The 72,089-nt window shown below is 37.6% G+C and overlaps 2 protein-coding genes across 2 annotated transcripts; one reads left to right on the top strand and one right to left on the bottom strand.

The window, feature by feature from the left end:
- Positions 1 to 6,634: 6,634 nt before the first annotated feature.
- LOC142170303 (uncharacterized) lies at positions 6,635 to 7,027 on the top strand. Its single transcript, XM_075232183.1, has one exon. It carries the CDS (start codon positions 6,635 to 6,637, stop codon positions 7,025 to 7,027), a length of 393 nt encoding a protein of 130 aa, XP_075088284.1.
- A 12,940-nt stretch (positions 7,028 to 19,967) lies between these two features.
- LOC107776802 (trihelix transcription factor DF1) lies at positions 19,968 to 24,088 on the bottom strand. The gene is made up of 2 exons (XM_016596725.2): positions 23,154 to 24,088; positions 19,968 to 22,342 (listed from the first exon to the last, which is right to left on the bottom strand). Exons 1-2 carry the CDS (start codon positions 23,465 to 23,467, stop codon positions 20,602 to 20,604), a joined length of 2,055 nt encoding a protein of 684 aa, XP_016452211.1. The 5' UTR covers positions 23,468 to 24,088; the 3' UTR covers positions 19,968 to 20,601.
- Between the last annotated feature and the right edge of the window lie 48,001 nt (positions 24,089 to 72,089).

Below are 72,089 nucleotides of genomic sequence, written 5' to 3'. Positions count from 1 at the left end.
GCTAGATTGTCACATTTGGGGAGTATGATATAACTATTACACGATTCTTCTCACTCTATACCTCTCGGTAGTTCGAGTGATTTTTCCCGAATTGACTTTCTCAAGACCAAATGGGTATGCAAATTTGTGCAAGCAATTGAGGTATAGTTGGGTATTACTTTCTCTAGGTTTAACCCTTTAATTGGGTCTATATATCTCTTGAATATACCCCAATTCCTTGTTGGACTAATTTCAAGGACTTATGCTATCTTTCTCAAGAAGAGCCAAAGTCTACTAGGCATAAACTAGTGTTTGCAACCATTAATTCAATATTAAAACCCTAAATTAGTCCAAATATCAAACACCCATAGACAATCAAACATCAAAACACAAGACCCATCAATTACCCATACTAGGTTTGAGCCACAACCCTAGCTAATGGGTCTAGCTACTCATGATTATAGAAGAAAATAAATAAATAGATTAAGAAAAGCCCATATTAATTAATTACTAAATAAAACTTGAAGATTCAATGTTTAAACTAAGCTAAAATTACTCAAAATGATAAAAGAGAGGAGTTCACGAGCGCAACTCTATCCCCCAAAATCTATCTGATGACCCAAAAATAGGAAAACAAACTACTTATACTAGGCTAAAAATTCTGGACAAAAATACCCCTGCGGGACTAGTGCGGACCGCACAAAATCGAGTGCGGCCGCACTAAGTCTCTTGGATTGACTAATCTGCTCTCTAAAGTTGGCTACCGCGGACCGCGCAAAATGCACCGCGGCCGAGGTGGCTTCTATTGCGGTCCGCATAAAATCGACCACGGACCGCATTAGTCAGGTTCCTCCAAGATGTCACCTCTCTCAAATTGAGCTTTGCGAACCGCACAAAATCAAGTGCGGCCACAATAAAGTCAATGCGGTCTGCACAAAATCCTTTGCGGCCGCATTGCTTGGCTGACTGAGAAGCATACTCTTTGATCTTCATCTTTGCGGACCGCACAAAATGGTGTGCGGCCGCACTGGCCCTGTTTGACTAAGCTTGGCCTTGGTCTTGGTACTTGTGCATGTTTCACTCCTTTTTGAGCTGGTTTTTGACAAATTTCCACCTTATTGATCAAACCCTGCAATCAAATACAATATGTGAGCCTTTGGGACTATTTTGTACACATTTCTAATCAAAACTTAAGCAAGAAGGAGTGTAAAATGCATCAATATCCATAATTATCAATGTCCAAGGCCATCGACGAAAATATGAGTTCGACCTCATTCAAACCACGACAGGATCCTACCTCGACGACAGTTCGAATGTAACATCCCTATGGCCAAGGCCATCAACAAAAATATGAGTTCAACCTTATTTGAACCACGACGGGATCCTACCTCGATGACAGTTCGAAGGTAACATCCCAATGGCCAAGGCCATCGGCAAAAATATGAGTTCCACCTCATTTGAACTACGACGGGATCCTACCTCGACAATAGTTTGAAGGTAACATCTCAATGGCCAAGGCCATCAACGAAAATATAAGTTTTACTTCGCTCGAACTACGATGGGATCCCACTTCGATGATAGTTCGAAAGTAGCATCCCAAAGGCTAAAGCCACTGCCAAAAGAAAAAGAGATCGACATCACCCAAAGCAAAATCAGCTTAATAGTTCAATAAGTACCCTAGATACCATAGATATTACAAAGATCATTACCGAATCGGCGAAACAAATTCTACATTACCTCAAAATGTTACTTACACCTTTTTTTACAACGGGCTCAAGCATGCCCTTACAAAAGTCCCAAAGCAAAAGTAAGTACAAACAAAAAGTTACACATCATCCCTAGTTGGATACACATCTTCACACCAAGAGTCAGAAGCAAGACGATTTGCATCATTAGAGTTGATGTCATCCCCGTCAGGTGTAAGAGGGTCGTACCTGCATGCCTCACGAGCTGCACAATCTTTGGCACGTACGCCCTGAAGTTCTACTTCAGATTCCCTCCCTTCAGCATGAAGAGCCTTTACACATCAAGCCAAGCCTTAGTATGAACCCGCAACTTATATAAGCGACGAGGTACGACCAGATCGGCCGAGGCACGAGACATAAAAGGTTGTGAGCGTCGACTCACATCCTCCGCTCTCAGTGAAGCCACTTGCCCATTCAACACAGATAGCTCCGCCTCCAACTCCTTAACACATCCCTCAAGCCCCGCTACCTTAAGCTTAGATGCCTCCTTCTTCTTGGTCATCTCCGACCTACAAACATGGAGGATATTCTCCAAGGCCGTCGTTCCAGAAATAGCAGTCGCTAGCTTATCAGCACTGACACTCAGTTTGCCCTTAATCCCCTCAATCTCCATCGCCTTCATACCCAATTCAGCGGTCAAACTAGCCACCTTCACTTGTAAGTTGGCATTCTCAGCCATCACCCCTACTTAACTCAAGCTCATCCTCATTCACCTTAAGGGAGGCCTCAAGTTCACTGTTGCGGGCGACAGCCTTCATAAGCTCCTCATCTCGCTCCGTCAGCTCCTCGACCTTGCGTGCTAGTTGGTCGTCTCTCTATTTGAGTCCCTCATAGAATAATTGAAAATCAGGGTCCTGATTATAAATGTTGGCCATTGCACGATACTTAGCGCGATACTGTTGATATTTGGAAGACATCTTCCCGTAGATGGTCATCCTCTTTCTTTCCTGGCGCTCGTGCTCGGTCTCCATGATAAGGGTCTAGCATAAAGAGAAAGAAGTTAAGATAAAAACACAGGTCGACAATAACAACGCAAGCCCAATGACGAAAAGGAAAAGAAAGACACCTACCCACAAGGCCATGCCGGCGACGTTCTGAGACAACTCCATGTCGCTCATCGCTCTAAGCACCCCGCTCTCAGGGGCAGCACATAGAGGGGCTAAAACATATGCCACTTGATCATAGTTTAATAATAGGTTTTACTCCCCCAGGACAATTATGTGACGATCAGACCCTTCCACTCTGACCTCCACATGAGTATGGCGACCTACAAACTCGCGAATATCCTCCGGGTCGACATCTGAACTTGAGCCTTCACCTTCGACATGTCGGCCTCCTCCAACGTTGGATGACGTGCCACCCTCAGCGGAACGCACAGAGCCAGCCCCTGGGTAAATCCTTTCCGTTCAGGGAGATCTCCCCGCTAAGATAGTGTCAGCCATAAATGTGGGTACAGGTGCCATCTGCGACACCCTACTTCTACCGGCGTCCATAACCATATCCTTCCCAAGCTCCATTCTCCTCCTTTTTCTCAGCAACGACTTATCCCCATTAGAGGATTTCGTCCAAGAGGTGAGGGGTCAGTATGGAAGAAGCCTCCTCCCTCACGACCATATCACAAGAGGGACCTTCCATTTGAATCGATTGAGGACAACCCCTTGAACACATTCAGTCAAAGTAAATTGCATTCCTACAGCAGCAACAGCCTATCAGAATGCAGGGACTGGTGCCCTCCGCCTAGAAGCTCATCGACCTGTCATCATGAAGAGTCATATCAATAGACGGTTATGTATAACCAACAAATTGATATTGGGGAAAATGTTTACTGGATAAAACTCTCGGGCCATAATGTTTTATAAAGGTGGGCTAGTCTCAGGTCTCCGCTGCATGGGGCAACAGACGGGCTACCCAATCCCTTATACCCGCAATAGGGAGGGGCGGACGTCATATAGCTCAAACGAGAAGCAAACAAACCCTATAATGAATGAAGAGGAAGAAAAAGAGTAAAATAAGTGGCGACACTTACGAGTCTCGTTCCACTGCTCTGGGAACCTGGCGGGGTCAGAAACAATGTGTTCGGTTTTGACAAAGAAGTACTTATGCCAAAACTTGCGACTTGCTCGGTCGTCGGTCCCAACCACTGGCCCTTTTGTTCCACGATGCCTCAAATGCACCATAGTACCCCTGTGGAAGCTGGGCGAGAATAGGTGCAAGAGGTGGTGAATAGTAACCTTACATTCTGCCAACTCCACATACTTTGTCAACAACAGGAGTATCTTGAGCATGTATGGCGAAAGTTGTGCCGGGAAAACTTGATAAAATCTACAGAACTCTTCCGCTAATGGAAAGAGGGGGAAAGAATAACCAATCATGAAAAGGTACTCCTAAAAAGCACAATACCCAGGTCTGTGGACCTCCACGAAATCCATTCCCGCTGGAACCATGTCAACATGAGTGGGGATGCCATACTTTGCACGGAGAGCGTCAATATGAACTTGTTCCATTTCAGAGAGTACTGGGGTAGGATTCAGAGGAGGATCTTTGAGGAAGTCGCTTCGAGACATGGGGTGTCTCGGCAGCAACTCCTCTACCGTAGGAAGGCTATCCCTTTCTTCCACCATCATATCCTCACCGCCTGAGGGGGGCGCTACGGACAACGGGGCGGTCTCAAAAACCCCTCATGAGATTGATGTGATCTTGGCATGTTTTCTATGAAAAAGGTGTTAGAACAGTAGAAAAGGTTGTGAGCGAAGAATGGGAGAAGAAGAAACAGAAGGTTTTAAAACAAACTCGGGAGTGATGAGAAAGTATAATCAGAAATGAAATGTCCAAGAGTTTTTGAACCCTCCATCTATTTATAGGATTGGGTGGCGCCAAAATCGAAGCGACAAGCCATCAACCCCTGTCTCGAAAACACACATAATGATGATGCACGTGGAGATGGCGTCATTTCCCGGTAAAACACACTACCTGGTGTCTTGCTGAGCACGATGACTGCCCATTATTGGCCAAGCCGCAACGCCTCACCGAATCAAATTTCTCCATAAAAATGTGTGGTGTTCGCTTATCGAGGACACACTAAGTTGCAACCTCGACAAGCGGAGGGACTAACTGTATGGGTCCAAATTTGAACAACCACGACCGTTGATAAGTACGACAAATGGCGAGACCCTCGTAGCTCGACATCCTGCAATGGACGAACAAGAGAATATGACTTTTATAGCAGTGCAGGCCCATTAGGGGACATTAGGAATATTCTTTCGAATATTCCCTATGACTTGTCTTTTAGGGTTTAGAAGGGGTTTGTCCCTTATATATAGAGCGTAAAACAACCTTGTAAGGGCTTTGGACATTTTCCTAACTCAGAACACTTGCTATACCATTTGCTTATATAAACAATTGATGTCATTATCATTTGAGGGTGGGTCTTGACAAGATAAAGAAATCTTATCTTCTGTGTTCTCCTTATCTATCTTTTGTTCTAGAGATTATTATACTTAGCTAAGATTTACCCCTCCCCTTTCTTTGATTGATTTATTCAAAAAGGTTCCGATATCTTTTGAGTCAAACACATATAACGTGAGGCCTTTTTCAAAACCTCTTATAAGTTTTGGTTCAAATCCAACAACACACACCATGTTAAAAGTATTTTCAGGTTAGCTTAGTCCAGCAAATTTCACATATGATCATTAAATTTTATCTATTGTAGCGGTAGAAATAAAATACAACTAGAAAGAAAGTTTATATTTTTGGCGTAAGATTATAAAACGTCACATATTCAGATATTCCTCACGTTAAAAAAATTGCCACGCTATGTAACTCCATGACCGAGATGGAAATCCTCTTGCTTGATTGTTCTTAAACACTCTAATGGATACTCCATCAGCATAGAAGCTTCAACCTTACTAATAGTAAAGTATTACTTTTAACCTTCTTTTTTTAAAAAAATCGAGAACAGAGCTAGTGTTATATGGAATCTTTAATTTAAATAATGAAACAAATTAGTGAACCTAAACAAAACTTTGAAAGTTGGCCAAAATAGTATAGATCTGATCTTAAAGCAACGTTTTAAGAAATATTTTCTTCGAAAAGTTAAATGGAAAAGGCTAATTGTGGAGGTGCAATGGTAGGAATAATATCGTTAGTATATGTTATGTCTGTAAATATGTAAGTAGGTGTTTAATGTTAGTTAGTTAGCTAGTTATCCAATCATTAGTGACAACTATAAGTTAAGAAAGTAGTAGTCGGTTAATTGTGTATATAAAGGAGTATGCACTCCTCTTGTTGGTGATTTGAAAAATTAATGGAACGGTAGAATTTCATTTCCTTCTTCCTTCGTCCTTGAGCTTCTCTGCAACTACACTGATCTCAATCTCTTAACATGGTATCAGAGCCGACGTAATCGATTCAAGTTGTGTCGTTCTCACAAATATCAAGCTCAATCGAACCACTTCTTAGTTGATACAACTCAATTCTTCATTCATTTCTACTCGTTATCAATTCATTCGAGTTAGGGTTTGAATTGTCTTAGAACAACATATCTCTGTTTCTAGTGAATCAATTCACTACGTTTGATTTGATAACCAATTGAGATTAAAGAAAACAGCTCACCTAGGGGTTCAAACACAGCTTAATTTGAACACTGGACTTCCAGAGGGATTCACAGCTTCTGTAGTCATCGATCAAAATCATCCATTGTTCCTCCAACCATGCGACATTCCAAGTAGCTCTCTTATCTCAATTAATCTAACTAGACATGAGAATTATGCCCTATAGAGTCGCTCTATGCGAGTCAGTCTACTTGGCAGAGCAAGTTACGATTTGTTGATGGTAGATATACTAAGGATAAATTTTCTCCTTCTTTACATGAACTGTGGAAAAAATGTAATGCCATAGTCTTGTCCTGGATCATGAATTTAGTTAGTAATGAGTTGCTAAGTGGCATGGTGTATGCATCTAGTCCGCATAAGGTGTGGGTTGATCTTAGAGAAAGTTTAGATAAAGTAAATGGATCCAGGATTCTATTTTTGCACAGACAAATTGCTACTCTATCTCAGGGCATTTCACCAGTGTTAGTGTATTTCTCAAAGCTGAAGGAGCTCTGGGCAGAGTTTGATGCACTCATTCTTTGTCCTAGCTGTAGATGTGAGGAGTCAAAGAGATATGCAGAATATTTTGGCAATCATATGCTGTTGCAATTTTTAATGGTCTTTAATGAGACTTATTCCCAATATAACAACCAGATTATGATGATGAGTCCTACTCCAGCTATAAACAAGGCCTACTCTATGATTATAGCATAAGAGAGTAGAAGATCTGCAGTCAACTTTGCTCAAACTTCTACAGTAAATGAAGGAATAGCTATGTTCACTGGAAAAGAAACTCCTCAAGCTTCCACTAGCTATAAGCCTAAGAAGAATAATTTATTTTGTGATTATTACAATTACAAGGGTCACACAAGGGATACTTGCTATAAGCTCCATGGCTATCCTGCAGACTTCAAGCCAAAAAAGAAAAATGGATCCAACAATACTTCTCAATACACAATGGCTCAAACTAGTATTAGTTCTAGTAATGGAGGCTTTGATGTTGCAGCTAATTGTGCAGGACATTCTCAGCTGAGTAGCCTTACTTCAACTAGTCAAGGTGGTCAAGGAGTAATTGCAGGAGTACCTTAGTTTACAATTGATCAGTACATTCAGATATTGCATCTGTTAGGCAAGTCTAGTGTCACCTCTACAAGCCAAGGTGATCAACCAAGTAATGCTATGTCTACGGGTATGATCTCACCCTCTATAGTTACTGAAGACGATCCTAGGTGGATAGTTGATACAGGTGCTTCGAATAACATGGTAAAGAGTCTTAAAGTTCTAGAAGAATCTAAGATTGTTGATGAATTCAGTATTGGAAAAGTCCACCTGCCTACAGGAAGAATAGCAAGTGTAAGGCATACAGGATCTGCAAGTGTGCTACAAGGCCAGAAAATTACCAATGTGTTACACATACCAGAATTCAAATACAACATCTTATTTGTTTCAAAATTAACAAAGGAGCTTAGGTGCTTAGCTTTGTCTATCCTGACTTCTGCCTTTTCCAGGATCTCTTCAATGGGAAAGTGAAGGGGATTGATAAAAATGAAATTCTCTACATCTACATATCAGGAAACAAAGACCAAGCAAGTGGAGGAGAAACTAACAAGTCAGATATTGGAAGATCCTTTGTTAATACAAAAAAGGATGATAGATCAAATGTATCTATGTGGCATAGGAGGTTAGGGCATGTGCCAATTGATGTTCTGAGAAAGCTAAGTTGTTTTCAACATTTAAAATGTAATAGTGAGACTAAGCAATGTATTGTCTGTCCTCTTGCAAAAAAACAAGACTTTCATTTCCTCTTAGTACTTCTATTGCTACTGCTTGTTTTTATTTGCTTCATGTTGATGTTTGGGATCCTTATAGTATACCTACTCATGATGGGAAGAAGTACTTTCTCACACTTGTGGATGATCATTCAAGATTTACCTGAATTTTTTGGTTGCCTTCTAAAGCTGAAGTGATTGTTATTATTAGACAATTTTTCATTATGATTAAGAATGTCTATTCTTGCACTGCGAAATATCGGAGAACAGATAATGATTGTCAGTTTTTCAACTCACAAATGACAAAATTGTGCAGTCTCTAAGAATTGTTCATCAAAGCTCTTGTGTCTATACTCCATAGCAAAATGGAGTAGCTGAGAAGAGGCATATAAACATACTTAATGTTGACCAATCATGTAGTGACAGTTGTAAGTTAAGGAAGTAGTAATCGGTTAGTTATGTATATAACAGAGTATGTACTCCTCTTGTTGGTGATCTGAAAAGTCAATGGAACAGTAGAATTCCATTTCCTTCTTCCTTCGTCCTTGAGCTTCTCTGCAACTATGGTGATCTCAATCTCTTAACAAAATCACAATAAACACCTGAAGCAGATTGATTCTCATGAAGCTGATTGATTTAACAAAATGTTGTTATTGTGAGTAACGAAACTAAATAATGCAAAATTAACAACCTTACACTAATACTCTATTGATCTCAATAATTGAAAGATTATAAATCTAGAATGTGAAAGGGAATTGCAGAACAACAGAAGAACTAGGATAGATAATTAGGCAGGAGATGAGGATTTAGACAGATTCAGATGTGGAGGTGAAAAGAACAGACTGAACCCAAGCTGCAACATAATACGCATGCCATGTATCTCTCCGATCCCCTCCCCCGCCCCGATCCCAAATATAACCCCAATTTTCTATTCGGTTGTTTAATCCTTGAGCTTCTTCTCAATTTAGCTTTTGGTCCAATAATAGCAACTGGATCAGCCTCGTTCAACACTTCGGGCCGATAATCACTTACTGAGAAAAACTTATTCACAAATTCATGCATGTGCAACAAAAAAATATAAGTGATCAGATAATTTCTCTTAAACTGAATGATACTAAGTGAGATTTTTCAAAAATACTGAATAATATAAAGAAAATTATAGAACTTTGAAGAATATATTAGTTTAGTGTTGTGGTTCTTATGCTGGTACTCTTCAAATTAATATAAAATATTATGTTGTTATGGACATGAAGTGAAAGAAAAGTTATTGCATTAGGAGTTCGGAATCAAATTAATGCGTAAAATGTTTTAAGAAACGATTGTTCGGATGCGCTATATACATCTGGCCTAACGTCCCACGTTAACGGACGTTTGGTCATGTTTGACTAATATAGCCATGAGCTGTACTATTACTAGTCAGTTCTCCATAAACCAGCCAAGGCGAATCATTCTCTTATTTAGCACATCTGCTTCAACTTATCTTCTATTTTTATCTCTTCTTTAGCTTCCTCTTTTAGATTAGCTATGTCGCAGTCGTCCCAAAGTTCAATGATATCCACAAAACCTGATGTTTGCTATTATGGACAATACTATAGGTTGAAGACCTCCAAAACAGATACAAACTCGAGCCGGAGATTATGGACAATATATAGAGAGATATTTTATTCAGCCACTTTTAATTGTTTGTTATATTATAAGTATGTTGTACCATAATGGAGCGTACAACTATTTTCGGTGGCATGATTGGCACGAAGATAAAATTGAACTAGCATGGTGTTGTCGAGGTTAAGGAGGCCCGCGATTGATGCTGATATAACAAACTCACAAAATAGTGTAAAGTTCGAACTACAGTTTAGGTTCAAAGAAGTCGAATAAGACATGGATCTTCTTAGAATGTTGTTGAAAGAATACGAACAAAGAGGCGAACACTTGAAAGATATGCTGAATGGAATCGTTTGAAATAACAAATGAATGAAGATAGAAAACTGAAGAATTCTATAATGCTAATGTGTGGTTTATTAGTGTTATTTGTTATCTGAAATATTTTATTGTTGGTTAGATTTATGTGTTAGTTTTATGTATTATGTAATATTCGCACCGTAGTAGTAATCATAGCATATATTGTGTGTTTTGTGTTATTATGTATTACCTTATATATTATGTCATGTGCATCAGCTTTTTTATAAAGAAGTATGGCGTGTTTATACAAATTTGTGGTATACATTAATTTTTATAAAGCTATTAGCTTTCATATTCAACTAACACAATATAACTGTGCAATCATTAGAATTTAACTAATTTATAGGATAGAAGACTCAATACCATTATCCAATAGATAATTTTCTTTTGCTATGATATATATTCTTTCTGTTAATGTCAAATTATAACTAGTCGATGTTGCTTCGAGGCATGGTTTCGCAGGATTTTACAAGTCATTGTAATTTCGCGGGTTGATTAGTCTACAATAATACTTTATGGGTCTGTATATTTTAGTTCATAGAAATCATGATATGGTTTCTTAAAAGATTTTATATGTTAACGAATTCTTGTATTTGAATGGATGATTGTCAGCCCTATTAGCCCAAGGCATTGGCTGCCTTCAAGTCCAAACAAGCGGTGCGCTGTCGATCAGCTCCCAACTTAAAACAAAAATGTTGCAACGGGGTGACAAATGGACGGGTTAGGCTAAATTTGGGGATCAAAATGGGTTAAGTCAATGAATAGGTCATTATCCAACCCAGCCCAAAGTGTACTTAGGCTAAAATGGGCAAACAATGGGTCATAACCCAACCCGCCCACCTTGACCCATATTTTAGAACTATATTCATCTTGCATTAGAAAACCTTTTAACTTAAAATGTGTAAGTTGAAAATTATTTTGCGGGTGGGGGGTGCAAAAAAACGAAAAAACAGAAAACAGAAAATTGGAATTAAAAAAAAAAGTAAAAAAATTTTTTTTGAGGGGGATTGCACCACGGAGAGGGGGAGGTATAGGGTAGGGTGGGTGGTGCAGAAAAACAAAAAAATAGAAAATTGAGAATACAAAAACAAACTAAAAAAAATTTTTGAGGGGGTTCGTGCGGGGGTGGGGGGGAGAGGTTGGGTGGGTGGTGAAGAAAAACAAAAAAATTGAAAATTGAAAATATAAAAAAAAAGTAAAAAAAAAATTGAGGGGGGTTTGTGCGGGGGTGGGGGTGGGGTGGGGGTGGATGGTAGGGTGCGTAGGTGGTTGGTGCAGAAAAAACAAAAAAAAAAAACAGAAACTTTAAAATACAAAAAAAAAGTAAAAAATTTTTTTTAGGGAGTTTGCGCCGGGGAGAGGGGAGGATGGGTGGGTGGTGCAGAAAAACAAAAGAATAGAAAATTAAAAATACAAAAAAAAGAGTAAAATTTGGATAACTAATTAAATTTCTAGATAAGTTGGGTTGAGATCCTTTTATTTTGGGTGAGTTTCATAGGTTGTATTTGGGCTACTTAACGGGTCAGAATGAGCTATAAAAATAGAAAAATTGGCATCCAATAACAGTTCATAATAGGAATTGGCAATTTTTTAGTCTTATAATAGGTTTGGCAAAGATAGCCCCAAACAATTGGCATTATATAGCCAAATCCTAAAAAAAATTACTCTCTTTTATATTCTCTCTCAAAAAAAAAACTGCACGCTTATTTTGGCTTCTCTCCCCTTTCTCTCCTTGTATTTCTTCTTTTATCTCTTCTCTTCTGCTATCATAGTTTAGCAAAAATTCTTGCAAATTTTGCAAAAAAAAATCAGTGGGATGAAAAGGTAAGGTTGATCTCACATCAGAGAAAATCAGAAGCAAAAGCTAAGCGAGAAAATAGATATTTCAACTTTATTTTTCTTCTCACTTTTTTGGTTGGATTGAATGAGTGGGTGTGATTGAAATTGGTTGAAAATACCTAAACGATGCTATATACAAAATTTGAGTAAGATTAGCAAAAACTAAGAGGAAAAAATATATTTTAACTTTGTTTTTCTTTAAAAAATATATTTCAACTTTGTTTTTCTTTTCTCTTTCTTTTTTTTGTTGGATTGAATGAGTGAGTGTGATTGAAATTGGCTGAAAAATACCTAAACGAGGCTATATACAAAATTTGAGCAAGAATAGAAGTGACTTAGACTGGTTTCAGGCAAAAAATCAAACCTAAAAATCCAACTACGATATGTGTATATCACGTTATATATCGTGTACATCAATTTATATCATACACAAGTTTTTAATGACGTATGTGTATATCACTTTGTATATCGGTATATAGCACAATTCTTTATGGACGCCCATGTATATCAGATTGTATATCGTATATATAACACAAAATTTCATGGATATACGATGATACACATAATATACATGAGATATTACTGATGTACATAGAGATATACACGGGTAACAATAGAGGATACACATGTGGAGTCGTCTTGAACTTTAGTTTTCAATCTAAAATTTGTTCTACAAAGAAGGAAAATAAAATTGTAATAATTTTTTTTTGATATACACATTATTATTATGTTATACACTGTGATATACAAATAATATAATTATTAATTATTGATCAATAAAGGAAAACAAATTTTTGATATAGCATATTTAAGCAAGTTCTAAAATATAAAAAATATAAATATAATTGTGGAGTAAAATACAAAGAAAATCAATTTTTGATGTACACAAAGAAGAAAAATAAACTTATGATATCTATTTTGGTATACATATGTCTGATGTGCTATACACTGTGATATACAAATAATACAATATTTTTATTGTGATATATATTTATGTAAAGGCAGCAATAGCTATATATATAATTTTATATTATTGATATACAAAGAATAATATTATTTATATACAAAGAATGAAAATAAAATTTTAATATACATATTGATATAGACAAAGAAGAAAAAAAAAGTTGTGATATGCATATTATTATTGTGACATATATTTATTGGCTATTTGATACCAATATCTATAACTAGGGCTATTTTCTGCCAATTATATGAGTATGTTGTTATACCATGCCAAAACCCCCAAAAAATAATGGGTTAACTTGGGCTCAACTCAAATTGACCCATGAGCTAAAATAATTTTTAGTCCAACCCATTAATCTCTGGGCGGGTTAGACGGGTTGGATGTGTTTGGGCTCAAATTGTCACCCCTACTTCTAATCATGTCACACTTTATTTTTGAACAATTTAACCTTAGCACTCTTAGTTTTTAAAATTAATAACATGACTTGTTTGAACATACTTGATAAAATTTTACGTAAAATATGAGAGTGATGAAGAGAGTATATGCTTATTCTTTAAAAGTAACATTATTAACTAGAATGTCAGAGTTTGACTCCGTCACTCTTTAACTCAACTATCTCTTGCTTCTTTCCTAGGCTTGCCTGGGAACACAATTAGGAACCAAGTAAACAAAATAGGAGTAGCCCTTCAAATGGCAATCAGCTACAATAATTAATTTCTAGAGACCACTCAATTGATTGCCACTATATATTTAATTTGTTTTCTAGGAATAATAGAAATATACTAATACAGTCATGGAATGTACATATATATGTCATACTTCTCGATTAGGTATTTTATAACTCAGTTTTAATAGTAAGAACTATTATTAGTTAACTAATTAATGCTCCAAATGATTCTTTTGAAGAAATTACTAATCATCAGAGTCAATTGTCTCCAAAATCTTTGGTCTATATGTGACACAACTGATTGGGCTTGAAGCCCACTATAATAGATTTGGTCCACAGACGTACTATCAATTAAGGAATCTTTACACACATAGCCCAATTTCCCTATTTAGTTAGAACCACAAAGCAATTCTCAATATCCTTGGTATTCACAATCCTTACATAAAATTGTGAACAAATATAACATTATACAATATAAGTAAAAATGTATCACCTTATCCTTTTTTTCTCCCCTCCCTCTGACACTACTAAAAAATCAGATTTTAGCGTCGGATAAATTCTGTAGCTAAATAAAAAATTTCGTTGCTAATCTCATTTTGCGACAAATTAGCAATAATTATTAAGAAATTCTGCTAGCTATGAACGTTTTAGCGACAATGTTCGAAGCTAATTCCAGTTTGTTTGCAGTGTGATGTCATCGAAAGGTTGAAAAACGATGAGTAGATAAGAGTAAATTACATAGCATGATATTTTCAATTTACTTTTTATTATTATTATTATTATTATTTTCATAGCAGATTATTATTTCAGAACCCAGTAACTTAAAAAGAATTATATTCCCGAACCCGTAAGTTTGAAATCCCGACTCGGCCGCCTCTGTCGGTATTAACTATTGGCATTGGAGTCCATATTAATCATGATTCACATTAGAAAATGCTCAGTAAAAAAGAAAGCGCAAACGTTTTCAACGAACTATTACTTAGGAAACAGAATTAATCGCATGAACAATTTGTTCAAATTCATTCAATTTCAACCATAAGAAGAATTTTACTACTTCTACTATCATGAATCATGCCTTTAATATGGATTAGGAGCTTTTTCTTCCGTGGTGCTAATGATTTGTCTGTTAAAAAACGCTTCATGCTTTTTGTCTCCTTTTTATCTTTATAAATAATGCAACACATGTAGGAGGGATTTAGGTCAATTTTAAAAGCTTTAGTCAAAATAGTTTGGTTTCCTTTTTGGAATTTGACATTTGAACATCGATCTTAACAAGCGTAGAGAGGCATATATATAAAAATAAAAACGGCAGTTATGTATCATGATACATACTCGTTATCGAATTTCGAAGAAGTGCCAAGTAAAGAATTTCAAAGAAGTCAAATGGCCTATTTCGTCAAAAGAAAAAAATGCCTATTTCGAATAAACGTTTCTGCTCCGCATGCTAATTTTATTTTAGGTATGCAAACATATTATTAAGCGCATAAAATTTTTAAAATCAGTTAATTTGAAATAAAGAAATGTGTCTTTTTTTTAAAAAGACTAAAAAGGTAGGAATCATATAAATGGAACAGACCGAGTTATTGTAAAATGTTTGATATCATGATTTTTGTTCAGGTTTGATAGTGCACTCACTTAAAAGGAGCTTATTAATTTTGAAACCTGTGAAGTTATATTTTCATTTTTATATCAATTTGATTGTCGACTCACTTAAAAGGAGTTTATGTCATGTTATAGTGAACGAGTTGCCCTTATAAACAGGAGAGGAGAAGTGGGCGGAAGGGGGTTGAGCTGAACCTTCTTTGACCGAAAATTATAGTGCGTATCTAAGATTTTCTTCTTATAAATGTTGAGTCTTACATCGATAATGAATGGGATGGGTGGTCTCCTTATATTGACTTGGGCAATCCTCACCTCTTGAGCTAGCTTTTGGGGTTGAGTTAGGTCCAAAGTCCATTTATCAATAAATATGTGAAATATTGAATTCCCTTGATTTTTTTGTGAATTTATTTTTTTATTATTTAAATTCTCTTGATAAAAATCTTATTTATGCCTCCGCTTATAAAGGATAGAAGCATCACCTAGAAAGCCAAGATGTCATCTCTCGTCATTAGTAAAGCCAAAGTTGTAAATTTAAGTAGTGAAAAAGAAGAAGAAATCAACCTCAAATTCTGTCACGTACTCCCAAAAAAAAAAAAAATCAACTATAAATTCTGGTACCAAAATTTTAAAAGTGCAGTAGGCATTAGGCAGAACTAGTTGCTTGGCAGTGTGTGAATTTTTTTGAAAAAGTGGAGTAACTAAAGATGCCTTCGTACATTTAACTGAATTTGGTACGTCCAACACATCATATTTGTACTAATTAAGGTCCCCCATTGTTTTACTGCACTTAATTATTCACGGTACTGTCTCTTATGTTGCATCAACCGCCTGTCTTACTCTCTCGTAGATTCCTCTTACCTAACAACAACAACAACAAGTGTAATTTCACACAGTGAAATTTGAGGGGGGTAATACGTACGCAAATTTTATCCTTACCTTATGAAGGAAGGGGGGTTGTTTCCGATAGACCATCGGCTCAAGAACAAAAAAAAACATAATAAATAAACTGTAACAATGACAAGAAAATAAGATAGCAAAAAACAAATGGCACGACCTATAATAGCAAAGGAACTAGGAATGCGAAGCTATAAGAGAAGAGTGAAAACAACCGGTAATAATGTCACATCGTCTAACAACAATTTTTTTTTGTTCAACATCTCAAATTTGGGTCACAATGGATTATTTTTCGGTTCAATAGGAATTCATGCACTAAATGTTATCTCTATATATAATTATAACTCAAAACATGATTAATACATACTCTAATTTACTATTTTATACAAAAAAAATATTTATAAACTTGAACTTTTGACTTAGAAATAGTACTCCTTTTTCTTATTGATGGAGACATGAGCTCTTGTATTTTCCAAATGAATTGAAATTCAAAAATAACATGAGTCTCCAAGTCAAATAAGAATGAATGAGAGAATTTCAAAAAATGTCTTTCATTAGTATTCCCAAACAGAGCTTTATGTCTATTAATGGAAAGCTAAATTAAAGCTGACTAACAAAAAAATACTGTCAAACTACGCTGGGGTTTGAGCTTCTGCAAAGTTCTCTTTTGCTTATTTCTCTTTGTTAGTATCTAAATTTAGTACTACATATTTCAACTCCATTTGCATGTAAGACGTCATAAAGCCGAAAGTATATTTCTGGTTTTGATGATCGCCAGCTTTAACACTGTTAGAAGCAGCAAAGGAAAAATCTTGCAGCTCTAGTTCTCAATATATATATATATACATACATACATACATACATACATACAAAACACATCCATTTTATATATCCCCTTTGAATTAAATTAATCTTTGTGTCCAATAATCCTTAAATTTGAATCTTGAATTCATTCCGCACACGCTGACGTTTTACTTGTGATACGTTATTACTCCTAATTATATGTCTACACAAATACATACGTTAATTTGCAATTAGCACTTTACATTATTCAGGGCGGAGGTAGTGCATACTCGACGGATTCAATTGAACCTCTAACTTTTGACGCAGAATAAAAATTTATATGTAAAAATTTATTAACATTGCAAAATTATTATATATGAACCCATAACTTTAAAAAATATAATAGGTTCAATACTAAAATTTTTAAAAGTTAACCCCATAAGATTTAAATCCTGAATTCGTTGATCGTCTCTGACATTACTCTTTATTACTTAACCAGTTGAATAGAGAGCCGGCTTAATTGTTTTGAGATAAATCAAAGGGGATTGTACGAACACTCCCATTTGAATGAGGTAACTTTTGAAAACATATATTCCTCTTGTGAATTGTGGAGCTGTTAGATAGAGAAGTATTTTTGAAAGAAAATAAAATATGACAGAATATATGTACTTTATTACAATCCCTTGCTGTATTTCATTTCAATTAGCAAGTAGTACTACTTCGAATAGATGAGATTCTTTTGGAGTGTGGTGGGGCCATGTGGGACCCAAGAAAACTGATTACTACTACTACTACAATAGGACCTTTCTGACAAGTAATAAAAAAAAGGAGATCAGATATGAGTTGGTAATTTCTTAGAGAGAGAAATATACTTTAGAAGTTTCATTCATTTTGTCCAGAAAGGAATTGTTAGTAAAACTGTATTGAAGGTTTAGATATGATGAGAGAGATACATTATATTGAGAGTGTGTGAGAAAAGTTCAAAAAAAGGAGAAGATAAGACTTTAAATATGAAAGCAACAATAGCTGCTGCTGCTGTCAGCTCTTTGCATGTGTGCCCCTTTCTCGTGTGCTCCTCTTCTTTTAACACTACTACTATTACTATATTACTATTAATTTCCTGTTTTACTTCTTTCTTTATTTGTTTTTAACAGGATATTGAAGTTCCATTAAATTTAAATTTGCACTAAAAAATTTCATATTGGGGTTAAAATACCATTTTCTAATAATGGCTACCCATACTCCGGACTAAAATATCTTGTTAAGAATAAAAGAATACTTATCACTCTATCGTACTTGGTCCTACACCCTGCTTTACTACTGTTAACTGTTTACTATATAGTAGAATAATTAATTTTTTTTTGTCGTCATGTATTACTATTCATCTTGAACCCCCATTTTCTGGACCCAACTGCACAAAATGGATTAATTGGGGCGATCAGGGGAGAGGGGTGGTTAAGGAGAGTATCAATTTTGAGTTCTAAACTCGATCTTACACATTTCAATTAGTAATAATACACAGGGGTGTCAAAATAATTAAAAAAAAATAGTTAACGACCCATATTATTCACTAAGAAATGAGTTGGATAATAAACTTTTTAAAAACGGATCAAATATGTTTAAAAACCATATTATCCATTTAGAAAATAGATAACCAGTGGGTAACCAATGAGTCTAACTTTTACATTTGTAAAGCCTCAAATTAGGGGTTCCTCAAGTTAGGGAAACTAAGAATTCTCACAAAAGTGATCATATGCAAGAAGTCATGGATAATATGGTTACTCATATTATCCGCCGGTTAACCCGTTTTTTATCCGTGTTAAATAGGGGCCGGGTCGATAATTTATCCATTTTTCATTATCCGTTTTCGACCCAAACTATATCCGACCCGACGCACCCCTTTGCCACTCCTAGTAATACATAATAAGATTTTTGGCGAGCACGTCCACATTTTTACAAATACAAGTTACGTTGTGCTAGGACTAATTTGGGTGTATTATCAGTTTTAAGATGTGACAGAAACTATTTATATTATATGGATTTTAGAAACCATGCTTAACCGGATTGAAACGAAAAAAATAAACAAATAGTGAAACAAGAAAGTAGGAATATATAAACTACTATATACCTTTAACCCTACACATCATGTGAGAAGAGGAACAAAAGGCATCTCCATAAACTAGCTAGCTACACTACTTATCAATAATTATCTTCTTCTTTTTTTTACACCATCCATATATGTATCATCATTATTCTTTCTTTACATGAATAACCATTATATTTTGTGGGCTATGTGAAAGTCAACACTTGAATGAAAATAATGCACATTTCACTTATAATGATTTGAAGTTTTTCGAACCCCTTCTTTGTAGTTTGTATGACCCCACTCCATATAGTATTGCTGCATTATTATTGCTTGAGGGCCCCATTTTTCTTATATTGAAGAATTTACCTTACGAACTGAAAGTTATTTTCTTATATTGAAGAATTTACCTTACGAACTTAAATTTATAATTATTATTTTATCAGGTTAAAAACTATATATTTATCATTTAAAACTTACATATAATTATCTTATAAATATTAAACTGTATAACTTTTTTTTACATTATTCACATATATAACTTAAACTCTATACAAGATATACTTTCTAGCATACTGCAGTCAGCCAGTCCTTATCGAACGGGTTAGCACTAGGAAAAGATTTTTTTTTTTTTTTTAAAGCATTTGTCCAAACTTATACATCATTGATCATGAGAATTAGTTCCGATGACTTTTACTCACTGATCTTTTGTGTAAGTGTAAAACAAAAACTATTTTAAAAATATGATCAGAGATGTGATAGTTGTAGAAATAATACAAAAGAAAAAAAAAACAAGTTCTAAAAAAAATGAAGAAATAATACTAACATTTACTAGATATCATTTGCAACATGGACCCATTTGTTGTTATGTTTATTCCTCTTTCTTCTTTTGTTCTATGACGGAATCAAAGTACAAAAATTTACTAGTAGATGTTTTTGCAACTTGGGGTGAAGTGTTGCCTCACATATTGGAGTACGTGAATTTTTCTGTATGTGCTTGTTTGATGGAAGAAAAAAAAATTTAATCTTCAATACATTCTACAAGATTATCAAACCATACTACTTGACATAACAAAAGAATTTAAAAAGATGAATTGAGTAACTATTTTCTAAGTAGATTTAATGAAAAAAGAGAATAAGAATGTAACTCTACTTAACTATTTCTCACATTTACACCCATGAACAAAAAGGAAATATATAAAAGAAAAAAGACGTAAAAAAAATTACAGACTTTGTCCCTTCATTTTGTTCCTTTAAAAATCACCCTTTATGTCCCTTTTTCTCTTCCCTCCCCTTAATTCCCTCAATAAACTTTATTTTGATAATTAATAAATAAACAATGGAAGTTCAAATAAGCTTATACCACCAAAAACTACACTATACCCCGTTACCAACATCCCCAACTCAAAAATAGAAAAGAAAAAAATAAATAAAAAAAGAGGGTTTCAAGAAAAAAGAAAAAATGAAATGAAGTCTAAATGATGGGTCAATTTGTTCACCTTTTCCTCCAAATGAGCTATTTTTCAGAGTGACCGTCTTCTCATACCAACCGGAATTTTCTGAGATCTGATCCAATCTGACACTTTCCTGCAAGAATCTGTTGACCCCCTTGCTATTCCCAATGTTGAGTCACTTACCCACATATTTTTTAAAAAATTCCGCTCTTTTTGCCCCCACTTCACTTCTCTTCTCTTCTCTTTCTCCCTTTGAGATCTGTGCTAAGCTCGCTCAAACTGTCGTTGTAGCAGAAGCTGTGGTGGTGGTTGTTGTGTTGGCTGCTGCCATTGATGATTGCTGTTTGTTTGCCACTATCTCATACGCATTTTCCTCATCCTCGTCTTCCTCGTCTTCATCGTCCTCGTCTTGATCCATGTTATCACTCTCGTGGTCGTGATCCATTCGGGTACTTTCATGGTGTTGTTGTGGTTGTTGATGATGTGGCGGAAGCGGCCATTGTTGTTCTGGACGAGCCATGATCGGCATCATTGGGTTGTTTTCAGGGTTTAATGCAAACCCACTTGCTGAAGGATTACTGAATGAAGAAGATGAAGTTTCGTTCTTAGCTTTCTCCTTGTACAATGCGTCGAGCTGGTGGAAATATGGGCAAGTCTTGGAATCTTCTGGTCTCTTCTTGTTACTCTCCTTCACTTTCTTGAAATACTTGTTGATGTTCTCCCATTTCTCTTTGCATCTCTTGGCGTTCCTGTTGTATCCAATTTTTTTCATTCCAGCTGATATCTCCTCCCAGAGCGGCCCTTTTGGTCCGTTTTCTTGGTACTTAACATCTAGCTGTGTTCGAAGCTTAATCAACGCTTCAACTTCTGCTTTAGGCCATCTTGAAGAGCTTGCTGGAGTATAACCCTCACCCCCATTATCACTTTTTGGTGTTAATTCCACGTTCTTGGCTGGTACTGGAGGTGTTAGTGGCAGTGACTGTGCTGGTACCGGAGCTGGTATTGTCCCTGGTAACGATATTGGAGCTGGTGTTGCGGGTGATGGTTGAGGTGGCGCTGGTGATAGTAGAACAGTTGGTTGTGTTTGTTGCTGCACTACTTGTGAACGTGTTGCCGGCGGAGGTGGTGGATTTTCGGGCAATTGTATTTGTACTTGTGCTGATGGAGGAGCAACATTGATGTTACTTGGAATTTGGATGTTTTGCTGTTCAGTTATCTTTTGCAAGAATGAAACAACAGCTGCATCTTTAGCTTCTGCCATTGATCTTTCTTGGACCAAAAGATCATGTTCCCTATTCATTCTTGCCACTTCTTGTACTCTCCATGCTTCTTCTCGTACCATCCTGTCACGCTCTCGTTTCTCTAATGTCTCCAAAAACCTTCTTTGCAAATCCTCTTGTTTGTCAATCACATCCTTCATCAACCTCTCAAAAAAATCCTTCCATTTCCTCTTCTTCTTATGCCGCCTTTGTATATCCTCGTCTGAAGAAGTAGATGAAGAAGTCGAATACGACATTGCTGAAATATTCTGATGGGATGGAAAATTTGTATTTGCTTGAAGATTATTTATCGGATTATTAGCTGGTTGTGGCGATGGTGCCATTGAAGAGCTTAACGGAATATTTTGGTGAGAGGTAGTATTTTGATGAGAAGACACAAAAATATTATTTGGTGGCGCTGATGAAACAGTAACAGTAGTAGTAGTACCTTGTTGTTGTGAAGCTGGGAGTTGAAGATTTATGGTATTAGCATTTCCAGATGGCATTGGCATGGCCATATTTATAGGAGTAGCTTCCAAAGGAGGTGGTGGGGGACGAGAAGAAGTAATTGGTGGTGGCAATAATAAAGAAGAAGGGTTATTTTCAAGAGCTTCTAATTGTTCAAAGAAACGATAAGTTTTGCCATCTGCTTTAGAAGCTCGACCATCTTTAGTTCTCTTGTGATACTTGTAAACATTCTCGAATTTCTCTTTACATTTCTTGGCACTTCGATGGAAACCGAGGTCCGCCATTTTCCTGAACATTTGGCATTAGAGAAAATGGTAAACACACAAGTACAATAACCAAAACCAAACTCCAATTTTTTAATCCCTTGATTATTGAATTCATCAATAAAACAAATTTCGATGTGGTACTAGTACCATTTACCACATAAAATAAACATGAAGATTAAGAAATCACTAATCAAGATTAAGGTAATTGAGAGTTTTAAAAAAGGGTTACTGAAAGAGACAATAGAATTTATTGGAACACTACAGAATTAAGCACATTTTTTCTCCAATGGAGAATTAAGAGAATAAAATCATGGGGCAACATAAATCTTGTATTTACTTGTATAAGATTTTGATTACAAATCAATCTTATTTGCTGAATTTGAGAGGAAGGAAGAAAGGTAGTTCATAGAACTGGAATTCTTAAAAAAGATAGATTGATATCCAAAAATTCTTGCTGGGAATTGGAAGAGAAAAACGCCAAAAAAAAAAAAAAAAAAAAAACTGAATTTGGCCCAAAACCCGGAGGGAATCTGAATTCCCTCAAATTTGCTGTATTGTAGTGAAATGAACTGAAAAAACAATGACCCTTTTAATCAAAAAGCAATAATTCAATGGAATTCTGATCCATCAATCTATCTTTTCATTTCCCAAAAATAAATACTACTCACTCTTTAATTTTTGTTTTTCCCAAAAAGAGGAAGAAAAAAAGATTCTGTTACCATCAATTCAGTGCATCATGAAACTGATGATGAGGGTGAGAATGAGAGAAGAAGTAGCAATAAAGAAAGAAACAACAAATGATTTAATTTTAGTAGTAGTAATAATTATAGTACCTGGAAACTTCTTCCCATAAGGGACCTTTAAGACTAGAATCTCTAAAAACAAGGTCCATCTCCGACCTTATTTTCAGCAAAGCTATTGTTTCTTGTCTTGGCCATCTATTTCCACCACCTGAATTCCTCTCTCCTTCTTCCATATTTCTTATTGCTCTATCTTCTTCTGTCATAAATCCACCAGATATTGAAATTCCGCCACCTCCTATAGCTATTTCACTACTTCCTCCACTAGCTGCTCCGCCGCCGCTTTCTGGATTTTCTCCCCCACCTCCTGAATTAGTACTGCTTATCATCCCAGAAACTCCTAGCATCTTTTTTTTTTCTTTTCTTTTTTGTTTTTCTAAAAAGAAAAGAGAGGAGTACTGCTACTATATTTCTACTTCTTATTAACCCCCTCCTCCTCCTCCTCTTCTCTTTCTCTTCTGTGCAGCAATTACAGCTGATGAATAATAGAAGAAAAAAAAGATGGTGAATTCTGAGGGGTTTTTATGAAGATGGGGGGTGTGGTGAATTTATTAATTTATTTCGGTGGGATCTGCCTGTCAATCTCACACCTCTTAAAATACAAGAAATTTATAAATAAAAAGGGTAGACCCAGAAATATTTATATAAAAAAAACACCCTTTTGCTTCTTTTAGCTATGGAATCTTCAGATTTCTCTTCTATTATTGTCAAGAAATGGTTTTTCCTTTCAAGAAAACTAGAAGGGTCACTTTGGTTTCACTCATGGTAACAAACTTTAAATAATTGTGGGAATTCAAAATGGTTTACGTATATGTATATGTAGGTATAGCTAAAAAAAAAAGAAGGGTGTATGTTTTATATATAAATAATGGAAGATAGATGAGTAGAAAGAAGAAGAGAAGCTAGCTACAGCTGCAGATAGCGACGATGAAGATAATAAGTTGGTTTTTGTCTGTCCAGCTAAATATAGTTAAAAGCCGGCCCATGTAGGTCACCTTTGCTTTTTAGCCATTTTGGATTTCAGTGGCTCTTCCCTACACTTGTTAAAATTAATAGACCAATTTTTAAAATTAAAAATTATTTCTTCAATTCCGTTTTACATAACACTATTACGAATTATATAATTTTTTATATTTCAGATATTATTATTTTTTAAAAAATTTAATTTCTTAAAAATATTAAAATCGATGCCTAATTGAATAATATATGAAATGATTTGACCATCTTACACAGAATTCCTTTCACTCTTTCTAAATCAAAGAGTAAAAAGTAAAAAAAAAAAAATTTAAATACATTGAGGGTGGTGGGGTTTTGGAGAGCGGGGATAATGGAATGACCAAAGTACCCCTAACTTGAATTTTTGGACCTTATTTTAATAATTGATGCTAATCTGGACTAATTTTATATTGCTTTACCTGATGATTGATCTGGGATTTGTGTGATGTAATCCCGGGATTTTTCGATCCGGGTTAGTAGTCTTGATTTTCCCAAAACACCCTCGAAAATTGTTAAGAGCTTAGCAAAATAAAAGTAAATTGTCAATGGTAAATTAATGTGTGCTAGTTCGCTTTTTCTTACTATATTTATTTATTTAAAAAAGCTACAAACTTTTTATTAAGTTAATTGGGTTAGACTATGGTGCTAGTGCAGCCACGTTGGTTTAGGGGACCCTAGCTAGAAATTTTTTAAAAGTTTGACAAAATTGGTTAAATGTAGTGTTCAAAAAAAATTGCCACAAGTGGAACAATTGAATTTTTTTTTTTTTTTAAAGGTGGGATCCATTTGTTGAATTAAACAAGTTAGATGTAGGTCATATTATTAGGCAAACCCATTTAATGAATTGTAGTAAATAGTGTCCAATTCCGTTAGGTCGCAACCTACTGTAATAAATGGTCTACAATTTTCACGACCAAGTTCTTACCATTTCCTTCATTACTACTTATATTTTTTACAGTTTCTTTAAAATGGGAAAAATAGGTATACTCTTTAATATATAAATATATTTATTTATTTAAAATTTGAAGATTTTGTAAATTTATGAAAAAGAATATAAGGATAATGTGTTACCGAATTAAAAATATATACATTTGGTAAGCCAGTATTTTTTAGTAGTTAGTTGTTATGTAACCCATGTTCTTAGATTTTTGTGATATTATGTAGATATGTTAGAATAGAATTATCAAGACTTACCATATCAAAGCCAAAGATGCTTTCCAGTTTCTTTTTTTTTTTCTTTTTGCTGGTTACCTTTTATTTACGTAAATGTTTAATACATTACTATTATCAATCTGGTACGAAAAATTATGATAATATTACGTAATCTTGGAGTATTACATGACATAATATTCCCAGATTGATATTACTTGTAGATTGTTTGCAAATTGTCATAATATTCTTCCCATTTTCTTTTCTTTGTAAACGTTAGTGTTAATAAAAAAAAGTTAAACTTGTTAGTGTTAGTCTTTTCTTTGTAACCCTGCATTTTTCTAGCTTCTCGGAAATTTCCGTCCGTGTACTTTTTTTATTTACTGAAATTAATACTTTTGAATTTTTGTCTAAATTATTTTACAACTAGTTTTAAAGTACGCGCGTTGCGCGTGTTATTCATATCAATGAATATAAAATTTGAAAATTATACAAAGATTATCAAACTATGTGATGAGTTATAAAATAAAAAAAAAATTAAAATGTACAAGCTTAATAAAGACTATTGATCCTTTTTAGCCAACTTAATAAAGAAAAAAATTATATCACGCAAAAGTATTCTAATGCCTTTACATAACTTCGATATATGAGTTGTGCATTTGCTTTAATAGCTCAAATAGAGAATAATATGTTGACTTGTATTCAAGTATCATGTAAAATATACTATGTTCTCATAACCTTAAAGAAATAAATTCTATTTGCTCAAAGTACCTAATATAAATTTCATGTTAATCTTATTGAATTCAAATTGAAAAATGCGAAAAATAATAAGATACTCCATATATTGTTAGATATAATTAATATATAAAGAATTTTATTATATTAGTAATACTAAAATCCAACAAAATTTATTTCTAGAAAGAAATAAATGATATAAATTTAATCATTATATCATTATGATATAAATTAAATTTGCTTAAACATTATTTATATTGTTAATGTACTCAAAATAAGTTAAATTATCTACGTTGTTAGAGTATTATTTAGCTGCAAAATTCTAATGTAGGATATAGTGTTGGAGTACAAACCCATAATCAAACATTAGTAAACAACTATTAAAATATGTAGTATACGCTTGCAAATTTTATTTTTTTAAAATCCTAAATATTAGGAACTTTTACATTAATTATATAAGGAAATATATAATAACAATAATTTTAGTTGATTTAAAATCCTAAATTTTAGGAAAAATTATCAAATGACAATTTTGTCTAGTATGAACTTTATTTTTTAAGGGTGTAAAAGGCGAACGACATTTCGCTAAGGCCCTTCGTGCTTTTAATATAATATATAGATGAAAGGTGTTTTTACTATTTTTGTTATCTTTATATTGTTAAACGTTTATGAAATAGTCTAATATGATCAGTATAATACCTAAAAGTGCTTGTCACGTATGGCAGTCTCAATTATCTAATATTTTATTTCTGACATGTATTTTAAATTCTTAATCAATGCAACTGAATTTACAAATAATATTACACACCTTCTCGATATCTAGCCTAATGCTAACTGAGCATCACCAAATTTTTACTGATTCTTTCTTTCTTCCTTCTTTATTTTTATTTTTCTCCTTTGGAATAATTTTGAAATTCGTTGGATTTTACCTTTAATACTTCTTTTTTGGGGTGTTCTTGTTATGGAGTTTTGCAATTTTTTCATGTTCGAATCAATACCAAAAGAAATACGAAGATAATTAAATTTATAACATTTTTATATTTCTTTTATACTATCCTGAAATTTTTATCATATTTTATGTGGGACACGCCCAAATTTCATTTTCATTGAAATCAATGTTTGTAGTTGTAGACCATATACTCCATTTCGAACTGGAGTTAGAATTTTCTTTACAAATTTTTTTTATCTTCATTTTGATTGTCAAACTGATACCCCTCCCTCCGATGGGAATATTTTTTTTCCCAGCCCTTGTTAAGATTTTTTCTAAATAAAGAAAACTCTAATAGCACAATTGCTTGCTTGTTTTTTTTTACTAGCACAAATATAACACCAATGATTTAATCCTTTTACGCTTGTGGTAGTACTAATAACAAATTAGTAACAAAACGATTGCAGTAAACCGTTTAGATAAATTCACATATCAAATAAGTCTATAGAGAACTTCTTTTTCTTTTTTCTTTTTTTAATATTTCTACTCAGTGTCCCGTAATTCTACAGAGCACTCGACGTACCAATAAAGTAATTTATTGTAAATTTAATAAAATAGCATCATACCATACGGGACAATACCTAAAATTAACCAAAGCTCACATTAAGTGCCCGTTTGGACATAAAATTTGATCGAAGATTTTTTCACAAAAATTTTACTTTTTATCGAAATCAGCGTTTGTTCATAAAATTTTCAATTTTCATTTGAAGATGCATTTTGGAAATTTTTGAAAATTTGGAAAACTGTAAAAGGTTGTTTTTCAAAATTTTCACTCAAATCACTCACAAAACTTTAAAACCAACCCAAACTGAAATTTATGTTCAAATATAACTCTAAATTTCAAATACTATTTTCACTTGAAAAAATATTTCACCACTTTTTCAAATTTTACAATTCTTATGTCCAAACGCCTACTAAGTTTATAAATTTAGAGCCCGTTTGGACATAAGAAATTTTTTTCCTTTTTCGAAATCAGCGTTTGTTCATAAAGTTTCCAATTTTCACTTGAAGATGCATTTTCAAAAAGCTATTTTTCTAAATTTTCACTGAAATCACTCACAAAACTTCAAAAACAACGCAAAATTATATTCATGTCCAAACACAACTCTAATAAATTTCAAATACTATTTTCACTTGAAAAAAAAATTCACCCTATTTTGAAATTTTACAATTCTTGTGTCCAAACGCCGACTTAGTGTCCAACCTTCAACTTAGCTTGAGGTAGTATTCTAAAAAAAATTGAACTTGGAGTTTAACACATAAATGAAGGTATTTACCGAAAAAAAAAATAATTTGAAGGCCCTGCAATATTATCCACAAGAATTCAAAGAAAAGAAGTAGGATTATAAAGAGGATTTCAATTTCTTCCGAAAAAAGAAACAGAGAAAAACTACAGCTTTCCTTACAATGCTATGCGAAAGAAATAGTAATATTATGAATTTAACTTCCACTAAATGACAGTATAAGTGAAATTTTTAACAATATATAAGTGGAATTCTATAAAATTTATTTTATCTTATTTTTTAAATCATATATATTATTATTTAAGTGATCTAATAGTGTAAAAAATATATTATATATATTCGCATAAAAGTTAAAACTCCAATTGTATATATTCAGTCACAACACCTAAATTTTTTAGAGAAATTTTCGTAAAGCAATATCTTTTAGTAGTAATTAGCCATTTATAGATACTATTTGCTATATTACGCATTATAGATATCTTTTCTGTGGTTATAAAGTGTATTTGATGTATTTAAGCTATTGTATTCATGAATACAGTAAAAAAAATAGGCGTGAATCGTGGAAGTCCAGCTAATCAGTTGTTGTATTCGAGTGTATTCGACTGTATTTATGGAGCGAAACATAGGATTACAGCTGGACAAATTATTGTATTCACGGTGTGAAATATGAGATTACACTGTTTTTAAAATGGAAAGTGAATCAATTAACATATTAGACTCCTAATATAACTCAACAAACTCAATTATAATACACAAATTTTGTATTTTCAGTTATAAAAAAAATTATCAACCGAAAAATACCCCAAAAACATAGCAATCTTCAGAGAAATTATATAACACATCTGAATACATAAATTATATTAATTAAAAAAACATATGAATACATTTATGGCATATAGCGAGACAGTGAATACAATGAAATACATAGAATACAGCGGGATACATTGAAATACAATGAGAAAAAAGACCGTGAATATAATGAAATACATATAATACAACGAGATACATTGAATTACAATGAAAAAAAAAAGACAATGAATACAATGAAATACATGAAAATACAACGTGATACGTTGAAAAAATATTAAAATATATTAACAGAAAATCAAGTTGCTCAGCCCCAAACTCCGTCGTCTTTGTTTAAGAACAAACCCTAATTTCCGGCAAATCCGCCGTCGAGCAAAAACCCTGAATCTCACTATTCACACGCCGCCGTCGATCGAAGGCTTCATCTCCTTTGGATTCAATTTCGGTTGCAGAAATTACTAACACTGCTTGGGGACCCGTGACCGTCTTGTCAGAGGATACATCCATAGCCGCACGACCATTTTTATTATTCTTGTTTCTGTTCTTCGCCATAGCTATACGAACAGGGACGTAAGGATTTCTTCTGCAATTGTAATTGCAATGGAAGGGTTTTAGGGTTTAATCCTTTCTCTACAAATAACTGGATTAGATTGTTTAGTTTTGTTAATAATTGTTGATAAATTGATCCTTCAGTTAATGGCGATGGTGGGTGAAGGAATTGGAGAGCTCTTTATGAGACATCTGAGGTAAAAAGTTGTATCAAAGTAGAGAGAGAAAGAAAATATTGTAATTGAATAGTGTATTAGTAGCTTAGGAATATGAGGTAACCAAAATTAGATATTTTGCTATAAACATTAAAAGGTATCTATAGAATATAATTTTTTTAAATGATATTTATTTAAAATAAATAAGGTGTTAACCTTTCCTATGAGAGGTAAAATTTTCTTTAAAAAAAGGCGGAACAGATAAAAAGGCCCAGTTTGCGTATGATTGAAAATAACTCAACAACTAGTGAATTATAGAGTCAAAAATATACCAAAGGGAATGGACCAACCAATAAATAATGCCAAAATGTGGACCCGCCAATCAATAAGCCATTAAATGCAAATCAACAATAATTACACACTTATGAATCAAAACTTATATACACATACACATTAAAAAAATACATATACATTGAGTTTTAGATACATAATCTTTTTATTATTATATTACGTGAACAAAATGAGATAAGAAAGAATTAAACTCTAGTGGTGGGGTGGGGTTGTATCAGTCATGTATGAGGTGTATTATTGTCATTTCAAGTAAAGAAGATGAATTATAGATGTAATATTAAAGGGAAAGACAAAAGGATATACATTATAAAACTAAAAATGCAAAATAAGATAGGAAAACATCAACAGCAAAATTGGCACCATTCCTCCTTTTTTTTTTTTTTTTTTTTTTTTGTGTGTGTGAGCGCATGACTGTGTGTCTATATTTGTTTTTCAAAATTGAGAAAAGAGGAGAATGGTATGTAAATCATTAAGAGAAGAATAGTCCTTTTTTTTTGTTCGGTGTCCAGCATCAGCATCTACTTGGGGCTCAACTTATTCGAAATATTGGCGACCGGAAGTTTTGCTCTAGGGGTAAAATGCTTTTTACCACAAGGCGATTTCATATCCACTTTTCGAACCAGAAATTTTTAATTAGAAATGAATGAGTTTTTACCATTTCATTACATCGTTCGATAGTAAGAAAGGAGACTAGTCACATTTTGCAACTCTCTCTCTCCAACTGTATATTTGTGCGTATAAATGTAAGTATACAGAATATGTATGTGTGTATCCATTATATACGTATTTTAATGTTGGATTGCTTATCTGAGTTTTCTTTCTTACAGGAAAAGAACATTATCTTTGGTATTTTGTTCTATGTATCTGCTTCGCTGGCTGTGGGCTTCTCTACAGAGATGCTTACCCACTATGCTATATTTACGGATACAACTGCGAACCTCCCCCCTCCCCCTCCCTCACCCCCCGCCCCCCATTACCCCAACTACCCTCTCACCCTCCGTATTCATATGCACTAAAAACATACTCCTATCCGGTATTTACACTAAATCTTATCAATTTGCTATAGTTATATAAACATTATTATATATACTGATAGCGTAAAAAATATTTTATATGTTAATATAATTTATCCAATTAAAACATCTGACTAATCAATGTTATTACAAGGATTTTACCTTTTAAACAATTTGATTATATAAATATACTTTTACACAACATAGAATTTAAACTTTTCCTGCATTTGTTAATTTTATTAGTGTCCTAAAGCGAAGTATACTATCCCCTCTGTCTCATATTAATAATCATGGTTACTAAAAATAATTGTCTCAAGTTATTTGTCATTTTAGAAGTTCAAGACAAAATTAATTATATTTTCCTTTTTTAACCTTAGTAATAATTGTTCTTGAATATAGAGATTACACATAAATAGAATATATTCAATAAAGAGATTATATCTTAAGACATAAATAAAGGTAGAATAGTCTAATCCATTTCCTAATTAATATTTCTTAAGGGTCGTGTAAAAGAGAAACACGACACATAATATGAGACAGAGGGAGTATTGATGCAGATACAGTCAGATCTCTCTATAACAACATCCTTATATAATAACACATCACTATAAAAGTCAAACTTTTTCAGAACCAATATTTAAGTTATGTTATAATAGATGTTCTTTATAACAGCACTTCACTATAACATCCAAAAATATTCAGAATAAACGAGGCTGTTATAGAGAGGTTTGACTGTATGTAACACAATACATGTCTAGACATATCGATATTACGAATTTTCATCTTTACAAAGTAAATACAGAATTATTTATTTTGACGTTATATTTATTGTCTATTGATATGATCGGAGCTAATAATCTTATTATTGTTAACCAAAAGATTTTCTAATTGGACACATTATTATTATTATTACGGTATTATTGCATGGAGTATTTATACTAAACTGATGAAGTTTAACTTTAGTAGTTAACCTTTAAAGTAAAAATAAATATCACTGACTTAACCATAAAACATGCTTGCAGTCATAGGCTTAATGTAAACACCGGTAAATTTTTACTCTATATTATTGTACATTTTTCTTTTGGGGTTGCAGTTGTTATGCGAAGGGGCATATAAGGAAGTCGGAAATTCAGACTACATTTTAACTTTTACAGTAAATACAAGCTGTAAGGTAGCTGCACATATTCTAAAAATAAAAAAAAATGATTGATGCCAAGCACTACTTACAGTTAATGTATTTGCAAGTAAGATAGATTCTTAGCTTTAGGTGACCTTATTAATAAATTAGTTTAATTTGATTTAGAGATCCTTGGATGGCTCTGTGAAAATGGTTTTAGTTGGCATAATTAATTAATTAATTTACAAGAGAAAAAAAAAAACAGAATGAAATATGTGATGTGTCCATGTGTCAGTAAGAATATGTGGGACTGTTAATCATTGTAAATTTAAAAATACTACCACGGCGCGAGCCCCATATACTATTCAACAAGTTTTAATGGTATGAGTTGGATGAAGATGAAATGTCAACATCCTTGTATTTCCTTTATCTTTCTTTACTAAGTGATTATGATTTCACATCATTTGTACAGTTGTAAATCAAATTAAAGAGAAAACAAAGTAATAACCCTAAAATAACATTATGTTTGTTACCCATTTTACTGCTAATTTTTAATACAAAGTTCAGAAAGAAAATTATTATTATTATTATTTGATAGGTTATATCATCTCATGGCGGTATTGGGCCGAGCTAGATTTGAACTAGCATAGACATATTGGCAACAAATTTACAGTCCGTCCCCATTTAAGGAAGACTCGAATAAAGGAAACGGGAAGAAAAATTATTTTGATAAAGATCAAAATATCAAATATTATATTCGTAAAATATAAGGTGGCAGCTCAATTGCGTATATTGAAATATCAGAAATTATGGTTAAGTAAAAAGAATTCAAGGGAACTAACTTTAATTATTCCACGCGACATGCATCTTACATGCGACGGAATATTTTATGAACTTCATTATGTGACTTTATTTTCCTTTTCAAATTAAGATGAAAAAGTAATGAAACTAAAGGTAAATAATTCATTATTAATTAATTATGTTATATTAAAGATGTAAGTTGTGTGGATTCACATGGATATTTTCTTTTTGAACATGACAAGAACTATTTTGCACAAACTTCATACATCACCCCTGTATATATGGTAGGGTCCTTCACCTTTGTAACAAAGCAATTTAATTTCTCCATTGATCGATGATGTGCGATAAGCGGAATTCACCCTTAACTACACGTCTCTGATTTTAAACTCGAAAATGAAAAATTCTTAATAGGGATCTATATTCCTTTTATTGAGCCCACATGGAATTAATATTCAAATAAGTCGGGTCAATTAATTTCGAATATTAGAAACTTAAAAGATAAATTTAATTTGTAGTTAGAGTGCAACAATACATAAATGGATGGCCCAATGTGCAAGGGGAATGTGGCAAGGGCTGTTGGCTCCTCCCATAGACATAAGATAGAGGCACTTTTTCAAAACATGCATGATTTTGTCTTTTTATTGCAAAATTCTTGAGATGCTCTAGCATTTCTAGTAAAAGAGCACCTTTTTCTTTACAATTTGAGATAAGTCCCTTTTAATACACACCAACAATGGACTATAATAAAAAATGTCATGTGGTTGTGGTTAAGTTAAATAAATTTTCTATCTCTTTTTCTCTTTCAGATCTATCTATTATTTTTTTTGTACAAAATAAATAAATAAATGAAATATTTCAACCCGTTTTGTAACAGTTACTAATCCACTTAGGAAATAGAAAATGACTAGCGAAAATCCACAAGTAAATCCATTAATTTGACTTTTCGTTGCAATTTTTTTTTTTTGAAAAAAAAATAAGTATGCAATGCGATTTCACAACTTCTGGGTTTCGGTTTAACCATTTGATAGCTAAAAGAATACTCAACACTAGAGGACGAACTAGAACTCCTACACAAATATTATGAAGGTACAATTTGGACTTCTTTTTTTCCTCATACACATAAATATAATGTATAACTTTACCACTAAAAAAAGAGATGAAAAGCAAAAAATGATACAAAAAGGCATATAGTGAAAAAGAGGAGATTCAAGAGAGAAGAAAAGAATTAACCAACAAGGGTTACAGTGAGTGTTAAATACTCTTTTATCCTTAACTAAAGGTCTCAGGTTTCAATTCTGAATATAAAGTCATCTTTGTTAGGAAACACTTTAACCTCTAATATAGAATTTTCTGACACGAAGCTGAATTAATTTGAATCCAGTATATACAAACAACATATATTGGATGAGAAACCCCTCCCCCCCCCCAAAAAAGGCACACAGTATGATAGTAACTTAGGTGAAAAGGGGAAACATTAAATGTGAGTAGGAAGAACTAGTTAAGTAATAAGATTAACCAGTTGAGAGAGATGGACCAAAAATGAGCTGTCATTGATATAAAAAACATTGGGTGGCCCCATATGGAAAAGTTACATGTACACAAAGGTTTAATTGTAACATGGTAGGCATGTGAATATAGACATAAACCATGTGTCATCCATGTGGATTAACCCCTTTCAGTTTATCTGGCATTAGCCAAGCAATCCCATCCCCAACTTGATCTTCTAATATTTTCTAGTAATTAATTTCATATAAGTAAACATTTGTAATAGTTAAATTACAAAGAAAACATTGAGGGGTAGAGTAATTTGTAATCCACATGCTTTAAGGAGCCCACCATATGGCAAAATTTATGACCCTACCTTTTCAAGTGACCATAACCACACAATTAACAGTACTCAGAATCATTTTTAAGAATTATTGAAGTTTGGCTGTCAAATAGGGTTGTATATATTACGAGTACTTGTGGAAAGCCTCAGTTACCCTTAATTTTGGGTTTCGACTTTTGTGTTATTGTGGCCCTAAAGAATGAAAGCTTTATTACCACTCTTTCCTAAAATGTGCTGTAATTTCTCAAGTTTACATGTTTATATTTGAAAGGGGAAAAATATATGTAGTTAAACGTTTCTACAATAATTATTCTTTATAATAATATTTTATTATAACGGTCAAGCTTTTTTTGGAATCGATGTTATATTATTATATGTTTTTATAAGAGCATTTCGCTATATCAGCTAAAAAAAATTCGGGCAAATGATTTTGTTATTGAGAGGTTTGACTCTATATTCATGCCTCACGTAATAATGATATAGACTGTGATGTATTATCCAAAGAGCCTATATATTTACATTTTTCGGTTCTATCTATACAAATTAAAACATGCATGTATTTGAGCTTCTTTGCCAAAAAAATAAAAAAAAATGCTAATATTTTATATGTATGAAATTGCGATTCAGAATTACAAGCTTTTAAACGGCAGAAACATTTCGAGTTTGACAAAAGATTACAAACCTTCACATTGTTAGACTTTAACTAAGAGAAGAGAAAGGTATCAATCCCTAATCTCTGTTTCGTAACTGCAAGAAAGTATTTTATATGAATAAAAATAAGAGTTTAACATATATATATACACACTGACATATACAGGATTATTATATTATTAACATAGCTTAATATGTTATTAATTTATTTTTCAAGTTACCATATTGTATGAATTACCTGTTATTATAGGTCAATTTAACTGGATGATGTTACATTATTCGCATAAAAACAAAGAAATAATAAGAAACCTATGATCCTAAAAGCAATAGTGGTGGGCGGGGGAAGAGGGTGTTGGTTGGTTGTTTAAGTTTGGAATCAGAAGGAGAGATAAATAAACAAATATTGGTGTGATTAGGAAGCTAACACAAGCATGTGCTAAGAATTAATTGCAGCCCAATATAGCCCTGTGAGACAAAGCTTTAAAAATACACATGAAAAGATGTTTGCTTAATATGTTTAATTAGGAGAGCATGAAACCATGTGAACCTGCATATAATCATCATGTATTGCCACATGCCTTTGTTTATTTACTTTCTTTCACTACTGGCTCTGAAATTAAGAGAATATACTGTCACCAATTGTTACATCAAGATTTAGGTGAACCATAGATTTCATTTATATTTAAAATTCCCTCTTTCCCCTTTTTTCATATCAAGAATTTCGGAGATATATGGAATTCAATCTCAGTACCTTGATGATTTATTTATTTCACTACTACAAGGGCCGAAGCTAGCCTCATAGTCGTAGAAGGAGAAAATTACATTATGTAGATAAGTCAAAAAAAACTAATATAATTTCGTATTTACTTTTTTATATTTTAAATTTCCTTAGTGAAAAATGGCAACGGTTATTTTTCAACAGTTAGAGAAACACTCTTAAAATGTGTTTCCGTTTTGTTTGAAAATATTGCATCCTACTAAAGGTAGAAAAATTGGACGAGATGGAATAAGCGAATAATCTGTGAGCGAAAAATTTGGAGGAGAATAAACGAATAATTTGTGAGCAAAAAATATACATATCTTTTTAAGACAAGAAATCACTCTGAGAAATTTAATACAATGTGGGCAAGCAACGTAGTCATGTGATGATACTATCAGCAAGCATATTGGAGATCTATCAACTGCTATTTTTGGACTTAAAATATAAAATAATTCGTTTGATCAGGCAAGTATGGGGATTCTCAATCTCACTTAACTTAATATTTTCTCATATTTTACTATCATTTGGATTTTAGAATCAATTTAATGATATCGGAATATCATATTAGCCAAATCTCAAGAACATGTTCCACAGAATTTCAAATGTAATGAACAAAAATGTAGAGTATACAATCTTCAGATGTATCATACAGGATATTACAAGAAAATTTGATCATTTTATAATTCCGTTTCATGAGATATCTATAACAACTTAGGATTTCTCGATATCTTGCCTTAAAAATGATGGGCGTAGTAAGTACGGGTGCGCATACATGCAGCTCAAACTCGATATAAAATTTCCGGTTTGAATTATCAATTTCCGGATTGAAAAAATTACAATTCAAATCTACTGGAAGAAGTGGAAGGGTTTTTGATATTTAATATATATATATATATATATATATATATATATATATATATATATATATATATATATCGTCAAAAGCTAAACTTTCTGCTCCTTTCTTTGCGAGGAGGTCCGCCACTTGGTTCTGCTCCCAGTAGCTATGTCCTGTGACACCCCTAAGCACATCAATATTAAAGAAATAGACAATATAGAAAAAAGGAAAAACTTTTGGTGAAAAATTAAAATGTTAGAATTAAGTGATGCTATAACATACCGCAACTGCAGTTTGTACTAGCAAATCTTGCCAGAAGCTGATTTTGACCCTTAATTTTTCAGTCAATTTCTGGATAAATTTGATATCGAATCCACAAGTCAGAAAATAGAGAATTCTGAAAAATATTGTGAAAGAGAAACAATTCTGGCGGATGTGCTACAACTCTGTAACGACCCAACCGATTGTTTTGAATATTTACACTTTGCTCAGTAGTTTGAGGGCACGAGTATCTACGTATGATGCACTATGACTTGTGTGAATCGTCAGTTTTGATTTTCAGGTTATTCGGAATCGATTTGGAAGAGTGAACTTCATGATTGAAGCTTTAAGTTGGAAGAGTTGACCAAGTTTGACTTTTTAGCATTTGACCTCGGATTAGAGATATGATGGTTCTGTTAGGTCCGGACAGTGATTTTGGACTCGGCCGTATTCCTAGATTTGCATTTGGATATTTCTAGAAGGATTCGACACAAATTGGCGAAAATTAAAAATTTGAAGGTTTGGAAAGTTCATAAGTTTGACCGGAAGTTGACTTTAAGGCTGTAACGACCCAGTAGGCCGTTTCATGAGTTACCGCTCCGTTTTTCCATTTCTGCTTCTTACTGTCTTGTTCAGTTGTATTATGTATTATCGGGTTGGTTGGCTCGGGTTTGTAGAGGTTTTGGTAAGGTTTGAGACACTTAGTCTCTTTTGAGTAAGCTTAAGTTGGATAAGTCAACCGGATATTGACTTATATGATAAAGGGATCGGATGTGAGTTCCAATGGTTCAGATAGCTTCGGAAGGTGATTTGGGACTTAGGAGCGTAATCGGAATGTGTTTTGGAGGTCCGGAGTAGATTTAGGCTTGAATTGGCGAAATTGGAATTTTGGCGTTTTCCGGTTGATAGGTGAGATTTTGATATAAGGGCCGGAATGGAATTCCGGAAGTTGGAATAGGTCCATTGTATCATTTGTGACGTGTGTGCAAAATTTCAGGTCATTCGGACGAGGTTTGATAGACTTGTTGATCGAAAGCGGAATTTGAAAGTTTTTGGAATTCTTAGGCTTGAATCCGATGCAAATTTGGTGTTTTGATATTGTTTTGAGCGTTCCAAAGGTTGGAACAAGTTTGCATGGTGTTATGGGATATGCTGGCATGTTTGGTTGAGGTCCCGAGGGCCTCGGATGAGTTTCGGGTGATTAAATGGACCATTTCATGTTGGAGGATATTGTAGAAAATTGTTGTCAGTGTTGTAGGTTTTTAACTTTCGCGTTCGCGATGCATGTCCCGCGTTCGCGAAGGGTTGGGATGTGAGGCTGTGAAGTTGGCCTTCGCGTTCGTGAAAGTGATCCCGCAATCGCGAAGGGTTGAGATCAATGGTCATCGCGTCCGCGAGGGATTAGTCGGGTTCGCGTAGAGGAAAGGTGAGCAGCTGGGTTCAGGTTGATTTGTTCTTCGCGTTCGCGGGTAGGTAGTCGCATTCGCAATGAGATGTGAAGCCAAGGCTTCGCGTTCGCGTGCATGGGGTCGCGTTCGCGATGAAGGGAAAATGGTCAACTTAAGTTTGTACTTCACGAACGTGAGGCGTTGACCGCATTCATGAAGAAGGATTTTGAATAGCTGGGCAGAATGTTTTAAAAGGCCATATCCGCGATTTTCGGTCTAAATTTCACCATTTTTGGGCGATTTCAGAGCTTTTTGAGGAAGATTGAAGAGGGAATCAAGGGGAAACACTTGGAGGTAAGATTTATGGACTTAATACTCAATCCTAATGTGATTTCTACCTAATTAATTATGAAATCTGTGGAATTTAAGCCTAAAAATTGGAAGTTAGGGCTTGGAAATTGGAGACCTAAATTTAGGGATTTGAGAGGTCATTTGTGGTCGGATTTTGATGTATTTTATATGTATGAAATCGTGGGAAGATAAGGAGTTTATTCATGTAATTTTTATCGAATTCCGAGACGTAGGCCCGGGGTCGGATTTGGTTAATTTCGGGATTTGTATTGTAATTTGATTACTTTCGAGTGGGCTTTGTTACCTTAGCATATTTTGATGGTTATGTACTGATTTTGGTTAGATTTGGAGTATTCGGAGGCCGATTCGAGAGGCAAAGGCGTCGCGGGCTAGAATTTGGACCGGATATAGGTAAGTAATGATTGTAAATGCTATCCTGAGGGTATGAAACCCCATATTTCACATCGTGGTGCTATTCTGAGGTGACACACACGCTAGATTTCACATCGTGGTGCTATCATCATGTTTTGGGCTGAATGCCATATCTGGGCCTCGAGCCAACTATTTTGGACCCTTAGGGGATTTTTACTATTATTCCTCACTGCTTTGACTTTGTATTTGTACTCAGTCATGCTATATTCTTCTGTTTTCGTAACTCAGCCATGTTTACTCTGTTTTGACATCTTAAATGATATTTTGGGTAGAGCATCATATTTTACTATGCCCGAGTGGCTTTTAGAAATTTCTGACTGAGTAGGGTCGAGGGCCTGTATTGTGAGGTTATTATGAGATCGGGCTGCGCGCCGCAACAGTATTGTGCTGATTTATGATTTTTAGGATGAGGGCATGAGTTGTACGCCACGAGGCGGCTTGAGATGAGGCCGAGAGCCTGTTTGATTATGCCACGAGATGGCTTGTTATTGCCCTTGGGCCGTAAAGGGCCCCTCCTGGAGTCTGTACACCCCAGTGAGCGCGGGTACCCAGTGTGATATGTGATATAGCTCGAGGGGCTGATGTTGTTCCATGTTATTGCCCGAGGGGATGATATGAGTGATTGTGAGATAGCCCGACGTGCTGATTTTGTTGGTATTTTGCCCGAGGGGTGGATTTTTGGTATCATCTTTTCTCCCTGTTTTCATTCACTCGTTTGAACTATTAAAGGATGTTTTAAAGAGATTTTCACTGAACTAAGGTGTTTTTACGAGCTTTCACTATTTTATTGCATTGTTTTGGTTTTATAGTGCCTCGTTGTAGCATTTTGATGTGTTTTCTTATCGCTTAGCTGCCTTTACTTTTATTACTTACTGAGTTGGCATACTCACATTACTCCCTGCACCCTGTGTACAGATTTAGGAGTCTCGGGTCACGCTAGCTAGGGTTGAATGCTTCCAGCAGGCTGTGCGGAGTTCACTAGGTAGTTGTTCTGCGTTCGCAGCCCAGTGTTTCTCCTTCCTTATCTTTACTTTTTCCCTTGTACTAGCTCTGTAATAGATTGTGTAGTCCTTTTTCATAGTCTTAGTCGGATGTTTAGATGCTTATGACTGGTGACACCCCGATGTCGGGCTGTGTTTGTTTCTGCATTTGTTATATTTCACTCTATTTTGGGATTTATCACTTATTAACGACTTAATTATGAATTCTTATAATTGTTAATTGGCTTGGGAGTTTGTGTCGGCTAGCCTTATTTCACGATAGGCGCCATCATGACCGGGTACGGTTTAGGGTCGTGATAAAGGCTATCAGATTCGGTTTTTTGTTTCGGAACTTGGGATAGGTCCGTTTCATCATATGGAACATTCCTGCAGAAATTTGGCATCATTTGGAGTTGATTTGATATGGTTCATACGCGTGGTTGCGATTCTAGAGGTTTGCGAAGTTCATGGGGATTTCCATGTGTTTTGGCATCCGATTCGTGATTCTAGAGATTATTTTGATGTTGTGATCGCACAAGTTCATGTTATGTTTTTGGACTGGCGTGGGTGTTTGGTTTGGATCTCGGGGGCTCAGGTGAGTTTCAGATTGGTTTCAGAATGATTTTATATGATTTTTTGAGTGCTGGTGTTGGTTCTATCGCATTTGTGATATTGTTTTCACAAATGCGATTATCGCATTTACGAAGTAGCCATCGCATTTGCGAAATTGGTCTGTTGGGGGAGACTTTGCATTTGTGAAGATATTCCTTGCATTTATGAGAGTGGGTTGTTCGCTTTTGCAAAGACTTCTACCGCTTTTACGATGGTAGTTGTCTTCGCATTTGCGATATTTTGGTCGCAAATGCGACTTTAGCAGAGCTCCTCCTGGTTTGCTTTTGCGAGGAATTGTCCACTATTGCGGGGTTCGCAAATTGCGAACCCCATGTCGCAAATGCGACATCTACAACCTACATATAGCTGAGTATTCCCAGACTTAACTTCATTTTAATATATTTTGAACCCTAGCCTCGATGGGAGGCGAATATATGAGGGGATTTTCCTACTAAACTATCGGGTAAGTAATTTTAATCAACTTTCAGTTATATTTCGTGATTATACATTAGATTTATCATCAAGTTCATGAGAATCTAAGTGAAAAATTTAGAGATTTTGTCAAAGTTTTAAAAAATAAAAATTTGGGATTTGAGAGTATGGACTCGAATTTGGAAACAAAACACGTAAATGGACTCGTGGGACTATAGGTAGTCAAGACTTATCCTTGGACCCAGGTTTGGACCGGACGAGCCCGGGGTTGACATTTGTTGACTTTTTAGAAATTGTATAAATATCACAGCTTTATTAATGAAATTGTTTTCTCTTGCAGTGTGTGATGTATTTAAGTCGTCTTTGGCTAGATTGAGCCGAGCGGAGGTGAATTTGTAAAGGAAAAGCCAATTTGAGTATTGAGTTGGCCGAATTGAGGTAAGTGCTTTGCCTAACTTTATTGAGGAAAGTTTTCCTACTATTTGACTTTATTTGCTACATGGGGGTGATAGATATATGAGGTGGCGAGCATATACGCATGAGCCAGGATTAATCATGCTTGGAGTAAACTATACAATAAATTGTGCCTTGTAGAATTACGTGACATTCTTGCTTCATGTCTTACTTGACTTCTAGATTACTAAGAATATGGAATTAAAAGTTAGAAGACAAGATTTAGTTTATTATAACTTGATTAAAATTTGACGGGATGTTGAAAAATATTGATGTGTCTAATTCGGTCATCATTATACTTAATCACCAATACATTACTACAATCCTTATTCTTGAGATAATAGATTTTATACTTTAGGTGTAGATCATTTTGATAATTGTTGAAATACTTGAACAATAAGTTCCTGAGGGTTTGTTGAACTATTGTCGGTTTGAAAGTTGGGATTGAGGCTCATTTGGAACATTCGTTTAACCACTCTCCTTAATGTTATTCATGCTTCTTACCTTGCTTGTCATTGATATACATATGGTTGGTGAGGAAGAGTGTAAAGCACCAAGGGTGATGTCGTGCCATTGCATATATATTATCATGTGAAGAAAAGTGTGAAGCACGAAGGATGATACCGTGCCATTTTATTTGAGTGATGTCGTGCAATTTCATTTAAGTATAAAGCACGAAGGGTGATGCCGTGCCATTTCATTTGAGAGTAAAAGCATGAAGGGTGATGCCGTGCCATTTCATTTATATTATCATGCTTTTATATTATCACGAGTTCATGGCACGAAGGGTGTTTTCGTGCAAGCGAGGACGAGGGGCATGCATTATATTGTGATATCTTTTCCTTGTGTATACGTTCATGCCTTTACCTTGAGTTGTTATTGTCATACCTATGCTTCCTATGTAACTTGTTGTGATGACCCAAAAGTCATCTCGTGTTTTAGAACCCCAATTCGGGGTTCCGAGGTCTTCAAAACCTCATCTTACTTTTTCTCGATTTGCGTGCACAATCCAGGTGCGTTTTAGAAAAGCCTTTATGTGAAAATCTGAAAAAATAATAATTTTTGTCTTGAAAAGTGATTTTAGTTGAATTCGGTCAACATTTTAAGTGAACAGACCTAGACCCATATTTTGACGGTCTCGGAGGGTCCGTAGTAAAATATGAGACTTGAACGTATGCCCGAATCGAATTCTGAGGTTCATAACCCGAGTAATGAATTTTTATTAAAAATTATTAAACTAAAAATTTAAGGATTTAAAGAAATTGAATAATGTTTAATCTTGTTGTCATCAGGGCCGTATTTTGGTTCCGTAGTCCGGTACAACTTTAATATAATAGGCGAAATAGCTTCCTGGCCACTTAAACTTGCATCAGTTTGTAAAGCCGATATATGAACTCTTGGGTTTCCCATTTGAACACCTTTACTTGATAAAATGGCTACTAATAAACACTTGTAATGGTGCATGTTGTTCAGTTGCTGCAGACATGGATTTAATTCAATATTTTGTATAGCCACATCATCTATTCATTCACTTTTTTTGACACCTATATTAATCAGTCACCCACAATTATAGCAAAAATGAACATATACAACTACTGACACTTGCATTTTCCGATTAAAAACCATCCTAGCGTCCCATCGCCGGGGACCGGCCAAAAGAGCAGCTGCTAATAGGGAAGATGAACACAAACATAACAACATCGGCAAAACCGGAATACCTAGTTATAGATGGAAACCCACCTTTTACTAAGACTGTTGCCAATTTCAACGCCCTCGATTACCTCTGTCTCACCACCATCTCCGGCATCTCTATCACTGTCGGCTACCTCTTCTGTAAACTCTTTTCTCTGCTTTACTTTTTTGCAGTAAAATCTTATTAATCAACTCTTAAATCAACCAAAATCCTATGAAAAATACCGTTAACAAATCAACTGACCCAGATCAAATAAACCCAAAGAAACTAAAAAAAATAAAAAGAAATAACTCCAGCACTAGACATGCAAATGAGCATAAAATTATAGAATCTTGAACTGAATCTTAAGCCAAAAAAGTGGGTCAAAGTAACACTGGAAAAAAACGGCGGTGGTCGGTGGCGGGTTATAATTCCGATGAAGATAAATAGAATAGAGATTTATTGATACAATTATACAGGTGCACAGGTGCAGATTTACATATATATATATATAGAGAGAGAAAGGAAGTATTGTAGAGAACAAGAGAGCAAAAATGGATGCAACAAAATGCATGGACGATTTATTTTGGTGGGGAAGACGACAGACGCTGGGAGGGAGGGGAAAAGAGAAGGGAAAAGGGAAAGGTCTCTTTTTTTCTTTTCATTTTTGGTCTCATTTATATTTTATTTTGATTCTCATATTTTTTTAATAAAAATAATACAATCCACGCGCCTTTGTAGCGTGATTTGCACACAATTTAGCCATGTCAGCTGCACCGCTTCCATGTAGGCATAGTAAACGGTCAAATGTATTTATTAGTATCTATTGCATCAAGTTGGAGTGTTCAAATGGGAAAAGTGCAAGTTCATGTATCGGCTTTTAAAAGCCCTACAAGTTTAAGTGTCCAGGAAGCCATTACGCCAATATAATATTTACACCCTATTTGTGAGATTTGGCGAGAAACGGGACTGGTTTGATGTGATTCGGATGCCCGGTTGTGAAAAATAGGAATTTCAATTATTCTTAAGGATTTCGTGTGTTTGGGTACTAACTCCGTAGTTTTAGATGTTATTTTGGCGATTCGATCACCCGTGCAAGTTCATGTGATGTGTTAAGACTTATGTGCGTATTTGGTTTGGAGCCCCGAGGGATCAGGTGAGTTTCGGATAGGCTACGGGATGTCAAAACTTAGGAAAAGACCTGGTGTTGGATAGTTGCAGAGATTGCAGGCCTCAACTTTTAGGAGTGCGGCCGCAGAGTGAAATTCGCGGACCGCGAGTTGAAGAACTCAGCCGCGGTGGGGAGCTTCATGGACGCGGTAGGGCAAAGCTCAGTTTCGCGGCTGCACCATAATTTTGCGGACCGCAGTGGAGGTTAGCAGCCGCACCCGGGATTTAGCGGACCGCATAGTGAGGATACTGGGATGCTATATAAACGGGACTTTTTATTCATTTTTCACTTTTTCAAAACCCTAAATTTCAAGAGTTGATTTTCCAAAGGTCATTTCTTCCCCAAATCATAGGTAATTGATTCTTAACTCATTTCTTTCAATCTATTACATCTTTTTACAAGATTGCATCCTAGAATCTAGGGTTTTTCATGGTGGAATTGGGTGTTTTGGGTAAAACTTAGGAATTTCGAAATTTAGGGATTTAGACCTCAAATTGAGGTCGGATTCCAAAACCAATTGTATATTCGGGCTGGGGAGTGAATGGGTAATCGGGTTTTGGTCCGAACTTCGAGCTTTGACCAAGCGGGCCCGGGGTCGATTTTTAACTTTTTGGGAAAATATTTGGAAACTTATAATTATGCATTGGAAATGATTTCTTTTTAGTGATAATTAATGTTATTAAGTTAATTATGACTAGATATGAGTGGGTTGGAGGTAGAATCGAGAGGTAAAGCGATAATTGAGGCTTGATTTTGGTTGTGGAATCGAGGTAAGTATTGTGGCTAACCTTAGCTTGAGGGATTAGGTATTGTTGCCTTATTTGCTATGTGTTTGATTGTTGAGTACAGCGTATAGGTGATGTGATGAGTATCTATACATTGTTGTTGGGTCGTAGCATGCGAGTGAGTCTTATACTTGTGACCATTGTATCTTTATTTGTACGGTTCATGCTTAGATTGGTTATTCTTTATGTTAAACAAATCTTATCATGTTTTTCCTGAAATTGATATTGGTTGAGTATTGACTCAAGTTGAGATTTATGTTGTGAAATTAAATGTTGAAATGAGGTTGGTTATTGACAATTCCCTTGCCGGGTTGATATTGTTCTGTCGTTTAGGTAAGGAAGAGTGTAAAGCATAAAGGGTGATACCGTGCAATGTATTGCGAGTGAGTGATAATGCATAAAGGGTGATCCCGTGCCATATTATATGAGTGATAATGCACGAAGGGTGATGTCGTGCCATGCTATGAGAGAGTTAATGCACGAAGGTTGATGCCATGCCATGTTATGAGTGAGTTAATGCAGGGAGGGTGATGTCATGCCGTTTCTACTATTTTCTTATGGTGAGAATAAGAGTAAAAGCACGAAGGGTGATGTCGTGTGCTTGTTGTTGTGTTATTAATTCCATTGGTGCAAAGCATGATAGTTACTGCGTTTCTTTACTATACTATTTTTAGGATTTGATATTTTCCCTCAGCATGTTTTACCTTTCCCTGTTATTATCTGCTAGATCTCCGTTGTTGTTATTTTTCTCATATATGATTTAACTGCACAGGTTCATGTTATTGTCATGTCCTAGCCTCGTCACCACTTCACCGAGGTTAGACTCGACACTTACCAGTACATGGGGTCGGTTGTACTGATACTGCACTCTGTACTTTTTGTGCAGATCTCGGTACTGGACCGCTCTAATCAAAGTTGGGTTGCTACCTTTAGTCCACAAGAGACCCAAGGTAGATCTGCTAGCGTTCGCAGACTCTTGAGTCCCCTTTCCTTTATCTTAATTTCCATGTTTTCTTCCATTTCGAGAAAAAATATATTTTCTTTAAACCAGTATCTGTAGAAACTCTTAGACGTTTGTGGATTGTGACACCAGATCTTTGGGTAGTCGTGTATTAGTGTTTGAATTGTTATAAACTTCTGCACTTTCTACTTTATTTTGGTTTCAATTATTGTTATTTACCGCTTTGAATAGTGATTAGCATGTTAGATCTTATTCTGTTGGCTTGCCTAACATTCTAAAAGTTAGGCGCCATCACAATCCCGATGGTGGGAAATCCGGTTCGTGACAAGTTGGTATTAGAGCACTAGGTTACCTAGGTCTCACAATTTACGAACAAGCTAGGTAGAGTTTGAGGTATCGGTACAGAGACGTATGTGCTTATTCCCAGAGGTTACAGAGTTTAGGAACAACTTCACTTCTATTCTTCTCTATTGTGCGACTTGATTTCTCAATGCTAATTGAACACTCTACTCTTGTTCTTTCGCAGATGGCGAGAACACGTACCGCTTCATCAGCTGATCAGCAGCTCGAGCCCCTAGTGACAGCTCCTACGAGGGGCAGAGGACGAGGCCGAGACAGGGGCAGGGCTCAACACAGAGCTCGAGCAACAGCACCAGTGGTAGAGCCTCAGGTAGATTTTGATGAGGAGGCTCCAGTCCAGGCCGTTCCAGCAGGACTAGCTCAGGTCCCGGAGGGGTTCATAGCAACCCCAATGCTTCAGGATGCTTTGGTCCGTCTAGTGGGCCTTATGGAGAGCGTAGCTCAGTATGGCACATTTCCTGTGGCACCATCCATCTCTCATGCTGGGTTAGGAGCGTAGACTCTCGCTATCCACACTCCAAAGCAGATGGCTCCTCAGTTTTAGATCCGATAGTTTAGCTAGTTGGAGTAGTCTAGCCAGCTATTATGGTACAGGCCATAAGGTGGATCAACCATGTTTTTTGAGGCTTTGTTAAGGTCGGACAAGTTCACCAAGCTTTTCCCGGTTCATTACAGTGGGTTAACTTCTGAGGACCCCCAGGATTATCTTGACCGCTGCCATAAGGTGTTGCGGAACATGGGGATAGTGGAGACCAATGGGGTCGACTTTGCTGTATTCCAAATAAGGGTCTGCCAAGAGATGGTGGAATGATTTTGTGTTGACTAGACAGCTGGGTTGCCTGCCTTGACTTGGGACCAGTTCTCTCAACTATTTCTTGAGAAGTTCCTTCATATCACTTAGAGAGAGGGCTATCGCAGGCGGTTCGAGCATCTTCAGTAGGGTTCTACGACCGTTACTTAGTACGAGACTAGGTTTGTTGATTTGGCACATCATGATCTTCTTATACTTCCTACAAAGAGAGAGAGAGGGTGAGGAGGTTTATAAAGGGACTTGCTCAGCCTATCAGATTGCAAATGGCTAAGGATATAGGGAGTGAGATTTCTTTCCAGGATGTGGCCAATGTGGCCAGGCGAGTGGAGATGGTTTTAGCTTAGGGGAGTGGTCAGGGGTGTGACAAGAGGCCTTGTCATTCTAGTAGGTTCAGTGGTGCCTCGTTTAGAGGCAGGGATTCTTTTGGTAGAGGCCATCCTCCCAGGCCGTATCATTCAGCACTTCAGGCTTCTCACGGTGCTTCAGGTGGCTGCGGCTCTCATATGTAGTATTCTGATCAGCTACCCTACAGTGCACCACCAGCTCCTATCAGTGCATCTACGCTCTAGTTTCCAGAGTGGCTACCCAGGTCGTCAGGGTCAGTTTTAGGGTCAGCAATCTCAGCAGTCGAGGTCTTATTTTACTTGTAGTGACTCGAGGCACATCGCTAGGTATTGCCCTCGAGCATCGAGTAGTTTTCAGCATCAGGGTTCTCATGCCATGGTTCCTGTACCGTGGGGTTTCACCTCCTACTTAGCCAAGTAGAGGTAAAGGTCATACATCTAGAGGTGGAGGTGGAGGTCAGGCTGCTAGAGGTGGAGGCCAGCCAGCAAGAGGCCGTCCCAGGGATCCAGTTTAGAGTGGTGGGGCCCAGCCCCGATGTTATGCTTTTCTAGCCAGGTCTGAGGACGAGGCATCTGATGTCGTTATCACAAGTACGGTTTCAATTTGCAGTAGGGATGCCTCAGTATTATTTGACCCGGATCTACTTATTCGTACGTATGATCCTACTTTGCTTCATATTTGGTTGTGCCTCGTGATTCCTTGAGTGCTCCCGTGTATGTGTCCACAATGGTGGGTGATTCTGTTAGTGTATATCGTGTCTATCACTCATGTATGGTTATCATTGGAGGTCTTGAGTCTAGCGTAGATCTCATACTTCTAGATATGGTTAACTTCGATGTTATTTTGGGGATGGATTGGTTGTCACCTTATCATGCTATATTGGATTGTCACGCCAAGACTATGACCTTAGCCTTGCCGGGGTTGCCTCGATTGGAGTGGAGAGAGACTCCTGGTCATTCTACCAGCAGGGTTATTTCCTATATGAAAGCTCGATGTATAGTCGAGAAGGGGTGTTTGGCTTATTTGGCTTATGTTCATAATTCTAGTGCGGAGGTTCCTACATGGATTCCATACCAGTTGTCCGTGAGTTTCCAAAAGTATTTCTTGCAGACCTACTAGGGATGCCGCCCGACAGGGATATTGACTTTTGCATTGATTTGGATCCGGACACTCAGCCCATTACTATTTTGCCATACCATATGGCCCCGCCAGAGTTGAAAGAATTGAAGGAGATTTGCTTGATAAGGGCTTCATCAGGCCCAATGTCTCGCCTTGGGGTGCACCGGTGTTGTTTGTTAAGAGAAAAGATGGATCGATGAGGATGTGTATAGATTATCGGCAGTTGAACAAAGTCACCATTAAGAACAAGTATCCATTGCCGAGGATTGATGACTTATTTGATCAGCTTCAGGGTTCCAAGGTGTTTTGAGGTCTGGCTACCATCAGTTGAGGATTAGGGCATCCGATCTCCCTAAGACAGCTTTTTGCACTCAATATGGGCATTATGAGTTTCTAGTGATGTCATTTGGGTTGACAAATGCCCTAGCAGCATTTATGGATTTGATGAACTGAGTGTTTAGGTCCTATTTGGATTCCTTTGTGATTATCTTCATTGACGATATCTTGATATACTCTCGTAGACGGGAGGAGCATGAGCAGTATCTTCGGACCGTTCTTCAGACTTTGAGAGACAGCTAGCTATATGCTAAGTTTTTGAAATGCGAGTTTTGGCTGAGTTCAATTTCTTTCTTGGGTCATGTTGTATCAGCAGAGGGTATTCAGGCGGATCCAAAAAAGATTGAGGAAGTGAAGGACCGACCCATACCTATATCATCTATAGAGATCCCTAGTTTCTTGGGTTTGACAAGTTATTACCATCGGTTTGTGGAAGGGTTTTCATTTATAGCAGCCCCGATGACTAGGTTGACCTAAAAGGGTGCCCCATTCAAGTGTTCGGACAAGTGTGAGGCGAGCTTTTAGAAGATCAAGACTGTTTTGACTACGGCGCCGGTGTTGGTATTGTCCACATGTTCAGTATATTGTGATGCATATCATCTTGGACTTGTTGCGGTATTGATGCAGGGTGGCAAGGTTATTGTATATGCTTTGCTACAGTTGAAGATTCACGAGAAGAATTATCCAGTTCATGACTTGGAGCTAGTAGCCATTGTTCATATACTGAAGATTTGGAGGCATTATCTATATGGCGTGTCGTGTGAGCTATTCACGGATCACAAGAGTTTGTAGTACTTCTTCAAGCAAAATGAGCTCAATTTGAGGCAGAGAAGGTGGTTGAAGCTATTGAAAGACTATGGTATCGCCATCTTGTATCACCCCAGGAAGGCCAATATGGTGGCCGATGCTTTAAGTATGAAGTCAGCTAGTATGGGCAGCCTTGCGTACATTCCAGTCGGTGAGAGGCGGCTTGCATTAGATGTTCAGGCCTTGGCCAATCAGTTCATGAGGTTGGATGTTTCTGAGCCCCATCATGTTTTAACTTGCACAGTCGCTCGGTCTTCCTTGTTGGAGTGTAACAGGGAGCGGCAGTATGATGATCCTCATTTGCTTGTCCTTAGGGACACAGTGCGGCACGGATATGCCAAGCAGGTTACAGTTAGAGATGATGGAGTTTTGAGGATGCAAGGTCATGTTTGTGTGCCTAATGTGGATGGACTTCGTGAGTTGATTCTAGAGGAAGCCCACAGTTCCCGGTATTATCTTCATCCGGGTGCCGCTAAAATATATCAGGACTTGTGGCAACATTATTGGTAGAGGAGGATGAAGAATGTCATGACCCAAGTTCTCCTTCCGTGAACTACCGTGACGGTACCTAGTCTCTACGACTAGGTACGCCTAACAAATTGCGGAAAAGAAAACAATGGAATAAAACTAGCCAAAACTGTAGAAAAATATCAAATGAAGCATTTAAGAGGCCTCTCGGCATATACAATACAACTCTCAAACTGAAACTACATTTCCCAAAACCCGGAATCTCATAAATCACAAGCTATTGAATAACTACAAGTGTTTAACTCCAGAATGTCTAAACAAAAGTAAATACAGAAGGGCTGATATTATAAGGGTGAATTAAAAGGAACTCCTCGGTCTGCGGACGCGGCAGATATACCTCAAAGTCTCTAGAGAATCGCCTCGCCTCAAGGGTAGTAGGGTTGAGTCGAAGTCCTGGATCTGCACATGAAAAACATGCACAGAAAGGTCATGAGTACACCACAACGGTACTCAGTAAGTGCCACGCCTAACCTTGGTCGGGTAGTGATGAGGAAGGTCAGGGCCTTACTAAGTTTAAATAAAGAAACAAGATATAATAGTATAGAATAAGACAGTATAATTAAGTGCAACAGTAAGAAGTAACACAGGATAGATAGAACAACAACAACTACAACTGAGACAAAATAATCATAGAAAGGAATACAGCTCAACACAGAGATAACAACCGGGGATCTCCCAGGATACCGTCCTGTTGTCCCAAATATAAATATTCAGTGGATCTCCCGGGTTCCGTCCCGTAGTACAACTCATAATGCGCGGGGATCTCCCGGAATATCGATCCGTAGTCCCAAATGTAAATATCCAGTACTGGGGGAACCTACCGGGTGCAGTCCCGTAGTTCCAATATAAAAATGCAGGGGGATCTCCCGGAATACAAATCCGTAGTCCCAAAGTAAACATGCAGGGGGATCTCCCGGGATACCGTCTCGTAGTCCCAAAGTAAACGCACAGCATCAACACGAAGAATACTCAATTCAATTCAAATTTCATACCAAGGTAAAATAGGTATTTCTAACCTAGCATGCTGCACAGAATCCAAATAAGGCAGTTTGAGCAAGTAAAGCAATTAAGTCAATTAGACATACTTCCCTAAGCTAACAGTAGGCTTAAATTGCAAATAGTATAAATAGGGAAAGAAACACAATTATAGTTAATTAATGAAAAACAGGATTTTAACAATTAGCACATGTACACACTCGTCACCTCACGTACAAGGCATTTCAAATATCAACAATACCAAATCATAAGGGGAGGTCCCCCACACAAGGTTATGCAAGCCACTTACCTCGACCCAGCTCAAAATCAACCCAAACCACGCTCTTGCCACGAGTACTCGACTCCAAATGGCCTAAATCTATTCAAATCAATTGCATAATGTAAATATAACTTCAAGTAACTGATTCCACTAATTAATTCTAAGCTAATATACGAAATTAGGAAAAAATGACCAAAACACCCCCGAGCCCACATCTCGGAATCAGGTAAAATTTATATTTTTAGAATCCTCATACTGTCACGAGTTTAGTCATACTAGAAGTACCAAAATCGGACATCAAATGGACCCTCAAATCACCACTCAAGCTCTCTAACTAACCAAGTCCTAATCCCCAATTTACCACTGATTTTCCTTCAAATTTCATGCTTACAATGATAAAAATCACCATAATAATGAGCTTAGGAACCAGGTACCTTACCTCAATGAATCCCTCTGAAAATACCTCTTGAAAATGCTCCCCAAAGCTTATTCCCGTTGAAAAGAGATGAAAAATAACTCAAATTCGCGAAGGCGTCTATTTATATATTCTGCCCAGCAAATCCGCTTCTGCAGCCATGGGACCACACCTGCGGTCCCGCTTCTGCAGAACTAAAGTTGCATCTGCCATTTCATTAAAACCCAGCTTCCGCATCTGCGACCATCTTTACGCAGATGCGGTGCCGCTTCTGCAATGAAGCACCCGCTTCTGCAATCCCTGCTGGCTCTCCTCTTTTCCGCTTCTGCGATGCTAGCACCACTTCTGCGGCTCCGCACCTACGGACCCAACCGCAGGTGCGGTTATGATAGAGATCAGCAACTTCAGCTGCTTCAAACCACTCCCAATTCTTCCGACAACCTTCCGAAATCACCCCGAGGCCCCCGGGACCTCAACCAAAAATACGAACAAGTCCTATACCACTATCCAAACTTATACCGATACTCAAAAAACCTAAAACAACATCGAAACATCAAATTAACCATAGATTCAAGCTTAAGAACTCCAAAAACTCTCAATTTACGCTTTCGATCAAAAAGTCTATCAAACATCATCCGAATGACCAAATATTTTGCACACGCGTCACATTTAACACTACGGAGCTACTCGAACTTCCATAATTCCATTCCGACCCATAGATCAGAATCTCACTATCGAACCGGAAACTTCAAAAATTCAACTTTCGGCATTTCAAGTCTAAATAAGCTACGGACCTCCAAAACACAATCCGAACACGCACCTAAGCCCGAAATCACCCAACGGAGCTAACAGAACCAATGGAATTCCATTTCGAGGCCGTCTTCATACTGATCCGACTACGGTCCAAATTCTAAAACTTAAACTCTCATTTAGGGACTAAGTGTCCCAAAACTCTCTGAAACTCTGAATAAATCCTCCCGTCAACTCACAATAGCAGAAACAAACACGGGGATAGCAATTAACAGGGGATTGGGGCGTTAATTCTTAAAATGACAAGCCGGGTCATTACATCCTCCTACACTTAAACATTCGTTCGTCCTCAAACAAGCATAGAAAGTACTTGAAGTAGTGAAAAGATGAGGGTAATGGCTGCGCATATCCTACTCGGTCTCCCAGGTCGCTTCCTCGACCGGCTGACCCCGCTTCTGAACCTTTACTAATGCAATGTTCTTTGACCTCAGCTTCCAAACCTGCCTGTCTAATATTGCCACCGGCTCCTCAACATAAGATATATCCTTGTCCAACTGGACTGAACTGAAATCCAACACGTGTGTTGGATCACCGTGATACCTCCGGAGCATCGAAACATGAAATACCGGATGAACTCTTGCCAAGCTGGGAGGTAAGTCAAGCTCATAAGCAACCCCCCAACACTCCGCAATATCTCAAAAGGACCAATAAACCTCAGACTCAACTTCCCTTTCTTCCTAAATCTCATAAGGCCTTTCATAGGCAAAACCTGAAGCAGAACTCGCTCCCCAACCATATAGGAAATATTACGAACCTACCGGTCCTCGTAACTCTTCTGTCTGGAATGGGCTGTACGGAGTCTATCTTGAATCACCTTAACCTTCTCCAAAGCATCCTAAACCAAGTCTGTGCCCAATAATCTAGCCTCACCCGGTTCAATCCAACCCACCTGGGATCTACATCGCCTACCATATAAAGCCTCATATGGTGCCATCTGAATGCTAGACTGATAGATGTTGTTGTAGGCAAACTCCGCCAATAGAAAGAACTGATCCCAAGACCTTCCAAACTTAATCAAACACGCACGGAGCATATCCTCAAGAATCCGAATAGTGCGCTCAAACTGTCTGTCCGCCTGAGGGTGAAATGTTGTACTCAACTCCACCGAAGTACCCAACTCATGTTGTACGGCCCTCCAGAACCATGATGTAAACTGAGTACCTCTATCTGAAATGATGGAAACTAGAATAACATGCAGACGAACAATCTCCCGAATATAAATCTCTGCCAATCGCTCTGAAGAATAGGTAATACATATAGGTATGAAGTGCGCACAACCGATACACAATCACCCAAATGGCATCGAACTTCCTCAAAGTCTGTGGGAGTCCAACTACGAAGTCCATGGTTATCCGCTCCCACTTCCACTCCGAAATCTCTATCTGCTGAAGCAATCCACCCGGTCTCTGGTGCTCATACTTCACTTGCTGACAATTGAGTCACCAAGCAACAAACCCAACTATATTTTTCTTCATCTGCCTCCACCAATAGTGCTGCCTCAAATCTTGGTACATCTTCGCGGCTCCCGGATGAATAGAATACTGCGAACTATGGGCCTCCTCTAGAATCAACTCCCGAAGCCCATCAACATTGGGTACATAAATCCGACCCTACATCCTCAATACCCCATCATCACTAATAGTCACATCTCTGGAATTACCATGCTGAACCTTGTCCTTGAGGACAAGAAAATAAGGGTCATCAAACTGACGCTCTCTGATACGATCAAATAAGGAAGATCGGGAAACCACGTAAGCTAGAACCCGATTGGGCTCCGAAAGATCCAATCTCACAAACTGGCTGGCTAAGGCATGAACATCCATCGCCATGGGCCTCTCCACTACTAGTAAATAAGCCAAACTCCCCAAACTCTCTGCCTAGCGACTCAAAGCATCGGCCACTACATTGGCCTTGCCCGGGTAATACAAAATAATGATATCATAGTCCTTCAGCAGCTCTAACCACCTCCTATGGCACAAACTAAGATCCTTCTGCTTGAACAGATGTTGCAAACTTCGGTGATCAGTATAAATCTCACAAGGCACACCGTACAAATAATTGACGCTAGATCTTCAAGGCGTGAACAATAGCAGCTAACTCGAGATCATAGACAGGATAATTCTTCTCATGTACCTTCAATTGTTTGGACCCGTAGTCAATCACCCTATCGTCCTACATCAATGCCGCTCCAAGGCCAATCCTCGAGGCGTCACAATAGATAGTGTAAGACCCCGAACCTATAGGCAATATCAAAACTGGGGATGTAGTCAAAGCTATCTTGAGCTTCTAAAAGCTCGCCTCACACTCCTCCGTCCATTGGAACGGAGCACCCTTCTAGGTCCGTCTGGTCATAGGGGATGCAATGGATGAAAACCCCTTAACGAATCGACGGTAATAACCCCCCAAGAAAATTGCGGATCTCTGTAGCTGAGGATGGCCTGGGCCAACATTGCACTGCTTCCACATTCATAGGATCCACCTAAATACCCTCACTTGATGCCACGTGGCCTAAGAATGCCATGGAATTCAACCAAAACTCATATTTCGAGAACTTTGCATATAACTTCTTTTCTCTCAAAGTCTGAAGCACTGTCCTCAGGTGCTGCTCATGATCTTCCCGACTTCGGGTATACACTAGAATATCATCAATAAAGACAATAACAAATGAGTCAAGATATGGCCAGAACACACTGTGCATCAAATGCATGAAGGCTGCTGGGGCATTGGTCAGCCCAAATGATATAACAAGGAACTCGTAATGACCATACCGAGTCCTGAAAGCAATCTTCAGGATATCTGGCCCCGAAATCTTCAACTGATGGTAACCTGAACGTAAGTCAATCTTAGAAAACACTCATGCACCCTGAAGCTGGTCAAACAAATCATCAATACGAGGCAAAGGATACCGGTTCTTCACCGTAACTTTGTTCAACTAGCGATAATCAATGCACATACGTATAGAACCATCCTTTTTCTTCACAAACAAGATAGGAGCACCCCAAGGTGATACACTGAGCCGAATAAAACCCTTATCAAGCAATTCTTCTAACTGATCCTTCAACTCAGGAAGTGCCATACAATACGGAGGAATAGAAATGGGCTGAGTGCCCAGCAATAGATCAATACCAAAATCAATATCTTTATCGGGTGGCATGCCCGAAAGATCAACTAGAAACACATCAGGAAAATCTCACAATATTGGGACTGAATCAACTATAGGGGTATCAATACTGACATCTCTCACATAAGCTAGATACGTGTCACACCCCTTCTCAACCATACGTTGAGCCTTAAGGAATGAAATAACTCTACTGGAAGTATGATCTAAGGTACCCATCCACTCTACTCATGGTACACCTGGCATAGCCAGCGTCACAACTTTAGTGTGACAATCAAAAAATAGCATAATGGGGTGACAACCAGTCCATGCCCAAGATAACATCAAACTCTACCATGCTGAGCAATAATAAATCGGCTCTGGTCTCAAAACCACTAAGAGCAACCACACACGACCGATAAATACGGTCTACAATAAGTGAATCTCTCACAGGAGTAGAAACATAAATAGGGGTACTCAAAGAATCTCGAGATACACCTAGATGCAGGGCAAAATAAGAAGACACATAAGAATAGGTGGAGCCTGGATTGAATAAAACTTATGCATCTCTATGACAAAACCAAGACAATACATGTGATGACAGAATCGGAGGTGATAGCCTCGGTACGGGCAGGAAAGGCATAATATCTGGCCTGGACTCCCCCTCTAGGGTGACCTCTACCTCCCCGACCTCCACCTCTAGCTGGCTGAGCAGGTGGGGTAGCAACTAGAGCTATAACCATACCTTGAGAACTCTGCGGGGCACATTGTGGCTGAGAAGTTTGTGGAGTTGCACCCCTCCTAAGTATGGGGAAATCCCCAACCATATGGCGGGTGTCACCAGACTCAAAACAAGATCTGGGAGGACGTGTCAATTGTGACTAGATTGGGCCAGCTCTGTTGGACTGACCATTAAAAGCACCATGCGCAGAAGGCGCACTAGACACTAGAGGTGCATAATAAGGCTCTTGAGACCAAGAAGGAGCTGGAATATCACTGGATGTTGGAAGAGCTGAATGAATGGGGTGACTCATATCACCCCTACCATGACGAACTGCAGCTGGAGCACGGGTACCAGAATAATGACCCGACTCTCGAGACCTCTTGGCCTCCCTCTCCTCTTTATCCCTAGCATGCATACCCTCTATTTTCCTAGAAATGCTCACCACATGATGATAAGAAATATCCATCTCCAACTCACGAGCCATGGTAGACCTGATGCTGGGAATAAACCCCTCAATAAACCGGTGAACCCTCTCGCGAATAGTAGAAACCAAGGTTGGGGCATGTCTAGCCAAGCTAGTGTAACGGACAGCATACTCCGAGACAATCATAGTACCCTAGCGCAAATGCTCAAACTCAGCGCGCCATGCATCCCTGAGGCTCTAAGGAACATACTCCCTCAAAAATATATCTGAAAACTGAGTCAAAGTCAGGGAAGCTGCCTCATCCGGACTGTCTAACTCATAGGTACGCCATCACTCGTAGGCGGCTCCTCGAAGCTAGAAAGTAGTGAAGGAAACCCTACTCGATCTTGATATACCCATGGTACGGAGAATACGGTGGAACTCATCTAGAAATCCCAGAGCATCATCTGATGCTAGACCATTGAATACAGGAGGCTTGTACTTCTTGAACCTCTCAAGCCTCAGTTGCTCATCCTCGGAAGTCGTTGCCCTGTCCTCGGGCTGATCTGAGACTGCAGGCTGTACAAGAATAATCTCTAGGACCTGATCAACATGTACTTGCTAATTAGGAGTGCGGGCGGTAGGAGTCTGTGCTCCTCCCCCAGCCTAAGATGTAGCTGCAGCAAGGGGAAGCAAACCTGCCTGAGCCAGAGTGGTGTACATGCTCATGAACTGTGCAAGTGTCTCCTAGAGAGATGGAGTAGTAGTAGCAGTAGGCGTATCAGGTGTCGGGACTCCAACTGGAACTGCTGGTGGCACCTCGATGGCAGCTCACGTGGGTACTCTAGCTGTACCACATGCGCGTCCTCGGCCTCTACCCCGGCCCCGACCTATGACAGCTTTAGTAGGGAGGCGCGGGTGTCACACCTCCTTTTTCACTTACACCCCCGGAAGGGCGTAAAGGAGTTTTTCCAATTAAAGGACAATCGGAACTGGATTTAATTATTAATTATTTCAGAGTCGCCACTTGGGATATTAATGGTGTCCCAAGTCACCGATCGAATCCTGAATCGAGGAAATTTATGACTCTATATTATAGTCCGCGCACCAGAAATCCAGATAAGGAATTTTGTTAACCTGGGAGAAGGTGTTAGGCATTCCCGGGTTCCGTGGTTCCTGTACGGTCGCTTAACTGTTGCATTTGATTTTATTGGACTTTGATACATGCTAGCTTATGTGTCTTTTATTCGTAAACCGCTTTTTATCATTTATTTATTTTAAAAGAATTGTGACGTCGTGAAAACACGTTTCGAACCACGTTGCAATCAATGCACCCGTGGTTGTTGACACATTTCGACTTCGTCGAGATTTGGATTTGGGTCGCATCAATGCGCACCCGAGTTTTAAGAAAGTAATTTTATTTAAAACACTCCTAAAAGGCCTAACGCGTTGTTATCTTTAGGGAAAGCCGCGAAATTTACTAAACGGTTTATCCCGAAGTCTAAAATATTTTTAATCAACCAATTATTGAGGGCCCCACATTTATTTCTTTTTGTTCGGTGAGGCTCGTCTCATCAATTTTTGTTAAAAGGGCCAATCTAAAATGACGACAATTTTACAACCTAAAAAAAATGTACAACCGGTCTTGGGACTCAAAGGGCCCAGCACAATTGGGAGGAAAGCTATTGTGAATGCAAGCGTTGGGCCTGAAGTGGCCCATAGCCCTTGAGCTCGCAGAGGTCTGGGGATCGATCCCCTGGATTAACAAACCATCAATTGGACCCATCTCCTAATTAAACCCATGTTACATTCCCTCGTTGAGCTAACAGGCTTTTAGATCACAAATGACGAACTGCGGGCAACCATTTAACTAATCAATTATTGAATTACCTTAAGCACTATCAAAGTGATAAATTAAGCCAAATGTAATCCTGAACTTGTCATATTTATTCAAATTATGTCACTAAGGTACTAAAACTCACAAACTAATCTTTAACAAACACCTATTGATATTAACAATTGCAACATAGACATTGTTTAAAAATACTACTGTTTCGACGCCTCATTTCTGTTTTCTGTAAATTACCATATGCTATACTGACAACATTTGTTCTAAAACTAAAGTTGACCACCATGATGACTCAGTTACAATACACTATGTCTATATTCCATATATCAATTATACAGTTATACATCTTGTAATCTCATTAACATTACTGAAATTCCAGTCCAAATGAATCAACCAACAAAACTGAACAGTAAAGGTAAATATTCAAGTGTAAGCATATGTTTCCTGTTATTCACACTTCAACTTTGTTTTTTACAAGTGGCAGTAATTTTCAGCATTGCTTGAGCATGAGAAATACCTGGAAATTGAATAGAAATGGAAAAGGAGAGGTCAGTTAAGACGATAGTGAGCAGCAGCAGCAAATTCACAATCCAAACAGAGGAATCAATGACCCAGCAACTCAGAATCCCAAAAATTTGACTCAACACTAAGTTTTAAAAACAGCCAGAACACCCCAAACTTGAAAACTCAACAAATGAAACCAAATAGACTGACTGAAACCCCAATATTACTTGAAACAACCAGAAATTTCTCTGAACACTCAAATCACCAAAAAAAGGAACTGAGATTTGTAACTCAGCTGCTAAAACTGGAAAATCAGTTTCCTGGTTGAATGAAGCAGTACATGCCTTTTGAGTTTTTTTATGAATCTATTTGCTTTTTTTTGGGTTTTTGAATTTCTAACTTCTACTTTGAATCTAGAACTTAGAAAGGAAAATTTTTGGAAAAGCTAAACTAGCTATGAAATATGAATCTTCTGCTGAAAAGAAGCCCCCCTCCTCAAGGCATTTGATGCCCTTTTATAGGTGCTACCAAAGAGTAAATCAGATTTTGGGTTTCTTTTTAGTCCCTCCCTTATTTTTAGTTTGGTCCTCTTATTTCTAACTTGTTACTCAAGTAAGCACCTCTATTGTGCTGAAATGTACACTAAAATCCTATTCTAGAAGGCCCTAGGGTATTCTTCTACCCATGCAATACCTGTACTACCCTTTCTATTACTTTGAAATTACTATTCCTATCAGAATTACCCTTTTCCATGCCCAAACTACCCCTGAAAGCTTCTCAAAGTTACTGATTCTACCTACATTCTCAACAGCTATAACCAATCCCCTAAATTAATTCAAAACTAACTAGGGCTGATTAATTAGAACTCAGAAATTAACTAATTGAACTAACCAATCCCAATTGTTCAATCACACAAACTCAAACAAACTAGGAAAGCCAGAGACCAGGATCAATCAAAGCAAAGCTTAAGCTAATAGTCAACATTAAATGAAATTAAACTAACTTTTAACCAATAAGCTCACAATCGACCATTCGAACATCAAATTCAGAACTAAAAAGAAATTGAAATTAACCTAAACATCTAGCTAACACTTAATGGACAGAATGGTATCGAATCCAAACTAATCAATTATGCCAATTTTGAAATTAAAACTATGATTAACTAATAATGACACATGCATCAAACTAAAACAAAACTAAAAATGCGAAGACGCTTCACTGATTAAAACAGATGGAACAAGGAACAAAGAAAATTTAAACTATACTAATACACAAAAATAAATCGTAAAATTAACAGAACACTTAATGAAATCAAGACTATAACTAAAACGTCAACCATGCAAGTAAAAAGAAACAGGAAAACTCACTGAAGTACGAGAAACTCCGGTCAGTCGCTGACGTCCGAATCTTTTCAGATTTTTGACACGCAACATCCCTAACCATGTGTTCTTACAAGAGAACACATGGTTAAGGATATTACGGTTTGAAATCATAAAGATTTTGGTTTAGGGTTTTGGCCAGAAATTCTTAGATCTGAAATTCGAGCCGCTTCACAGAGATTTGAAGGAAAATAGTCATGGATTTGGGTTGAGGGAAGTCCGGGGATTGTGTGGTATGATTTTGGGCTGGTTTGGATGAACTTGCAACTTGGCCGAAAAACTTCAAACTGAGATTCGACGAACTCTGGCAACATTCGAGGGAAACCAATAACGGGAATGGAAAGAGGGATTCATGGGGGATCTATGGTGTTAATTTGGGTTTGAACGGTGTAAGTGACGTTCACCGCCGGCGAGGGATCTAGGGGCGGCTTGGATTAGGGTTTGACAGGAGAGGTAGGGTGAGGAAGGTGAGAGACCGGGGTGGGGGTAATGTTTCGGATATATATATATATTAAAGAATGGGGGCTTCCGGACCGTTCGATCTAACAACCTCGACGGCTGAGATCAAGTGCACTGAGAAACGGCGTCGTTTGGACTTGTTAGGAACCGGACCGGGTTGGGGAATTTGGGCTGTGTTAATTGAACGGTGCATGGCTTGGGATTGGGCCAAGCTGAGACCACAAAAATGGCCCAATTTCGGGCAGCCTTCCTTGTTTTGTCATTTTTCCTTTTTTTTTATTATCTCATTATTTCCTTTTGTTTTCCATTTTATACTATTTTTTTTATATTTTTTTTCCTAATTAAAATAGATTCCTAATATTCCCAAGCTAAACTAATTAAATTCTAAAACTATCTAAACCTATTTTATGCCAAATTCAAGACTTAAGACAATTAAAATACAAAAGTGAACTATTTTGTAATTTTTCATGCTTGATTCTAAAATAAACCAACCCCTAATTGATCCTAAAAGTATGAAATTATATCCTAAATGCAAATGCATATTTTATATGAATTATGAATTGATCAAGCACAAATAAAATGCAAACAATTAACAAAAAAATGACACAAAAATTCACCAAAATTGTAGAAATAAAACAAAATCATTTTTGTTTGAATTTTGGGAATAATTCATATATAGGGCAAAAATCACGTGCTCACAGCTGCCCCTCTTTGCTCGGAAACATGAAAAGTTTTCGCGCAAAGATAAGTGAGCAAATACGAGCGATTTTTGCCCGTTTGAAAATTCCGTGTGAAGCATTTTTTGAAAAGTTTGACCGCACCCTGCTTCAGTGGTTGCCTACATATCCTGGGTTAAACAGGAATCAGGTCAGTGTAGTTCAGGAATGTCTGGTAGCTGGGACTACCAGGAGCTGTGACTTCACTGCGCTTGCTGCTGTTACTGCTTGCTGACCTCCCTTATTGCACCAAAAAATAAAAGGAGCTAGCCTAGGCTACAAGCTACAGATTACAAAATCCTATCTAAATTCTTCGAACTTGTTCTTGTACTTCCTTGTTGTCGTGTGATCTTGTATTCTCTTGGTGAAATCCATTGTTGTTACTTCAAATGCTAACTGAGATGTTGTTCATTCTCTTCAACTTGCGGGACTTGAATAAACTTGAACTTGAACGTATTCCTCTGTTATCTGGGCGGGCTCCCAACTTCTGAAACTTGAACTGTATGTATTCCTCTATTATCCGGGCTCCTGACTTCAACTACAACTTAAAATATAACAACCTCAATTCTCCAGGCGGGCTCCTGACTTCAACTACTTAAAAATTTTAATACCTCCATTCTCCAGGCGGGCTCCTGACTTCGACTACTTAAAAATTTAATACCTCCATTCTCCAGGCGGGCTCCTGATTTCGACTACTTAAAATTTAATACCTCCATTCTCCAGGCGGGCTCCTAATTTCGAGCACACCAAGAAATTGATTGAAAACTAAAATCTAAATTGTGTGACCTCTGTTCTTCAGGCGGGCTCCTGATTGCTAAAGTTAAATTGTATATCTCTATTCTCCAGGCGGACTCCTGATTGCTAAAATTCAAAATACGTGTCTCTGTTCTCCAGGCGGACTCCTGACTTTTAAAATTTAAACTGTATGTCTCCGTTCTTCAGGCGGACTCCTGACATCAAACTTGAAAAGTATGTCTCTGTTCTCCAGGCGGACTCCTGACTTCAACAAAATAATCAACCGACGAAAATTTTCTGCCCCAGTTTTGAAGCTGGGTGTATGGGTGAGTGTTGAACTGAATCATATTATTACGTGTTACTAAGAATTGAAAGCTAAATCCTATTATCCCGGGAGGTCCTGACAACTCCACATAATTACAAACCTAAGGTATTATCCTCACTACATCATGTTATCTACAAGGGTTTAAACTACATCCTTTTATCCAGGAAGATCCTGGCAACTCCAAACAATTATAAACCTAAGGTGTTACTTCTCACTATACCATGTTATCTTACCCGGGTATTTGAATTACGTCCTATTATCCATGAAGGTCCTGACAACTTGCATTTATCCTAAACATGCAAACTTTCCAACCAAATTATATTCCCCTATGCTATTCATGATTATCTTGTATTTAATCAAACCACACTTTGCGGACAAACCTGATTACTGTTTTCCCTCCTAGAGAATTCCTCCTCAACAGCTAACCTTTTTGCCCCTGTTTCAATCAAAGAAAATTTCGTCAGTTTAAAACGGTGGTTAGTTGATGGCATTCTTGCTGAAAAATCCTTCCCCTGCATTGCTTTGTGTTGACTGACTTCCACGCACTGACCCGGAACCGCTTGACTTTCTGACCAACTTTTAAATTTTCCAACATCTGGCGACCTAAATGTTTTACACCCCTACTGTTATTTCACTTTTCTGACCTTTTTGTTTGAGCTTTTGCCTTTCCCACGACATTCCCCAATCATATCACCGATGAAACTTCCGTTAATTCCCTGTATTCCACTTGACATCAAGTTGTTTTTGACATGCTCTGACCACGTTGTGCTTTACAATTCTAGAAGCTGGTAGTGAGCTTTGAAGTCCTTTCTGCTTGCATTGAACAAAACTGGCACTGAAACATCTCAGCTAGATAGTACCCTCAAAAGAAAATGAAATGCAATGATTTTTGAGTTAAGGATAAGAAGAATACAAGACCAGATGACTGTTTGAAAAGAGAAGGAAAAGAAACTTATCTGAGCGAGACAACTGGTACCAATGGTCATGACATGCCTTTTGGATTAATCAGCCCAATCTGTCCAACCAAACAGCTCTCAATTGCCATACCTCATTGCCCAGAACTTCCATCACTTGTTTGATTTACCCAGACCTTAACCTTGTTTCCCTGCGGTACCACGAAACGGTTTCCATCAACAGACCTTTCTCAGTTTGCCATTTCTTACCTCACCTTCGCCTTGAGGTGCCCGTAAAGGTTTTCACCAACAAGACTCTCTCATTTATTTTTCTCTCAGCTCCCGTCGCCTTACGGTGCCCGTGAGGGTTTTCACCCATAAGACTCTCTCATTTATTTTTTGTTCTTCTTGCTCGAACCAGAGTGTTGCCCCTATCGTGGGTTATTCCTACCTGTTCCTCTTGGCATTTCTCAAAATTGATCAGAAGGTCTTTCTTTGGACCGTAATGTAGCCTTTTGGATTGGGTTAGAAAGAAAGGTATAAAAGGCTCAAAACAATTCAAATGGGTTCAAATTACAACTTTCGGAATCCAACTTTCACAACAATCACAACTTCTGCCCCAGTTCTTGCTTGGGGATTTTTGGATTTCTATTTTGGTATGACTGAACCTCGGAGTAAGGCTACCTACGTACCCTTTCGGGATCAAGTCAAACGTAGTTCACAATATCATAATTAACTTTGTTGTTGTGTTTTTCTTTCTTTCCTTTTCTTTCTTTTTCTTTTCTTCTCTTTCTCTTTTCCTTCGCTTTCATTTTTCCTTTCTCTCTTTTTTTTTCTTCTTTTTATTTTTTTTTTCTTTTTTTTCTTTTCTTTCTTTTTCTTTTTCCTTTGTTTTTCTCTTCTTTCTTTTATGTTCGGCACATGTGTTCCCTGATAATGCCATTGATTCCGAAAGAGGGGTATGAAAAATAAGTAAGGCTTAAAGGGGATGACAAGGGATAAAAGTGTTTGGATAGCAGGACAAAACGCCTTCATTATTTCAATCTTTAAGATATGCCAAATACAAACAGATACATTCAGAACTAAAGAAATCATACATAATATCTCTTGACCGCATCGGAATTGATGGCCATTTCTATACATTTTCCTTCCACATCTGTCAAATACAATGCTCCGTTAGACAACACTCTGGTTACCACAAATGGTCCCTGCCAGTTTGGGGCAAATTTTCCTTTTGCTTCAGCCCAATGAGGCAAAATCCGCCTCAGTACTAACTGTCCGACTTCGAATTTCCTTGGACGCACTTTCTTGTTGTATGCTCTTGCCATTCTTCGTTGGTACAGTTGGCCATGACACACTGATGCCAATCTCTTCTCGTCAATCAAACTCAACTGCTCAAGACGGCTTTTCACCCATTCATCATCATCGATCTCAGCCTCCGCAACGATTCGCAGAGACGGGATTTCCACCTCTGCGGGTATTACTGCCTCGGTGCCATATACCAATGAATAAGGAGTCGCCCCCACCGAGGTACGAACGGTGGTGCGATATCCTAACAATGCAAAAGGTAATTTCTCATGCCACTGTCTAGATCCTTCAACCATCTTCCGGAGTATTTTCTTTATATTCTTATTGGCTGCTTCAACCGCACCATTTGCCTTGGGACGGTATGGAGTAGAATGCCGATGGGTAATCTTAAACTGCTCACATGTCTCCTTCATCAAATGATTATTAATATTAGCCCCATTATCCGTGATGATTACCTTCGGAATCCCAAACCGACAGATGATATTTGAATGCACGAAATCGACTACAGCTTTCTTAGTCATAGACTTGAACGTCTTAGCTTCCACCCATTTGGTAAAATAGTCTATAGCTACCAGAATAAACCTGTGCCCATTTGACGTTGCTGGATCAATTGGCCCAATAACATCCATGCCCCATGCAACAAAATGCCATGGTGCGGACATCGTATGTAATTCTGATGGTGGAGAATGAATCAAATCTCCATGCACTTGGCACTGATGACACTTACGCACAAAACTGATACAATCCCGCTCCATCGTGAGCCAATAATAACCTGCTCGGAGAATCATTTTTGCTAGAACGTGCCCACTCATATGCGGTCCACAAACTCCGGAATGTACCTCAGTCATGATAGATGTGTCCTGTCTTGCATCCATGCATCTCAACAACCCGAGGTCTGGAGTTCTTTTGTACAACACTCCTCCACTAAAGAAAAACCCGCTTGCCAATCGCCGAATTGTTCTTTTCTGATCACCGGTGGCATGTATCAGATATACTCCCGCCCTAATGTACTCTTTGATATCATGGAACCACGGCTCGCCGTCAATTTCCTCTTCTATCACATTACAGTAAGCATGCTGCTCACGGACCTGAATCTGCAATGGATCAACATAAGCCTTATCTGGATGATGCAACATCGACGCCAAAGTAGCCAAAGCGTCGGCAACCTCATTATGAATCCTTGGAATGTGCCTGAATTCTATGGCCTGAAAATGTTGACAAAGCTCATGCAGACAATGCCGATACGGTATAAGCTTCAAATCCCGTGTTTCCCATTCTCCTTGAATCTGGTGTACCAGTAGGTCCGAGTCACCCATGACCAAGACTTCCCGTACACCCATATCCACAGCTAATCTCAATCCCAATATACACGCCTCATATTCTGCCATGTTGTTCGTACAGTAGAAACGAAGCCGAGCTGTAACAGGGTAATGCTGACCTGTTTCAGAAATAAGTACCACTCCTATTCCCACGCCTTTCATATTTGCAGCCCCATCAAAGAAAAGTTTCTATCCCGGCTTCTCAGCTTGTTCCAATTCATCAATGTGCATCACCTCTTCATCAGGGAAATAAGTTTTCAAAGGTTCATAATCTTCATCGACGGGGTTCTCAGCCAAATGATCGGCTAGTGCCTGTGCTTTCATTGCAGTCCGTGTCACATAGATAATGTCGAACTCTGTAAGCAGGATCTGCCACTTTGCAAGCCTCCCTGTGGGCATGGGTTTCTGAAAAATATACTTCAACGGGTCCAAGCGAGATATAAGGTAAGTAGTGTAAGATGACAAATAATGTTTCAACTTCTGTGCCACCCAAGTTAGGGCGCAACATGTCCTTTCTAGATGAGTATACTTAACCTCGTAAGATGTGAACTTCTTGTTGAGATAGTAGATAGCCTGCTCCTTTCTACCCGTAACATCGTGCTGCCCCAGTACACAGCCGAATGAACTATCCAAAACTATCAAATATAGAATCAAAGGCCTCCCTGGTTCTGGCGGGACCAACACGGGTGGGTTCGACAAATACCCCTTTATCTTATCAAACGCCTCCTGACATTCATCAGTCCATTTGACTGCGACGTCTTTCTTTAACAATTTGAAAATTGGCTCACAAATTGCCGTGAGCTGAGCAATGAACCTGCTGATATAGTTCAATCTTCCCAACAAACTCATCACCTCGGTTTTGTTTCTTGGAGGTGGCAATTCCTGAATAGCTTTGATCTTCGACGGGTCTAATTCAATACCCCGTCGGCTGACTATAAACCCCAACAACTTCCCAGATGGCACCCCGAAAGCACACTTTGCAGGATTGAGCTTAAGATTGTACATGCGAAGCCTTTGAAAGAACTTTCTCAAATCTCTGACATGGTCGGACTACTGTCTAGACTTCACGATCACATCATCCACGTATACCTCGATTTCCTTATGTATCATATCATGGAATATGGTTGTCATGGCCCTCATATAGGTTGCCCTAGCGTTTTTCAAACCAAACGGCATGACCCGATAACAATACGTTCCCTACGGCGTGATGAATGCCGTCTTTTCTGCATCTTCCTCGTCCATTAGAATCTGATGATAACCCGCGTAACAATCCACAAAAGAGCCAATATCATGTTTGGCACAATTGTCAATCAGTATATGGATGTTGGGCAGTGGGAAATTATCTTTTGGACTTGCCTTGTTAAGATCTCGATAATCGACGCACACCCTGGTCTTGCCATCTTTCTTCGGCACAGGCACGATATTAGCTAACCAAGTGGGGTATCGTGTAACCTGAATGACCTTTGCCTCAAACTGCTTGGTAAGCTCTTCTTTGATCTTCACACTTATGTCCGTTTTGAACTTTCTCAACTTCTGCTTGACAGGGAGGAGTGCCGGATCAGTGGGTAATTTATGAACCACCAAATCGGTGCTTAGACCTGGCATATCATCATATGACCATGCAAAAACATCTTTGTACTCATGCAATACTTTAATTATCTCCTCCTTGAGTTGTTGCTCCAGATGAACACTTACTTTAGTTTCCCGCACATTGTCTTGGTCCCTTAGATTAACTGCTTCTGTGTCATTTAGGTTAGGTTTGGGTTTTTCTTCAAAATGACTTAATTCTTTACTAATTTCCTCATAAGCTTCATCGTTGTTACAATCCACCCCATCATCACACTCGATTTCTTGTATTATTACTTCCGAGCTAGATTGGCTTTTAAAACTGGGCCGAAGATTCCTCATGCATGTCATATCATTGATATCAGCATAAAAAGAACTGTACAAAAGAAAAGAAAAAAATGGAAAGAAAATTAGGAACGAAGAAAATTGCATTTCATTGAATGTAAAGATAACAAGGTTTTAACTCATCCAAACGGACGGAACATAGCAACTGGATTACAAACCCTGGAATAATCCAGGTGACAAAAGGAAAACAAAACCCACTACCACGACTCCCTCCGAATTGGAAGAGGAGTAGCTTCCCAATTGTTGATGTTAGCATGTGGTCTGATGTAATGTATATCTGCTCCGCTTGACCCTTCCCCGGCCTCAACCATGTTCGCTTCAGCAAATAATCTCTCAAACACCTTATCCAAATTCTCTTCTGCCCCAATCAGTGGACCCGACACCTTTGCCAATGATTGCTTCTTGCTACCCGGCCTGACGAAAGACCTGGACAAGCGTGGAACCGGTTTGGGGAGAACCCAACCTTTCTTTTTCAATTTACGTGCCCTTCTAACATCTGCCCCTGTTGGTTTGAACCCCAATCCAAAGGTGTCTAGATTTTTGGGCAAAGAAACAGGTTGAATAATGCCCTGAAGTTCAGCCCCCGGACCTTTCCCTGGCACGAACCCGTTACTCAGCATTTCTGATACTACCATGACGGTCGCAGCTGCCACCCTGGGACATGGAATGCTTTTACCCTCGGGCACTCTGCTCACCGGGACCGTGTCGAAGACCTGATAAACCCATGGTCCCTTATCATCTTCAGTTTCTATAAAGGGCACAATGGCATCATTCATGGCGCATGTGGGATCTTCCCCATATAACACAATTTCTTGTCTGTCCCACTCGAACTTGACCATTTGGTGCAGCGTGGAAGGCACGGCTTTGGCCGCGTGGATCCATGGTCGACCCAACAAAAGATTGTAGGATACTGCAGCATCCAACACCTGAAATTCCATAGTGAACTCGACCGGGCCAATAGTCAATTCGAGTACAATATCCCCTACTGTGTTTGTTCCCCCTCCGTCGAACCCTCGAACACAAATGCTATTTTTGCGGATTCTATCATCATCAATCTTCAATTTGTTCAATGTGGACAACGTACAAATATTAGCACTTGACCCGTTATCGATCAGTGCCCGAGTAACCATTGAACCTTCACACTTGACTGTCAAGTAGAGAGCTTTATTGTGTTCTGTGCCTTCCACAGGCAATTCATCATCAGAAAATGCTACCATATTTACCTCAAAGATCTTGTTGGCAATTGTCTCCAGATGGTTCACTAAAATTTTGTCGGGCACATGAGCCTCATTCAATATCTTCATCAAAGCTCGGCAATGCTCGTCAGAATGGATCAATAATGACAACAACGAGATTTGAGCCAGTGTTTTTCTCAATTATTCAACAATGGAATAATCTTGCACTTTCATCTTTTTCAGAAATTCTTCGGCCTCTTCTTTCGTCACAGCCTTTTTGACTAGCACTGGATTGTCTTTAACTCCCTTAGCCTTTCTCAACTCTTCGGGAGCAAAACAACGTCCCGACCGAGTTAGTTCTTGTACTTCACAACCCTCTTCCTCAATTTCCTTTCCTTTGTATGTCACCACTACCTTGTCATATTTCCACGGTACGGCTTTGATATCAACCACGGGTAACTGGACTACCGGTTTTATGACAACTAGTTCTACGTAGGCCCCTTTCACAACAACCACAGGTGCAGATGATGACCCTGGTACCACTAACTTGACTGGCTCTGGCTTTTTTGCAGCAACAAATGGTCCTTTTCCCATTACCAACACTGGCTTATCTTTTATTGCTTTTAACTGAACCACTGGCCTTGCGCTCACTGTCTTTTCTTTGACCTTGGCTTCCGTAGAACGAATCACCATAACCACCTGCGAGGGTTTTTTAGGCTCTGTCCCCTTATGTATCAGTTCGATCATATTGGCTTCATAAGGCGCTGGTAATGGCTTTTTTGCAGCAACAAATGGTCTTTTTCCCATTACCAACACTGGCTTATCTTTTATTGCTTTTAACTGAACCACTGGCCTTGCGCTCACTGTCTTTTCTTCGACCTTGGCTTCCGTAGAACGAATCACCATAACCACCTGCGAGGGTTTTTTAGGCTTTGTCCCCTTATGTATCAGTTCGATCATATTGGCTTCATAATGCACTGGCAACGGATTTTGATTGATGTTTGGGGCCTCTGGAGCCTGTACTTCAATACGGCGATTATCAATGAGCTCTTGTATCGTGTTTTTCAACTTCCAACATTTTTCAGTATCATGCCCCGGCATCCCTGAGCAATACTCCCAGCTAACAGAATGGTCCAGGTTTCTGGGAAGGGGGTTTGGTGCTTTGGACTCAATTGGGGTCAACATTCCCAACTGTTTCAATCTATGGAAGAGAGCAGTGTAAGATTCTCCCAGTGGAGTAAATGTTTTTCTGTTTGGGGCCTTCTCACTTCTAAAAGCTTGGTTTGGGTGGAATCTGGTTCCTGGTCTGTTTGCCTTGGGAGGTGGATAGGTGTTTTGTGGGGGTGGATGCGTGTTTTGGGGATTTGGTGCACGCCATTGCGAGTGCACCGGAGGCTGAGTGTAGGTCTGGGCGTGGTGGATAGAAAAGTGTGGTTTTGGTGGTGGATAGTAGTGTTGCGGTGGGCCATATGGGGTATATTGGTAGTTTGGGTGGTGGGTTCTGGGTCGGTTGTAGTAGAGTGGAGGGTTATTGGGCCTGGACCAAGCACTAGCTTCAACCGTAGCAATTTCTTCCTTCTTCTTCTTTCCAAGCACACCACCAGTACCGCTTTGGATGGCCTGGGTGGTTGCTTTCAATGCCGAGTAGCTCAAGATCTTGTTAGATTTCAATCCTTCTTCAATCATGGCTTCCATCTTTACCACTTCATTAAACGACTTTCCGACAGATGTCACTAGATGACCAAAATAGGTAGGTTCCAATGTTTACAAGAAGTAATCTACCATCTCACTCTCCCTCATCGGAGGATCAACCCTTGCTGCTTGTTCCCTCCAACGGAAACCAAACTCTCTAAAACTTTCCCCAGGCTTCTTTTCCAGTTTCAACAATGACAGACGGTCGGGGACT

Source organism: Nicotiana tabacum, chromosome 16, assembly GCF_000715075.1.
Source record: "Nicotiana tabacum cultivar K326 chromosome 16, ASM71507v2, whole genome shotgun sequence".
Classification (NCBI taxonomy): Eukaryota; Viridiplantae; Streptophyta; class Magnoliopsida; order Solanales; family Solanaceae; genus Nicotiana; species Nicotiana tabacum.
Note: the sequence above shows the minus strand (reverse complement) of the source record. Positions and strands in the feature narration are given on the sequence as shown.

What these genes read in the sequence shown, in the direction of transcription:
- LOC142170303 (XM_075232183.1), top strand. Translation starts at nt 6,635, where the DNA reads ATGAATTTAGTTAGTAATGAGTTGCTAAGTGGCATGGTGTATGCATCT.
- LOC107776802 (XM_016596725.2), bottom strand. Translation starts at nt 23,467, where the DNA reads ATGCTAGGAGTTTCTGGGATGATAAGCAGTACTAATTCAGGAGGTGGG. An exon ending in TTATGGGAAGAAGTTTCCAG is followed by an intron (nt 22,343 to 23,153) that starts GTACTATAATTA and finishes CCAAATGTTCAG; the next exon opens with GAAAATGGCGGACCTCGGTT.